At 40.0% G+C, this 61,205-nt stretch overlaps 1 protein-coding gene and 1 long non-coding RNA gene across 2 annotated transcripts; one reads left to right on the top strand and one right to left on the bottom strand.

The window, feature by feature from the left end:
- Window positions 1–1,322: 1,322 nt before the first annotated feature.
- ACTR3 (actin related protein 3) lies at window positions 1,323–35,716 on the top strand. Its single transcript, XM_081922011.1, has 12 exons — window positions 1,323–1,516; window positions 19,898–19,953; window positions 22,524–22,648; window positions 23,805–23,915; window positions 25,336–25,431; window positions 27,523–27,630; window positions 28,659–28,802; window positions 29,480–29,653; window positions 30,865–30,957; window positions 32,456–32,581; window positions 34,233–34,316; window positions 34,779–35,716. Exons 1-12 carry the CDS (start codon window positions 1,473–1,475, stop codon window positions 34,872–34,874), a joined length of 1,257 nt encoding a protein of 418 aa, XP_081778137.1. The 5' UTR covers window positions 1,323–1,472; the 3' UTR covers window positions 34,875–35,716.
- LOC309376088 lies at window positions 35,485–42,844 on the bottom strand. The gene is made up of 2 exons (XR_014171062.1): window positions 41,420–42,844; window positions 35,485–40,623 (listed from the first exon to the last, which is right to left on the bottom strand). It is a non-coding gene; the product is annotated as an uncharacterized lncRNA (long non-coding RNA).
- Between the last annotated feature and the right edge of the window lie 18,361 nt (window positions 42,845–61,205).

Here is a 61,205-nt window from a genome sequence, read left to right as displayed (position 1 = left end):
TAAAGCCCTGAATTGTTTGAGATGAAATTATCTGAAGGATTGCTTGCACTCATTTGAACTTGCCCAGACCTAACATCAGCCGCAGAGGTCCTGCTCGCAGCTCCACCATCCAAGCTGTTTAGATTGGCAGGCCAAGAGTTGAGGCCTTTAACAGCTATCACATTATTTTATTAGGTGGATAAAAAATACATTATATTTTCAATATAACAGATAGTTTTGTGGTGCCTGTATTCTTTTCATATGTACAGGCATGATATTTGGGAAGGAGTCTAATTATTATTATTTATTAATTAATTAATTAATTAATTAATGAATACCCAGCCTTTTTCTCAGAACTGGGGTAATGTTTGTCTGTTTCCCTCATTCAAGCGGTCCACCCCCCCTCTCCCGTCCCCAGTAACCAAGAGAGACAAGATTGGCAGCTTGTTCCTTGACAGAGCTTCTGTGCTTGGCTAGTTGTCAAAAAATCTATCTGGCGAAGCGTTTCCCCTGTCACTTCTCCCCTATGCTGTGAAAACGCTCAGCTGTTGCATTTCTGTCTGCCGCGCGGTTTGCAGAACACGAACCCTGCCAGAACTTCTTAAAAGAAATCGCTAGGGCCGCCGGAGCTGGAACCTACGGCCCTCCAAAAGGGTCTTCTGGACTGCAATTCCCATGATCCTCGGCTGCTGGCCGCGCTGGCTGGGCATGATGGGAAGCGCAGTCCAGCAAAAGAAAACAAAATCTGGAGGGACACGTTCCCGCGCCGCTGTCACCCGGGTCGGGATTTAAAAGAGAGGATCCTACGGGGGCGAGGAGGCGTGATAAAATCAGCAATGCCACTCTTTTGGGAGCGAGCATTAAGATCACGAGGACGTGGGGGAGGGGGTGTGAGAAAGCGACCTGTGCTCTCTTGTCGCTGTAAGTCACTTGGAGAGGAGCCTTTCTTATAAAAGAGAGAGAGCGCGCAAGCAAGCAAGCCAGCGCAGGCAAGGAGATAGAGATAGAGATAGAGATAGAGATAGAGATAGAGATAGAGATAGAGAGAGAGAGAGAGAGAGAGAGAGAGAGAGAGAGAGAGAGAGAGAGAGAGATATTTCGGCAGCCCGCCCGCTCCACTTCTTCGCACCCACTCGCTTCCTGAACAGCGCACGTCACCGAAAGCTTCGGTTTGACGCGCCCGCCCTCCCCTTCCTCCTGGGCGTCCCTTCCTTCCCTCGTCGGCTTTGGGTGCCGAGAGGGAGGGACGGAAGAGGCGGCCATCTTGGGCTCCGCTCGCTCTCTCGCTCGCCGGCGCTGTGCGCGTGTGTGTGAGAGGTGCGGGCGGGGGGGCGGGAGCGAGGCAGCGTCTGGGGCAGGGAGGGGCTGGCTGGCCGGGCTCCCTTTTGCGGAAGTGGGTGGCTTCGCTCCCCCAGAGTGGAAGGAAGGAGAGAGCGCGAGCCCAGCGGGGTCCTCCGCACCTTTCCCCCAGCGCCGTCTCGACCCGAAGGAGGATGGCAGGGCGGCTCCCGGCCTGCGTGGTGGACTGTGGCACAGGGTGAGCGGCGGCGAGGAGAGATTGAATGGGCGCCTTGCCTTGCTACTGCTCTTATTCTTATTCTTATTTTTGCATTTCTTCTTTCTGCTGCTGCTTTTTCTGCTGCTGACAGTTTTGGAGAGGGCGGGGAAGGGAGCCATTGAGCCTTGCGATTCCCTTTCATTCGGGGCTGTGAATGCGGGTGGGAGTGGTAGCTTGCCTTTTCATTAAAAAAAAAAGAAAGGGGGGCGGCGGCGGCGGAAGGGACGTCGGTTCCACCCCCCCCACCCCAGCGCCAGGAATCTTTTATCTGTCCTCCTCCCCACACATGTCTCCCCCTCCTCTCTCCCACCCACCCCCAGCCCTTCCTCTCTTACTCATGTCTGTATTAGCCTTCAACTTGTGAAAAGATTAAGGGGAGAAAGGGTTATGTGCAAGAAGGAATGGGAGTGGGGAAGAGGTGGGGTCCCCCCCTTCATTTTCCTCTGACTGGCCTTTTCTGAGCAGGTTGCCCAATGGCCCTCCTTCCTGCTTTTTTAAGCATCCAGAACTGTGTGCCTTTGTGGGAGGGAGAGGGGAGTCACACCCTAAACAGCACAGCTTCCCTCACCTTCCCGTTTTCTAAATATGTGGGATTGGCCCTTACTCATTCCTTTAGAGGCGTCGGCCTTCTGTGGAAGTGGGGGTTGCATTGTCTTCAAAATCATAAAGTCGTTGAGGCTGCAATTCGCCAGAGTTTGTTTGTTTTTTTTAAAAAAAATATATTATTCAATATGTTGGTTGCAGCAGGGCGAGCAAATAGATTGGCTCTCTTCTTCCAGACTGGGAACAGGCTAGCTTCTGAAAATGGGCACTTATATATCCTAAGATCAAGATTTTTAATTTTTTTACCCTCTTTGCTTCAGAGAGAACTCATCCACCGGCAGTTCATTTCAACGGCCTGGTTAGCTCTTTCAGGAAGCAGTGCTGCTTCATTTCTTTCTGAAAGGAAAATGCACTTTCATAGAGCTTAGGTGCAGAGTCAAGATCAGCATAGATTCTAATCCTTATTTCTTTTAAATCCAGGCTGGGTGATCTGTAATTGTCTCCAAATCTGAATATGCATTTATACTATGTGGATTATTTAGAGTGGCAGTTTTGTTCAGCAGTGCCATGATTTTTCCATATGTGTCATTTATTCAGCCTTACTTCTCTCTGTGTGGGTGAAAAAAAAGTCCACCCTCTCTTGTGAGCAAGCGCAGAGGAACTTCCTTAGTTTTGTCAAAGGCTCTTCCTTCTTTCAGGCTTTTATACCTTATAAGGCAGTTTTCAGTGTCAAACCTGAACCAAATCTTTTTTAGAAACCGCTTTTCTTATTTAGCAATTGCCGGTTGGTGATAAGAGAGAAAATAGTAATGCTTAATACTTAATGTGTGCCTGTAGAAAAGAGCTTTATAGGATAGTTGCAGAGATTCTTTCTGCTCATGTTTCCAGGAGGTGGTGAACAAAGCGTTGGAGGTACAACTGTAGGAAGCAAAGGCTTCCTCAAATAGATACTTTGTAGCCTTCATGCCAGTGCCTTAGGGAACTGGGTTTGAGGGAAGTTCTCTTTTTGACCACCATTTTCAGATATCTGGAATGGGGGCGGGGAACTGAGATACTTTAGTGTGCAGATCATATATGCAGCCTCCAACACAGAAACTGTAACTTAACATGACTGATTGTACAGTTTTTATGTAGAATCAGTTGTCATTCCACCAACTTTAACTCCTGTTTAAAAAAGATGCCCAGTTACAAATTGCCTTCATTGTTTGGAAAAAAGGATTTTAGAATTTGATCAAATGTGCAGTTACATAATCTTTTAAAATTGTGACCTTGTATTTCAATTTTAAAAGAGAAAAAGGTTGCGGAGGGGGCGGCGGCGGAACAACCCACATTTGATTATGGGTTGTTCATATAAATGGAGCAGAGTATGTAAGATTGACAGCAACACATATCTGACAGTTTTTAAATTAAATATGTTATAAACGCCTTGAAATGCATTTTGTACTCATTGCTTTTGGGCTGTCACACTTACCTAGAACATATCCTGGTGGTGTGATAAACCTATAATGCTTCTACAAAATGCAATACTTAAAATGACATGTAGGTTGCAGGTTCTGCTCTGAAAACTGTTTCTGAAGCTTTCATTTTGTACTTGTAGAGGAGACGTCTTTGGGGCCTTGCTGTCAACTATAGGCATTCTTGAGTGTGAGTGAAATAAATGAGGATAACTGCAAGAGGACAAGGGGACTTAAGTCCAAATTCTACAAGGGGCTCTGCAAATGAACACATAACTGCCTCTTTGATTGCAGAGCACATCCTCTTTTAATTTGGTAGCTAGCTATTCCTTCCATTTTTATGTTGTGATGTTTTACCGTGTGCAAACAATTTGTGCCCTCTTCACTCCTCCCACAGGAAGGTAACAAACCATTACCCCAGGGTTGGCATTATGTCTGAACCAGGGACTGTGGTTTGTTTTGCTCACAGCACGATGGATCAATCAAGCACAACCTTAGATTATTGTTACAGGTGTAGAGAGAAACAAACCACAATCCCTGATTCAGATGTAGCACAGAGCCAGAAATTGTGATTGGTTTCCACTTGTACTAGTGGGGAGGAGCTAAGAGTACAATTTCAATCCTATACAGTAAGCCATGGGGGCTTACCATGATGTGCAAATGTGGCCATTAGGTTTGCAAAATTCAGACTTCTAGGTGCCACCTTGAAGAAATGTGGAAAGCTCTGAAAGTTTAACGGGATTTCCAAATGTTCTTTAGTTGGTACCACACTCTTTCACTAATGCTGCTTTAATAACAGTATTGAAGAGTAACCTTGTCATGGATAAGACAATATTAATTTTTCTTCAAGGCCTTATGTGCCACATGTGAAGATGTGAACGTCAAGGTGCACCCAATGCATTCTGCTCATCCGTACTGTATTATATATGAGATACCTCACTCTGCATCTGTCTGCACTGTAAACATGGATGGGTTCCAGCCAGTGTGAACAGTTGGAGGCTCGAATGGTGGGAGGAGTGGAGATCTCATTCATTTTGCTTATCTGCAGTGCTTTCATAGAGTCATAGAATTGTAGAGTTGGAAAGTATCCTAGGATAATCTAGTCCAACCCCCCTGCAATGCAGGAATATTCAGCTGTTCCATATGGGGACCTGCAACCTTGGCGTTATCAGCACCATGCTGTATCCAACTGAGCTATGCAGGCTGAAATCTAAAAGTTTTCAGATAACGACCTATAACATATGAATGGTTCCTGGTCCTGGTTCCAACTGTAAAGTGTTGTGCACTGACTAGTACAGCTGCAGTTAAAGGTGACTCATAGTATCACGGATGTACAGTGCATCAGTGTGATTCCCCAAAAAAAACTTTCAGAAGTGCACAGGGGACATACAGAAGTCCAATTATGCACTGGACATTTACTACAGACTTGAAATCTGGTTTCTGTTTATTTGATGTTCTTGGATGTTTGGGGACACACATTTTCCCTTTACTATTTACTGCAGCAAAAGATGGTGTTCCAAGTTGTAGGCATTGGGATCCTAGTCAGCTAAGTACCGTAAGTGTGTATGCAAGTTCTTAAAAAAACTTGAAGCCTTATTGTGTGACAGAAGTTAGAATCCTGCTGACCTGATACATGTGATGGGTTATGAATGAACTTGGCTCAGTTCAGATATCATACTAAACAACAATTTGTACTAACTATGGTTTGAGGTTTCAAAGCCATGGTTTAAATTTGCTCGTCTGCTCTTGTTTTTCATTGCATCGTGCCAAATTATATTTAGCATAAACCATGGTTTCTGATTATGGCTTATTGCAAAAGCATGACCTGTCAATTCAGACATCTTCGTAAACCATAATCAATTTTTTTTTCGCTGAAGCATGCATAATTTGGAAAACCATACATCTCTAAGTACAACACAGGTGCTTAGGTAATCAGTTTTGATTTGTGCAATAACATATATTTGTATGGCCCATCAGGATGTTTTTTGCACACCACATTACCGTAATTCAGCTACTTACTCATAGCATGCTTAGGTCATTGATTATACTGTGTGTTTTAATACTAATTTTGCCTTTAGTATTTGTATTTGCAAATGGAAGCATCCCATCAGCTATATTGTTAAATGTAGTTAGCATCAAATTGCTATTAAATGTTTCAGATAGCAAGCCTAACCATGTCTACTTAGAAGTAAGTCACATTGAATTCAGTGGGGCATACTCTTAGGTAAGTGGTCTTAGGATTGCTGCCTTAGTTACTATGCTGATGTGTTTGGGACTATGGGTTGTTGTTTTTTTGTAGAAGATTTCAGAAGTTGTAGCTTTTTCAGCAAGCCTTGTTATTCTGCTTATTAAATCATTTTATAAATTGAGTTAAATAAGCTGCAGCATAGTCCTGCGCCCTCATACTGATGCATGAGTCCTACTGATCTCAGTATCACTCAAGTGCATGTAAATGAAACAGAATTATGACCTTTAGTATTAAACATGACAGAGACCTGTTTTTGCTGCAGAAGAATGGGTTTGGGATATACATTTTAACTCTAAAAGGGCTGCTTGTTCTATGCCTCTCCAAAGACCAGTTTTCCATTTACAGTAGTAGTGAGTGTTGTGCTCCACCCAGCTTTAAATTTGAATTCATACAACTCAGGATGATACTTTGCAGCTAGGAGGATCTTACTTTTTACGAGTGTATGTGAAGTCTCTGAAAGAACAATCCTACATTTTGTCCATGCTTTAGGTTTTTGTAAAGAAGTGTACAGTAAGCTACCATAGGAAAGGTTTTCATTTTTAGGCCTTGCAGTTATATTTCAAGCAGCAATGTAATTATATAGAGTCTATTCCTAACAGGTGATATTGAATTGCTAGATCAGGGCTCAGAGAGAAGGCCAGGTATTGATTTTCAGACAGAAGTTTCCCCATAGTCAATTCTAAACCAGCAGAAGTGTAAACTTCTGTGTTTGAAATTCTGTAGCTTAATTGACACTCAGCCAAGAAGACACTGCTTTATTTTTGTAGTCTCAGATACTAAAAAATGCATACAGCATGTAAAAAATATATTAAAATGTTGGACACATTAGACTTCTGTTTATCTCCCTTCCCTTCTCTGAAACTCATAATTTTAGCTTTAACTGGAAACGTTAAAAAAAAGCCACTCGTATGCATCTCGAGGGTGAACAAACTATTCTCCAAGTCATGTTGAATATTTATATTGAATGGGTTTAATCATTACTTTTGTAGCTACGCTGAAATTTATTCCAATACTGAATATCATTTTGCTCTGTAGTAAGAGCTGACCTTATGCTGAACTCTTTGTTTCTTCATGTTTGTTATGAATAACTGTTCTAGTCTATGCCAGGCTTTTGTTTTTGGGAGTACTCATGGTAGCATAGTTTGACAGAAGGCCTTGGACACTTGTGAGGTGTGTTAGATTATATTGATTTATAAGCTGTCTTCAGTATTTTAAAAAAATGTCTCAAGAGTTCTGTAAATAAAGTAAAAATTAAATTTTCTTGCTTTTGAGTCGATATGGACAGTGTGTTTGGCTTGCTAAGGGTTTGTTTTTTAAAAACTTACTCTGCCAAGGAATATTTATAGTTTTCTATAAAGTTGTAAGCCGACACAAGTTACTGTAACAGAATAATGGTCTTGGTTTTCTTCTAAAAATACAAATGTTTCAAACTGGTATTTGAGTATAAAGAAAAGGTAATCATGTATCACCACCATAGAAGTAAAAAACAATCAATCAATCGCCCACTTTAGTAACTGGAGTCATTCCAGTTTTAAAGTGCATTAAAAACAATGTGCTCAAATGGAAAAATAAATTTAGTGGGTATAATTATTCTATACCTATGGTATATCTGTATATTTACTTGGATGATATGCCCATAAATGGCAGTCAATATCTTTTGTGCTGTTCACCTGACAAGGCAGGTTCTCCTTTAGTAGTGTGTGGTGCTGTGGGTTAAACCACAGAGCCTAGGGCTTGCTGATCAGAAAGTCGGCAGTTTGAATCCCCGCGATGGGGTGAGCTCCCGTTGCTCAGTCCCTGCTCCTGCCAACCTAGTAGTTTGAAAGCACATCAAAGTACAAGTAGATAAATAGGTACTGCTCCGGCGGGAAGGTAAACGGCGTTTCCATGCGCTGCTCTGGTTCACCAGAAGTGGCTTAGTCATGCTGGCCACATGACCCGGAAGCTGTACGCCGGCTCCCTCGGCCAATAAAGCGAGATGAGCGCTGCAACCCCAGAGTCGGTCACGACTGGACCTAACATTCAGGGGTACCTTTACCTTTACCATCACCTTTTATGTTGCCATTTCCTGTCTGGAACTGTTAATTTAATCTCTTGCTTGGTAGTTTCCATTTTGGTATGATTAGTTATACAACATTTAACAAGTACAGATCTCAAGGGATTTTGACTAAGAACTGAAAGAGGGCTTCACACATTACACAGCTGGTGTATGACTCTCATGTTCTCTTTATGCATGACTTGGGTAACATCAAAAGCAAAACTCAGCATTGCTTCTGTGGGTTATGACTGAGGTTGATGACTGTCATGTCCACAGAGAGGAAATACAAGTTGCTTGCACTTCCTCTTGTACATTTCACAGAAATGAGGGCAAAGTTATTCTAAGAGAAATTAACCAATTGTATTCTCAAGTGCATTTTCAATCTATCTGTATGTCTAGTTTTCCCCCCTTTTCGGTTTGTAGTTAACTTGACAGCAGCAAGAATAATAATCACTTGTCATTGGAAGAGTTCTGAAATCCTTTCAGTAGGGGTAGGTGATAGGAATGTGTGGGAGGTTGTCGTTATAGTGAAGCTGGCAAGTCTTGGGAGCTTCAAGGGATAACTCATACAGAATTTTGGAACACCAGAGGAACAGTCATGATTAATGAGGATACAGAATTTTCCTAAAGATAAGAAAATAGAATTGAATATATAACTCCTATATGTAATAGTATGTAGGAAGGCAATGTGGAAATGAAGGTTAGCTGGGATAACAGTGGAATACTGATGATGATGATGATGATGATGATAGGGTTACTCAAAGACTTCACAAAATTGTTCTTGTGGAGTATTATAATATAACCTTGGAAGTCAATACTTAAAAAGTATAATTCAAAACCGAACTGTCTCCCAGATTTTTCTAGATTCACATTTATTTAAAGTTTGCATACGAGAAGCATTTGGTGTGAAATGCAGAAGTGAAATTCAGTTTGTGTAGGTTTTGTAAGATTATTTCACAGTTAACTGAAGTTTTTTCTTCTCAGACCATGGCTGAGCACTAGTCCTATCCCTCTCTGGTCTTCTTTCACACTCTCCATGTGCATTTTTGCTTGGCTCTTGATGCTCAGTAATGACTTGCCTCAATGGAGAAAAGAGGTGTAGGTAGACATTAGTCCATAGTATAAAGATAAAATTGGCATACATTGCTCCACCCACTTTTACCTATGTCCCCTACCTACCAGTAGTATATGGCCCTCATAAGGTTTCCCAGAAAGGAATGTGGCCCTTGGGGGGGGTTCTCAGCCTCTGTACATAGTTGATGTCTAGTACTTGACTTACATAGTCTGGTTATCTTGTATAGTTGTTTTGAGAAGGTTGTGCTCTAGTAAATAGCACTAGGTCTTATTAGTGACATAAGTGCCGAGCAACTAACCTTCTATTCTTAGAAATTCCAAGATATAATACAAGTTTCATCTCATTTTGCTTTATGAAGAATTTCTGAAAATACACACAGGTCCTGCTTTACAAACACAAATTCACTTATCCAAACACAAGGAAATAGTACCCAAACCTTGCTATTCCTTTCTCAGGAACGAATTAGAAATTTCCCCATAGGAATAAATGGAAATCATTGATTCGTTATGTGAACACTTGCCATTTCCAGGGAATATGTTGTGTCCGTAAAACAGGACCTGCGTATAAAACTGAAAGCAGGCTCTTTGAGTTAGATCTTAACATATGGGTGCAGCCAGAAGAGATCTTAAAAAGTGCAGTTCAGTTATAAATTGTGAGGATACTTAAGAGTTGTAAAGGCACTGAAAATAAGGTGAATTTAAGAAACTGGAAGAGTGATGTAATGAGTGACATCTTGAATAACAACTTGGGTTCTAATTTCTGCTTGGCTACCTCTTGGGGGAGCTTGGACCCAGTTACTCTCTCAGCCTAACCTACCTCACAGGGTTGATGTGAGCACAGAAGTGAGGAATGGAGAGAAAACAGTGGAATCTTCTATTAATCATGCTGGCTGAGTCTGATGGGAATTGTAGTCCAAAAGCATCTGGAGGCCACAAGGTTGGTAAAGGCTAGCATATATCATAAGGAAGTCACCCTTCCAAAGTCTGCTGTAGTAAGTGATATTGAGGGTAACCAAAGTACTTAACACCTTTGTTTGCAAGAAGCATTGAAAATAAACTGGAGTAGTTTTGTACCCCAATTGTTTACACTCAGCATATGCAAATGTTAATTTCTTCCCTGGAGTGTATTTTTATTTGCAGAATGTAAATGGTAAGTTGTGTGTTGCTATACTTTGTTTATCCAACTAACAGATGACAGTGTATTAAAGTACAAAGTTACAGAACCAATCCATCACAAATTCCTGCAAGAGATATGCCCCAATGCAATTGCTGTCTGTGTCAAAATTTTAAAAGTAAACAAATCACCAATGCATTCTAACACACAGTAGCATTTTTTTGTATTGACAGTTGCCAATTTGTTATGCTAACTTTTATTTCTGTATGTATAGAAGCTTGAGTCTAATGGTTCCACATGTATTTCAGTTGAGCAGATCTGAATGGAGGACCCTATTTCCGTATGTGGAAATGCATGCATGTTGCCTTCTTTGAACTATTTGGAGAAAATGTGGTATACAACTACAATGCAATTACAGTGGTACCTCTGGTTATGTACTTAATTCGTTCCAGAGGTCTGTTCTTAACCTGAAACTGTTCTTAACCTGAAGCACCACTTTATCTAATGGGGCCTCCCGCTGCCGCCGCACGATTTCTGTTCTTATGCTGAAGCAAAGTTCTTAACCTGAGGTACTATTTCTGGGTTAGCGTAGTCTGTAACCTGAAGCGTATGTAACCCGAGGTACCAGTGTATTTTTATGGTTCGAACTGTCTAAGCTCTGTAGATGTTGTTTTCACGATCCATTTTCAACCTTTTTTCAGAGTTACTACAGAGTACTCCAGAATCCTTAATTTTAGTTGGGTTTTTAAAATGTGTATACCTTTCCCTTGTGATGGGATTACAGTGAAATTGAGTGAGCAATAGTTTCATTTTACCTTTGCCACCCACATTTAGTGTTATTTATGTCATTAAATATTTTTGCCCCCAATGTTTTCTTCTAAAGAACTATGACAGTAGTACAACTCAGGATAGTAATACATTCACATTTGGGTAGTACAGTATTTATTTTTCACAGAAAAACTGAATAGATTTTGAGAACTCTATCATTTTAGCATTAGTGTGTGCAAATGGTAATAGGATTTCAGCCTCAATGAATTTTCAGGAAACTATCATTGCAGGTCTCACTGTAAGGACAATTATGTTTTCACACAGCTATTAGTTAACAAAGTATGTGCCAAACAATGACTCCTTAAACTGTACAAATTTGTACTGTGAAATATGACTACCCTGAACTCTATTAGTTTCAGAATTCTTTAGAAAAAACAAGTGTTGCTTCTCCCAGTGCAAGTTACCTGATTATTGACTCTTAAAAAGAGTGTGTGTTCACATTAACAAACTGATGATTGTTAAAGTACAGTGGTACCTCGGGTTACATACGCTTCAGGTTACAGACTCCGCTAACCCAGAAATAGTGCTTCAGGTTAAGAACTTTGATTCAGGATGAGAACAGAAATCGTGCTTTGGTGGTGAGGCGGCAGCAGGAGGCCCCATTAGCTAAAGTGGTGCTTCAGGTTAAGAACAGTTTCAGGTTAAGAACGGACCTCCAGAACGAATTAAGTTCTTAACCCGAGGTACCACTGTATATTGAAGGCGAAACACCCACAATATGATTTCTCCTGTTTTGCATGCTCCTGGTTGTTAGGATACTGTGACAGTGGTTTTTCCTCTATCTGAGTCAGCTTGAGTGTGTGAAGAGAATATGGCTACAATGCATCCCATATGTGCTTTAGCTGCTCAGTGTTTGCCTCACTTATAACATGTGAGTAGTTAAAAAATAAACCCTCTTGAACAGGAGTCAGCAAACTTTTCAGCAGGGGGCTGGTCCACTGTCCCTTAGACCTTGTGGAGGGCCAGACTATATTTTGAAGAAAAAAATGAATGAATTCCTATGCCCCACAAATAACCCAGAGATGCATTTTAAATAAAAGCACACATTCTACTCATGTGAAAACACCAGGCAGGCCCCACACAACCCAGAGATGCATTTTAAATAAAAGGACACATTCTACTCATGTAAAAACCCGCTGGTTCCCGGACCATCCGTGGGCTGGAATTAGAAGGCGATTGGGCCGGATCCGGCCCCCGGGCCTTAGTTTGCCTACCCACGGTTTAAGATAATGGCACTTAGCTATGTTATAGGACAGAAATTAACCTAATTATGATTGCCTTGTTCAGATTATTATTTATGCCCATCAACAGTTTAGGAAAGTGATTTCTAAGTTTATATTTTTCATATATACAATGTTTCACCAGCTTTTCATTACATCACTGGAAATATTTATAATAAAGATAGCCAAGGGCCTATCAGCATAAGCAACAGCAAATACTGTTAAAACATTTCAGTATTGAGTCTTGTATTCCCCACCTGTTTCCCCAACAATTGCTTTTCCTTTCTGCCTCCATTCCCTTTGCTTATTGTGCTTCTTATTGGCACTCTCCGATCCATGTAGGCATGAGTTGCTCTTCAAAGGGAGTCAGCTGCATGATTTGGAAGGCCCTTTGCTAATCAGAGCAACTGATCAATGGCAGCCAGAAACGCTATCGGCAAGAGACACAGTGCTAGTATTGGTGACAGAATGACAATCAGGAGTCAAATTCAACCAACAGAAGACCTGTCATACTGAGGGCCATAAGCTGGTTATAAAATATATGTGTTTAAAAGAAGCAAAGCAAATATCTACTGCCACAATAAATTACTGGGCTGAGTGAACTGGCCTGTGGGCTGTCTGCCTAGAGTTTCCTCTATTCCCTGTTCCTTTTATAGACTAACAAAGGATTTTTTGTCTGCAACTTTGAAGTATCAGTGTCTTTTTCCAGCTTCAACACTACTGACAAATGGCAATTCAAACAGTTTTAGTTCCGTGCTGTTTTCAGGCATCAGGGTTTAGCTATTCTTTCAACTTCAAGAGGGAAAGTGCAGGTACAGAAACTGAAAGTTGATATTGATCAACATGTGCCATGGCCAAAAATAATGAATGAGAAAGTTAAGGGCTACAATACCATTTCTGTTAAGATCATAAGAAGAGTTCTGCTTTGGCCTTCTACCAAAGGCCCATCTAATCTAGCTTCCTGTTCAAAGTTTTCTTGACCTGGTGAATTATACCAGCTTGCTCTGTGGATGCACGTCATGCAGAAGCATGCCAGTTTTTCCTCCTAGCGATTCTTGGATAATAAACATTTGATTTTGAATCATATTGGCTTGTATCCAAAAAACAGTATTAGGAGTATATTAATTAAAGTTTATTAATTGGAATGGGTCTACTTGGTTGCATACATCCCATTCATTTTAACTCACTTCATCCTATAGCATTTGTGCTTTCAAATCTTCATTACATTTTTTTCTACCTCTACAGCCAGAATTAAATTAGTCACTATTCTCCAGTATAGCCCTCTAATTGCTTGTTTAATGTGTTAACTCCCTACTGTATAGAGAGTAAGAGCCATATTTTAAGCACATATTTTCCCAACAGGAATGACCTGACTCTTTTTCTTTTTGGAACTTGAAAAGGTTAGCAAAACTCTAACAAGGAATTGGTAGCTAGCATAATTTCCTTTTCTGGTTCATGAATGATTTCTCTTCCATTTTGTGTCAGTAGGTTTAATACTAATTTGTATGTATTAATCTCATATTGCAGAAGGGTACTGGAGATACCTTATTTGTGAAAATAACTCTTGTCTCAGAGTGGGTTGAATAGTATACAACAAACATCCCTCTGTAGGCTTCCAAAGGACTATGCAAATATAAATATAATCATTTTACTTGGTATGTCTTATAGTAATTATGAATTCACCTAAAGGTTGCATTGCTAAGAGAATCTGGAATTGGTGATACTGCTAATACCAAGGTCTGCTAAATAATAATTACTGTTTCCTACTGTAAACTGAACTGAAATTGAGGTGTGTTTCATTATTCCCTGAGTCATGAATGAGTTGCATCTTGCTTTGCATTCTTTGTATTACTGCATTCCTAAACTAGGTTTGCCTACATTGTTACTGAATAAAAATACTTATAGTAGTTTGATACAGTTTGAGATTTTCTCCCCACTGTTTAAACGTGGAATTAGAAATCTTTTAAAGTATCAAGATTTGTTTATTTTTTCCCCTTGTTATATTTGTCCTTGTTTCGCACTATGAACTGATGACCCACCTGGTTATTGTGGTATTGAAATTACCCTGCTGAAGATGAGATTTAGCTCTTTGAACAAGAATTAGAGTAGTAGTGTAGGCTCAGAACTGAATGGCTGGAGTGCCTGCCAATTATCTTATTTATTTTCATGACTCATTCTTCTGCATTTTTGCTAAAGTAGCAATGAATATTTTTAGATTTGCTGAGTTGTACTGTTTGAGCTTAGACTTACTGGAAGTACATCTTAGTATTTTCCTTCCAGTCAGGATGTGTTTTTATGCTGTGGATCATTGCCTACATAAGCTATTAAGCACTCTTTTACATCTTGGTCTTCTGTTTTTGGTTTTCCTGAGCGTACGTTTTTAAAATGCTAGGATATTGCTTCACCTATGTTCTTTTATTGAATTCTGTACTCTTGCACTAACAGCCTAATCCTGTGCATGGTTCCTTGTATATAGGCTCTGTTTTGTTCAATGGCACTTATTCCCAAATAGAGGACTATATCCGAAATGTACAGTGTCTTAGAATATGTTCAAAACTTATTCTTAGTAAGAATGTACATAGATGATTCTTTTGTGAGTTGCTTTGGAATCAGAAGGCATTTGTTTTATTGGAAGTTATTTTATTGCTCAATACAAAGTATGACACATCACAGTAGTGCTAAAACAATGAACGGCATTAAGGTCTTTCTACTCCCAATCTGTCACTTATGAGCTTCTGTACTTGGAAATGTGTTTGGGATGCTGTGCCCTGAAAATGCAGCAAGAAATAGCAATTTTAATAGGGCCTTAATGCTAGTTCTTCTCAAAGGGCTCACTCATGGGAGATGTTTCAGAAAGTCTGCATGAGAAAGAAATGAGACAGAAATTGGTTGGATGATCATTTTGCATGTGCTTTGTCATAAAAAGGGCTATAAAATGCTTCATCTGCAGCATTTTTGGTTATCAGAGGCTGGTTATGAAAATCCAGTATTAATCCACAAACGTCTGATGTTCCAGATCACTATAGCACAAGCATATGAAAATTGGAAGAAATGGCCGTTGCTCAGCTTTATCTATGCATTTATTAAGATAAAGGGTGGAGAAGCCATTTTGTTATTTTCCACATTGTTGCTGAGCAAGAGAAAGCTGGGGAAACCTGGGAAATCTTCTCTATACCAACAAATGAATGGCCCTATTTCTTCCTGTTATCTTGACCCATAAAGCACTTCCTTCTTTTGGCCTCATAATCACTATTCTCTTGTGTCCCATATCTCTTACGTGTAACCACCTGCCCATATCATAGTCTCATATAATGCCCCTCATAACCCTTCCCTATTTGCCTTGTTCCCTATTGTCATTCAACGTACTTTATCTTTTGGCCCCTAGACAGTTCTTGTCATTCTCTTCCCCTACATCTCAGTCCTAGGGAGTCTCATGTTCTATTTTTTCACCTCTGTACTTCCACGCAGAATGTACTCGAACTGTTTTTCAAATTCTGGCTGTCTTGGAGAAAACTGATAATTTATATTCATTTTGATCAGTTTTCCAGACTGGTTACAGGATTGAAACAGCCTTGGTCACCCTGGCGGATGACTTATGCTGAGAATGGATTGGGGATGTGGAGGGTGACCCTCTTGGGCTTTTGGTGGCTTTCTGTACCATAGACCAGAAGTTTTCAACCTTTCTGAGTCCACGGCTCCCTTGACCAATTACATTTTTTCTGAGGCACCCCTGTGGGATTTAGGAGCCCAGTTATGTCACCCCTTGCCTGCAGAGCCGGCAGCCTCTCACTCTTTTTCAAACGTGCTCCCTTATGGATGGTTCCTTCAGCCTCCTCTCGCAGGGAGTCCTCTGGGCAGCCACACTGGCTGCCCCGGTCTCTCAGCCCCCCCCCCGCCTGCCCCAAGGGGAGGTGGCTCCTCACACTGCCCACAGGGGCCTGGGAAGGACCTGCTGGCCAGCCCCAGAGGCACCATTCACCTGGGGAGCTTATAGCCAGGGCTGCTGCAATGAACATTTGTGCAGGCCTTCGGGAGGCAGAGACGCGGGAGGGAGGGAAAGAGGGACAGAGGCCAGTGTTGCCCAAGGCACCCCTGACTATCATTCAAGGCACCCCAGGGCACCATGACACACAGGTTGAAAACCACTGCCATAGACCCTTGTATTCTTTTGTGTCATCTTGCTGGGCTGGGCTTGGATGGCAGTTTTGATCTGGCTTCAGTCCATTCTGATCAGATATACTCAGCTGGTGATGCTGTTGTGACTTTTGCAACACCTAAACCTTTTGACTCCTGTGGTGCTACGGTGTTCCATTCTGTCCCCCATGCATCTTACCTTTTGTGTTAAACTTCTAGGTGAAGTCATCAATAACCAATTTTCTATAACATTTTATTTTTGAAAAAGTTTCTCAGTTGAATTATAGCAGAGACCCAACTGTCTCACATTTTACCTACTAATCCTAGAAAGTTTGTAGAACTCGTGAGCAGGTATCTGGAGACAGTCTTGATATAGATGACTGTGAACAAACTGAAATTTAATCCATTGGTTTGTAAAATTCTATTCTATTCCTAACGTTGGTAGGAGCTTTTTGTGTTAAAAGCTATGTACTCTTGCTTCTTAGATAGGAAGTTGGTCAGATGTCTTAAAAAATATCTCAAAATTTTACTCTTTAACCTGTTGCATCCTTAACTCTACATGACAAGGTGTGTAGGTTCTCCCTGTTCCATGCACTAGGAATGATTTTTCTGAAACTTGAATAATGCCAGCCATAAGCTTGTTACAGTGATTACAATACAATGAAGTTCATATTCTTGTCTGGCTGTTGCAGAATTTATCATTCCTGATAAGCAGCACCCATTCTAATCTGGACTTGGGCCAGTCTGGAGGACAGACTTTGGTTTGGTCTAAGCTGTATTTCTGCCTCTGCCTAAAAGAAAATAAGGTGAAAAGGGAGTAAAGTTCCTTTTTGTTAGTATGAATGTATCTAAAGAAAAATATTTCCAAGATCTTAGCATGTGAAATCTTGTCAGTTTTAACATATAATCTGGCAATTGGTGTGGTTCAGACACACTCACAATGTAGAGTCTATGCATGGTGGCAGAACAAGACACCTTCCCAACTAATAGCTGTGTCTAACCTCTTGATCTGCAAGGCACCCACACCTTAGGTACTGTATTTATAGAGACTGTACTTGGGAAGTCCATTGCACTTGGCCTCAGTTGTGGTAATTGTTAACCCTCACCTAGATTGAGTTGTTCACATATGTTGGGTATGAAGATAAATTTGGTCTAAATCATGGACAATCAGTTGAGCTTCGGTCTGGCTTACCATGTGACCAGTTTCATTTATGTGATGCTTGGCGACATCTGCTGTAGTTTTCTGATACTTATGAAGGTTATTTGGGGATAGAGATAATAATATTAAGAATAAGTAAGTAGGGCTGTGGGATAAAGGCAGAGTAGCATAAGGAGAATATAAACATGAACATAAGCCAGTTACATTAATTCACGGAGCTGGAGTAATGCTTTATGAGACCTTGACCTGGACAGCTTTGGGGGCAAATTCCATGTTGTTTTAGAGTCATGTTTGTAATAAAGCTCCTGTGGCTCCTCTGCTGGGAGTACAAGCAGCTGAATTGATAGCTCTTCTCTTCTCCCACTCCATTTCCATGTGAATGCCTTCTGTGCTGGATGCACTGCAATGGACTTTGTTGGACTGCAGGTATCTGTTAGCTTTTACTTACCAAAAAGTGACAACCAACTAGTAGTTGGATTACCTGTATTAAAGTCCCATATCTGTGATGAATTCATAATGTGAGTCTAGGTGAGTCATAGAGTCATATAATTGTACAGCTGGAAGGGACCCTCAAGGATCATCTAGTCCAACACCCTTCAATGGAGGAATCTTAACACACGGTCCCACATCTAATTTGAAACCATACCGGACCCTGATCAGCTTTGCAAATGTGCTATAGCAGAGGCTCAGTATCCATTCCCATATATAAAAATGCACATTAGCAGCAGCTTTTCTCATGGTGCTTTTGTGAACTGGACCAAGAAAAGGGTTGCAAGGCTTTAGCTGAATTAAAATGATCATAGCAATGTCTAATAATTGCTACATTCATTTTTAAAAAATCTAGTATTGAAACATTCTCTAAATCACAAGCATTGTTTGCTTGAGTTAATATTGTATGTATCTTACTAATGTTAATGATGAGTTTATGGGTTATTTCCAGGTTACTGAAGCCTATAAATATTCCACTAGGCTTGCATCATGATGCTTAAAATTGAATTTTAACAAATTTGATAGAGAAGTATGAGTTACCTGAGTTAAACATAACTGAATAGCATTTTTGAAAACAGGATTTTTATTTAGAAGCAGTTTCTGTGCACTGCCTGGAGTAAATGGCACATACTTAAAAACACTAGGGATCCTATTGTGATTTTTATTCTATTTTTTACCTAGCAGACAACATGTGTGATCTTGTTGTAGATTATCTTCTTTATCCATTGCTAAGGTCCAGCTCTCCCCTCTGGACTGGTGCTGTACTGATATTTTAAGCAGTCAGTGGTGCTGTGTGTAGCACAGTTGTTCCCCAAAAGGATATTTTGGGTGTTCCAACAAAGCTCCTGCCTGCATTATTTGAAGGACTAAAAGCTATAGTAGGTACTATATTTTTAAAATAAACAGCAGTTTATAATCTAAAAGTATAGGATATGGAGAAGAGGAAAAGAAGCAAGGCGTAAAGTACATGTCATTGATTGCCAGATGGTGAAGGCAAATTGGATTCTGGTAAGTGCAATGCAAGGAGGCATTTTAAAGACCTTTAAAAAGCCTTTGCCTTTGATAGGAAATAAAGGCAAATGTGTGAAGGAAAAGCAATTAGTTGTGCACCATTTGCAAAAGAGCAAAAGTGAAAAATTTAGAGAACTGAGGTTTGATGCAGAGACGAGAGACAGAGTGAGAACAAGTTGTTAAATTTGTACATGGTTGCCAGGCATTGCTTTGCTGTATGCTAAAGTACTAAGTACAGTGTGATCACTTAGATGTGAGTACATGAAGTGGCTATGATTCAGTAAAATATGGTTAATTGCCTATGATCTACAATAGCTCATTCCACATACACGTCTTTACAGCGCGCACCACCTAAGTCCTGTGAAATGCTAAAAATAGTATTTTAAGATTAAATTTAAAAATCCTCAAGGAAGCCTTATTGTCTTATAAGCCAACATTGTCTTATAAATATGGACCTCAACACTGAAACCCTTGACTTGAATGGTGATATTTGTTCTTCATGGGAGGCAAGATAATTGCATTCCTTAATTAACAGAGTAAAGCTGCAATTCAAGAAATGTGCATAGAACTAGATGGGTTTTGAAACTTGTAGCAAAGCTGATCACCTCATTTAGCAAGGGAAGCAAAATTCTAAATGAAGAAGCTGCTAACCTTTTCAGCTACTTTACTAGCTGCAGCAAAACTCATAAAAACATGGTGGTTTTGTATGCATGTATCTTGCACCTTTGCCTTTGCTGTTTAGGATTTCTGCCTAGAACAATAATATTGCATTGAGCAGTCTATCTTCATAATTCATGTGGATTAAGGGTTGAATAATATAGCTTTGGCATCATTGTTATCAAGAAAGCAGTTATGTTTCAGGTATGCAAATCCTCAAATTGGTCTGGTGTTTTAAGTGGTAAAAATTCACAGTAAGAGTCATCAGTGATGGGATATCAGTGGGAATATTTCTGTGAATCAGTATTTGTTTTTATGACATTGGTTTGTAAGTGCTGCCTTTCGTTGGTGACTGGTAATGTAACCTATTACTGTTTCTTGGCCTTTACAGGTATACCAAACTGGGATATGCTGGTAATACAGAGCCACAGTTCATCATTCCATCATGTAAGTTTTATGTTTTTGATCAGTTTATATTTGTGTCCAAAGATATATCCAGTTCTTAGTTTCAAGAATAGGTGTATATTTTTAAATGCTTTTTTCCTCACAGTAAACATTGCAGCCACTTTGTTTCTCCCGTGGTCATTCTGCTACTGTGCTGCATGGAGCTAAGCCATGGTTATATCTGAACCTGGGCTTGTGGTTTGCCTCATCCACAAACCATGAGATGTAAGTTTTTAAAGTTATTGGTAGAATGGCAGCAAGACAACCAAGAAAGGAGTGAAATGGTTGTGATGTTTACTATGAGTACCTACACACTTGTGTATTAATGTTTAGCCATGGTGTGGTTTAGCATTATGTATACAACTGATACAATGTCTGATGCAAATTACTGTGTAGTTTTCAAATCATTCTTGAAGAACAAACTCCAGAATAGCAAAAGATATTCTAATTAGACTCTAGCACTGCAATGCTGAGTCTTGGAGGATCTTTCCCCAGCTGTTCTCTTTCTTGGCTGCCCTAGATTAGCAAGTGCTGCTGGCTCCTCTTGCTTTGTGTGCCTTATTCTTTCTATGTGTCCTGTGAAATTCAAGTCTATTCATGGGAAAACTGTTACAGAACTCTCATATGATCAGTAGATGCCCTTTTTCAATTTTGGGTCTGCAGATGTTGCTTGGGATGATGGGAGTTGCAGTCCAACAACATCTGGGGACCCGAGGTTGAGAGAGGCTGCTCTCAAGAAAGAAAACTCACACCAATTTATTATTTCTGTCTGAAAGGAACTGCTGCTCAAGGGGCTATAATATCAGCTGATGAAATGAAAACATCTATTGCTCTTCCATCCCCAAAGGCCAAGTTCATGAATAATTATACTAAGTGCAATTGCTTGTTGTAATTCATGCTCCAGAATAGGATTATCTTTATTAGAAAAGTACTGATTTTTAATACTAATTTAAACAATCCCGGGCTGCTTTGAAAATGAGAATATAAATTTGTTCTCGTCGTTTTTCTGTATCATGGGAGAAGGCTTGTGGAACCTAGTCTTTCAGCAGGACCGATGAAGAGGCCTTGCATTATCTTTTCTCCTTCGATAGCCTGGTTGGAATGGCTACTGATAGTTAGAAATAAAAACCTGGGGACTGGGTGGAGGGAGTCCTTTATTTAGTACATTTATATGCTGCCCATCTAGACAAGTTCTTCATGTTCATTATAGCTTGTAGTATCCTGAAGGGTGGCATTGCTGGCATCCTTCATAAGGAATGATGGTGCACTGCAACTTGAAACATCTACATTAGGCATGTAGTTTTGCATAAATATCTCACATAATTGTGGATTTTTTTTAACTGCAGAGATAGGCTTTTTAACAGGTGGAAGGAGGTTGAGGTAATCAATGTGGTAAAAAGAGCTTCCAGAAATTTAGCTATGCCTGGAGGAAACTATTAGTCATATTTATATTCAGGTCCTCCCCCCTTAATTCATGATGGTGTGATATGGCTCAAAATGCCATTGATTGATTGATCTTTACAGTACTGAACACATTTGCAGTTGTGATAAACTATTCCGAAGAAGCTGTCACTGAATTTTCTTTTAAAGATTTTAGACTTAATCAGTGTGCACACTAATGCCCAATGCAGTACAAACACAACTTTATTTGTTATTAAAGCGTTTTATTCTTGCGGCACACAAATCCAAGACAACCACTTTCTTGCCGGCACAACTCTCATCTTTTTCTTCTACCCAGACGTAATTTCCAGGGCACTGCTTTTCTAGGGCGCTGTTTTTCTTCTTTTCTTCTTGCTCTGAAGTTGCCCAAAATAATTCCACTACATCTTAAATTTGGACATGGGCAAAATTATTAAGTGGAGTTTGGAAAGGCTTTTTGCATTGTTTCCCACCCCATCCCCTACCCAAGATCTGTTGCTTCTTCAAGTTGTGATGGTGATATCAAATAAAACTGAATTGAAATGACTGAAGGATACTAAAAAGCAAAAAGCAAACAAACAAATAAAACTTTCTGGCCAGGGCTATTGGCCCAGTACCTCAATTTTCTATTATAACACTTCTGCTTATTCAGTAAAAATGTACATTTAGAACTAAAATGAGAGATTTGTAGAGGAATGTGCTGAGAGATTAATGCTATGTGGTAGAAAAGGAGGCCATGAGAAACCAAATGAGAAAAGGGATGAGAAACTAAATGAGAAAAGGGAAGCTGTAGAAATGTAATAAAATTCAGTAACTTTTTGCGTAGGAATGGAGACATATAACTGCAATGAGGGTACATACAGTAAGTGGTACAGAGTTCCTTCCTTGGTGCTATAGAATTGGCGAGTTCCTGATAGATTTATGTGGCAGAAGCACACTGCACCTACAGATTACTTTCCTTGTGGGTGTCTTGAAGTCTATTCCTCAAAGTCATTTGAAATGTATCTATTTAGAAAGTTAGATTGTGTACCCACTAAATGAATAACCTCCTCCTTGGCAGTACTTGCAACAAAATGAATATCGCTTTGAAAGTTTAGGATACATATCTGTCTCGGCTGACTGCAACTCTCTCCCCCCCCCCCCACACATTTAAGGTATCGCTATCAAGGAATCTGCCAAGGTTGTCGATCAAGCACAGAGAAGGGTTATGAAAGGTGTGGATGACCTAGACTTCTTTATTGGGGATGAAGCAATAGAAAAACCAACATATGCAACAAAGGTATTTACAACTAGAACTTTTGCTACTTTTTAATAAAAAAGAAACCACACAACCAATTTACCCTGCCGTAGAGATTTGCCTGCTCATTACAGAGGTTGTTTTATAGAATGATAATGCATAAAGTACCATAAAACAATGATAATGTTGCAACTCGCAAGTCTCTGGTTGGAATGAATAAAATATTTTGTGGTTATAAGATTGCAAGTTTATTTAATACATTTCTGTCCTGGTAGTTGAGCCAATATTTCAGAGCAATATTTTAGAGAATGAAGAAGGTTGTGTTATCCTCAGGAATGTAATTCTAAAGTTTGGAAGTCATGGCAGAGAAGGGCCATCACTTGGGTCACAGCCATCTCGCTGAAGAAATGGTCCCCTGGTCACATTCTGTGACTAAACTGCCACATTTGTGTGCAAGTCACTAGAAAAAACTTAGCCAAATGCCATAACTCAGAACCAGCATGAAACATTAGCAAACAAAATGCGCTCTATATGGGCCTACCTTTGACCATCCAGCTCTCTTTGAATTAAAAGAGGAGCAAATGATCTTAATGTGAAAGATCCTTTTAGGCAGTGAAATAGCATAGATCAACATGAAGAAGGTGAGTTGTGTCACTAATTTTTTTCGTGGCGCTCTTCACCTAAATAGTTTTGTGCTTGTCCTCTTCATTCAAGGAATCCAGTGTTTCGTTTTTTCAAAACTGTATAGTAAAAGTTAGTTGTATCTTAGTTATATCAACAGTGCATCCAGAAAATAAATAATTATCAGTGGAATTTGGCCGTTATGTTTCATTGTGAGTTTCCCAGAGGTTGCTAATGGGGGTGAGTGAGATGTTAGATTAAATGGACCCTTACTTGGATCCAACAGGGCAGGTTTTATGATTTTATGTTAAGTTGATATTCAGCTGAGCAACATAGCTGTGTAAAACATAGTTGGGATATAGAGTACTGTTGTTTTTATCTAGGATGTTTGAAAAGACTGAGATGTAGTCCTTAAATCCTACACACAAGAATAAGTATCTTGAACAATTTATATGCTGAGCTAATACCTTGCAGACTAGTTCTTTTGATTTTCATACAGAATTATATTTATGTAGCTCTAACATAACTTAAACTGCCTTAAAAAAATCCCCTCTTTTAATTGCAACATTTTCAACAGTGGCCCATCCGTCATGGAATAGTTGAAGACTGGGATTTGATGGAGAGGTTTATGGAACAAGTAATCTTTAAATATTTAAGGGCAGAACCTGAAGATCATTATTTTCTATTGGTGAGTACAGCCTATCTTCTATTTTTTAAGCGTTCACAACATCCTCTCAGCACACAGTGTAGAATAAATTTTAACTTGCAAGAGAGTTGAAGCAGAAGTAGCAGCTTGAACACATGCACGGTAGCAGTTACTGATTAAAGGAGTTTTTCTTTTTGGAGTGTTAAAAGCCACAGAGCTTCTGAATTTTGGATGACTGCTTCAGTTTCTGTTTCTTTTAACTTGCACCAGCTCTCTCTAGAGCTGAATAATGGTGTCCTGGCAACTGCATTTTACATAAGTATTTCTCCAGTGATGCAACAGGGGTATATCTGGTGTTTGAGTAGAATTAAGACTGCTAAAACAGCTGCTGTTGCTTAGAGACAAGCATTAGTCAGTGACATTTGGTTTCTTCAACTTTTTTCTGCTGGGATTCTTAGAAAATAGGCCTTGAGTGGCCTCTAACTCACATGAGAACATTTTTGATTTTAACAATGGGTCCAGGATCTATATGGCCCCTATGTCATATTTCAGAATTGGATGCAAATTAGCTTGTTAAATTTCTCTATTTTTATATAAAACGGTAAATGGAAAAATGAACACACAGGTACATTATTATAACAGAAATATTGTTACATTAAAGATACTTTGCTTAACGTAGTATAGTCAACTCTAAGTATAGGCATAAGTCCTAGACTTATTATCCAAAACAGAAAATGAGATGCTAAACCTGTATTTTGACTAGAAATGCCAGATTAATTTGTTCTTCGTGAATTCCGATATGAATTGGTCTAACTAAGCTGTCCTTCCGGAACCAGACTGTGGATTGAAACACAGTTATTATTTGGATTTGTCATGCTTCTGAATTTGTGATATAGTTCATGCTCAAACACATCAAAATGTGTATAGGAATGGGTATTTTAAGACAAAGTAAGTTTGGTAGCCATTTTGTTTATAAATATATATTTTTGGATAATTTGTTGCAAAATATTTAAATATTTAATATTTGCCAATGTTATATAAAATAGAATATTAATGTAGAAATGGGGCGGAATGGATGAACATAAGTGAAACTGACACGGGTTAGAAATGCACTGATCTGTTGGTCCTTAGTTTTGACTGTATGTATTCAGACTGCAAGTGAGGATTTCTATCAGCCTTCACCAACCTATACATGATACATGTATGGTGGGGTATACATACATTCTTCCCACTAGTTCAGCCCCTCTGTCTTCAAGCAGCCTCTTACTTCTGTGGAGGAAGAAACCATAAACCATGTGCTGTGAAGCTCAAGACGTACTCTAATGGTGTTCAGGCCACATGGGATATTGAAATACCTTGCTATTCTTTCTTGTCATTCTTCTGTTGTTGTTTTTCTACAAGTACAACTCAACTGTAAAAAGCTGTGTTTCAATTGAGCTGACTGGATGATTTTGTTTTACAGACTGAACCCCCTCTAAATACTCCAGAAAACAGGGAATATACTGCAGAAATCATGTTTGAGTCCTTCAATGTTCCCGGGCTTTACATTGCTGTTCAGGTGAAGCATCATTTAGTTTACAGTTGAAATAAATGTTTTAAGTAACGTTCCTTAAGAGGAGAATATGCAAACTGTTGTGCAGAAATTGGGATTGGCACCGGATTTGGAACCTATCATGTGGACTCTGACCCAGATGATCAAAAACTAATTTCTGGTTTAATCCTGCTAAAGGACAAGAACAATTCACCTTGTTCTTGGGGCCAAACTGAATGCCACATTACGATAACCATGTTTAGAATTAAGTCTGCTGCCAAATCTCTTTACTTTTTGCATGGTTTGATTGGTGTGGAAGCTGAATCTTACACCATCTGAACTATTCTGCCCCCTAGCTTTTTATGCTGTTTTTCTCCCATGAATGTTCTGGCAGACATTATTTCCAGTCACAGAGAGTGGCTGCTTTTTAAAAAGTGATATTTGGTTGGGAAATATGAGCAGGTTGATTTCCCCACCAGCCAATGCTATGCTTTAAATCAATCCCCGCCTGTTCTGTTTGTCGGCTGGCACAAGGTTGTAAGCTGTTGCCATCATGTCTAATTGTGATCCCAATTGTTGTATTGCAAAGAAATACATGAGCAAATAACAACAAGCTGTAATTACTCCACAAAAGGAGTACAAAAAAACGTGTTCACGCACTAGAAGATATGATTATGAACAGAATGTCTTAACCATTTGAAGATACATCTCTCTGTTTCTGTTGGCTCTTCAAATTAGGACACTATACTTGTTTGAATTTCCTGAACATGCAATAAGGCTCTCTGTTAAGGCCAAGGGATATAAATAAATTTATAAACATCTATTCTAACCCAAAAATGTCCCTTTGTAGACCTTAAAACAGAGCGTAATATTTAAAATTAAGAAAAGTATTCATACCAGTGAAAATTCAATGTTAAACACATAAAGTTGTTCTGAAATTTTGTTTTGAAAAGCAGATTATGTATTTCATAAACATACATTGCCCCACATTTAATCTCTGAATAGCACGTTCCTCAGGTTTCTTTTAAAATACAACACAAAAGTCCATATGTGTATGTATAGCTGTTTAGATTTAGAGCAGCTTTGCCTTCTTTCAAAGGGGAGACAACAGCAAAATTGTCACAGGAAGAATAGTTCTGTGTCTCAGATTGATCTGTGGAATAAGATGCACTTTGCCTCTTAAGAGAAAAGTCAGATAATGATTCAGAGACTTCACCATTCAGATCTGCATATATAGTTTACTGTAAAAGCTAATCTTTTCAACCTACCGTACTTCCAGAAAACAGCTGTCGTCTTGTGTAGGCTTGTGAGGATGTGGATCCTTAACCTTTCTGTTTTGAGTGTCTACATTAGTGTTTTAGTTCCTCCTCATTATGTTCTGTTGAATGCACGGCTCTTCATTGAACTCCTTACTTTTATTGACTGTGCCTAAATCCTTCTGCAGAAGATCTGCAGCAATAATTTGACATTTCTTTGCTATAAACTGTTGAATTTAATATAATATTATCTTAAAGAAAAGCTTTTCAGAAACACAATAATATTTTAGTACCCATAATATCCTTGGTACCAACACAGGAAAGATAAAGCCCACAGTAATTGATTGAGTATATGGGAAAATGGCTCCCTTGTCAGCTCCTGAAAAAGGGGTGCAATTTCTATGGGAAGCTCCTTTCAGAAGCCAGATCTTCTGCTGTTGCCTTCATGGTACAGAAAGGAGCTGTGCTGCAGTGATCCCAACATTACAAGGTAATGTGAGAAAGGAGCCTGAGTTTTAAGACTGTTTAAAACTAGTGCGGCTTCAGCTATATAGTACCAGTTAGGTAGTTCCTATATATATCAATGCATATTTAGATTTTCCCAAAGCTTGAATTACAATAAATTTCCATTTTTCTGGTTAACTTTTGGGTGCTGCTGCAATTATAGAAAGTAAAATCTACCAATTTTTGAATACCATTTTAAGGGTTTTTATTTCCAGTTCCTTTGTTTTGTTTTCTTCTGCTGCATGGTGCAATGTAACTATGTTAAATGGTTTTTGTCTGATGTGGCAATCTTTGCTTGAAGAATAGGCCTTTAGGCTGGTTATGAGATACTAAATCTCAAATTGTTTCCTTGGATAAGGCCGTCCTTGCCTTAGCTGCATCTTGGACATCAAGACAAGTAGGAGAGCGAACACTGACTGGAACGGTTATAGACAGTGGGGATGGTGTCACCCACGTCATTCCTGTGGTAAGTACACATAAATATAGGTGTGGTTTGTGAAACACTACTGCTTCTAAAACTATCACTATTATGGGAAGGATAGTCTTGGCAGCTCTGTTCAGCATTTTCCAAGTGAACTAGGTGTTATATATCAAACAAGATTGTGCTAAAATTATTCTTATTTTTATTTTGGAGACAGAAGTTAGAGAAAATCTGCTTTTTTTGCTTTAGGTATATAATTGAATTTTATAGCTTGTTGAAAGTTTTTAATGATTAAATCTGTAATGCTCCCAGTATAATATATGAAGGTATCCTTCAGCTAAATCTGAAAATTTTGTGGGGTTCGTTGCTTTAAGGAAGACATGGCGATCTCTTTGGAAGTGATGCTGCCACCCCCACATTAAACAAAAATCATGCGGGCAGAAACTAAGCTTCCTGCACTTCATCCAGTGTAGATTTACTTCTCTTATTTTCTTCTTCCTCCTCCTCTGCCTTACAAGCTGGTGAAAGAGGAAGGCTATACTGTACCAGACTGATGATCCCCTTATATATCTCTGTCTACCATTATCTGTTTACACTATGTTAAAGACGCACACCGTGTGTGTGTGTGTGTGTGTGTGAGAGAGAGAGAGAGACAGAGAGAGAGAGAGACAGAGAGAGAGACAGACAGAGATATCTTCAGAATTATTTTAAGTTTGGATCCTTTAGTTGCAGTAGTGATAAACAAAATTTCCTCTCTTTTTACACAAAAATGGAAGAGCTTTAATACTTCCAGGATTCATTTCATTAGGAATCAGAGTGCAGAGATTGCTTTGTGTTGTTGTAGATGATGCTTTAATTAAGTGCTGGTATAATCTATGGCATGTAGAAAACCCAGCATTATCTGTTCTGTAAAGGGAAATATCCATGTAACAGAAAGTGAGATGATAGTAGAGGGATGGAAACATGGGACTTGCTTGCGATATGTGTTCAAGTGTTCACAAATATGTCTCTAAAGTTTGTATTTGGGATTAAGTTCATTGAAGGATTTTATTATTATTATGTTTTACTTTCAGGCTGAAGGTTATGTGATTGGCAGCTGTATCAAACATATTCCAATTGCAGGACGAGATATAACTTACTTTATTCAACAATTGCTAAGAGAACGAGAAGTAGGAATCCCTCCTGAACAATCATTGGAAACTGCTAAAGCGGTGAAGGTAATGTATATTTTAAAAAGCAAATAGATACTTAATGATTGGCTCAGTAAGACTCAAAAGCTGACACAACATATATATGTTCTGTGCCACTACTGGTATTAACTTTAACAATTCAGATCAGGTGACTTATATATTGGAAATCAAGATGCTATCTTGGTGGTAACAAATTGCCAGTAATCTAATTAATTCTCTGGGCTAGGAAGGTATTCTAATACTAAAAAGTACTTAGTTTTGCATAATGAAAAGTCATAATTACTTTTCTTGAGACTTTTCATGAATTTTTCTTTCCCCCCCCCCCCTGAGCAGCTGTATTATTACTGATGGATTTTAAATTCTAAAGTGTATGATGGTATGGTATGTAACCATGGCAAAAGTACATTTGAGCATGCATTTTCCGGAGTTAGCATCTCCCAACTAAAAACCCCCCACCTAAGATAGTTTAGGCTGTCAGGTCTCAAGAATTTTTGCCTAGTGGTGCATAGAATTGTGTCTAGCTCTGAGTGCTAATTATCTTAAATGTATGCAGTTAATACTAACTCAACAATTCTCTGGTGTTTTCATTTGTTTTTTAGTTTTTTAAAGGAAGTTTCATTCCTGTTCCATTTAAACTGATCAAATATAAAACCTTAGTAGATTTTTGGGAATTTCTTTTGTAACTGCCTGCATCTTATTTCCAGGAACGCTTTAGTTATGTCTGCCCTGATTTAGTAAAAGAATTTAACAAGTATGACGCAGATGGTACCAAGTGGATCAAACAATATACTGGAATCAACGCAATCTCAAAGAAAGAATTTACCATTGATGTTGGCTATGAGAGATTCTTGGGGCCAGAGATCTTCTTTCATCCTGAGGTAAACTGGTGCAGATCTTCATAACACACACAGAAGTATACTTTTAGTTTTATCTTCCCAGAAGTAAATACTGTCGTGCTTGAACGAGTCTTGTTCCCTTGTAAGTGTGACTTATGATTGCAGCTTTCATTTCATAATGTAGGGCAGGTAGTGCCTTTCAAAGTTGGAATTAAAAGCCAGCGTACTCCCACCCCCTTTTTTAAAATAACCTTAGAACTCAATTTCTTGGTGCCGAGTTAATTATGTTGGCTTTAATGTTCAACTGAATCTGTTTTTAACTTTTGAGGATCGTGAAGCTTTAAGGCATTTCCCCCTGCTTCTTAAATGATACTCTGCTGAAGAAGAATCTGGGGCTGGAGGTGGGAGGGGAGATCTAGCTGTTATCACTAAAAGCCACACAACATGCTTTGTATAATAGTTTCTCTCTTCCCACTTCAAATTTGAAACCACCAATCTGGCTTCTGTGGTGAGCTGAGGGAACAGGAATAAATATTTCTTCCAGCTGATTCCCATTTTTTCATGCTGAATAAAACTGTTTGATTCAGTGCTTAGCATCTGAGATGTGTAGGCGGTCTCCAAAGTGTTCAGTACAATGCAGCAGCAGGGAGAATGGAAAGGGTAAAGGGATTGGAAGGCTTACATTTTCCTGAATTCCTGTTCTTCAGTATCTGTATATGGTTGTACTTGGTTTTTTACCCTTTCATTTTTTTTTATTAGTTTCAAATGATCTTTATTATTATAACACAGGACCTTTGAGAATAAGTGGTACTTTACAGAGGTACATAAGCAGGCAGAAGCTGCCTCAAATTTACAGTGTAAAATAGCCATTGGGAAAGACTGTAGAGGCTGGTGAGGGAGAGACGAGAAGAAAGATTATTTTTCAGAGCAAATACTGATTCTAAGTTAACATATTTTTTGTATTAGAATTTACCTTCAATTAAACTAGTGCTTCTTTTTCCATAGTGTTTCTCACTATGTATCTTAGTTTTTTCCATCTTGCTAAATTCATCTCATCTAGCTTCCTTAATGCTTTCTTTAGAAATCTGCAATAATCTACACTTGCCTCTAATATGTTAAAGAGAAGGCTGATGCTTCAGTATTATGTATGGAAAATGAAACCTGTTTGTATTTGTTTTTTAAAATGCTCCATTAAGCAATAAAATTACTTGTAACCTAATCAGTTCTTTGCTGAAACATACTTCTGTTTTTAGTTTGCTAATCCAGACTTCACACAGCCTATCTCAGAAGTAGTAGACGAGGTAATTCAAAACTGTCCCATTGATGTTAGACGTCCGCTATATAAGGTTAGTAAAGCTAAATAATGTTTGTGTGTATGTGTGAGAAAGAGAGAGAGAGGTTTCTTCAGAATATATCTCTGCCTACTTGCTAAAGAGATCTCAATTCTTCCGTTGAAAGCACAATAATGGGCTATGTTACAAGTGTAAGGAGCTGCCGTATGCAGTCTGACAAGTGACCCACCTAGCTTAGGGTCTACACTGACTGGTAGTGGCTTTCCAGGGTTTGGGGCAGGGTGGTCCAAATTTCCATACTAAGTGGGCCTTGGGACACGGGTGGTGCTGTGGTCTAAACCACTGAGCCTCTTGGGCTTGCCAATCAGAAGGTCAGTGGTTCGAATCCCCATGACGGGGTGAGCTGCTGTTGCTTGGTCCCTACTCTTGCCAACCTAGCAGTTCGAAAGCACGTCAGTGCAAGTAGATAAATAGGTACCGCTGCAGCGGGAAGGTAAACGGCGTTTCCGTGTGCTCTGGTTTTCATCACAGTGTTCTGCTGCACCAGAAGCAGTTTAGCCATGCTGGTCAGATGACCTGGAAAGCTCTCTGTGGACAAACGCCAGCTCCCTCGGCCTGAAAGCGAGATGAGCGTTGCAACCCCATAGTTGCCTTTGACTAGACTTAACCTTCCAGTGGTCCTTTACTTTACCTTTACCCTTTACCTTACCAAGTGGGCCACAATAATACTTAGACATGGAACCCCCAGGCTGCACACTGCCATGCCACACAGGGGTTGGGGAACAAGGCTGAAAGTTGGTGCCCCCTCCCCAGTCTTCATGCTGCCTTTCCAAAGCTTTACCAGAAGGTGCCAAGGACTGATCTTAGACCCTTTTGTGTACTAAGCATGTGCACATTTATCCCTGATTAGCCCTACATTCAAGTGGATATTGTAAATAATGTAATTCACAGAATGAAATATATTGTTAAACTATAACTAAAAACAAAATATGAAAGGGTTAGGTTGTATCCCCTGCCGTTGTTCCACTATTATAAGCAAACTTCTGCTTGTGCAACAGAACTTCTCCTTCCCCTCCTACTCTCTGGTTGGAAGACCCTCTGGAAGAGGTTTTGAGGGGAAGAAGAGTAGTTGCATGGAATGAATTTTGGCATGATCATTTAGGAACGTTTGTTGTGTTGCATAGCTTTTAAAATTGGGTTAACTTAGAACAAACTTATTAAACAAGTTATTTAATAAATTTCTAGATTGAAGAAAGTGCACTTTAAGTATCTAAACATCTGTAGTAATTTGTAATCTAGCCTTTCTTTCATGGGGTGCTCAGCTTAACACTGATTGTAAAGCCATAAAATTCTCAGGCTATCTGTAAAATTCCTATTTGTGAAATAATTTGTCTCAGTCTCTTAAATTGAGCATGTATGGCTCAAGCATTGGCCCTGTTCCTTGCTGTGTCTGTTTTGTAGTCATTACAGCTGCCTTCACTCCTTATTTTTAGAAACTGATTCCTAACATCCAGTGTTGTTAAGTAATACAATTTTTGTGTGTACAATTTAGAATATTGTCCTCTCTGGAGGCTCCACAATGTTCAGGGACTTTGGTCGCCGTTTACAACGAGACTTGAAAAGAACTGTTGATGCCAGACTGAAACTCAGCGAGGAACTGAGTGGTGGCAGACTGAAGGTTTGTTTCTTTAGTTAAGACGTTTCACTTGTATGTGTAGTCCGCTAGTTTACATCACATCTCTAAATGGAATCCTATAAGAAAGCCATTAAATTGTGTCATCCTCATTTTGAACTGTATCAATCTCCTCCTCTTTAATTATCGTATATACTTTAGTATAAGCCGACTTTTTCAGCACATTTTTTATGCTGAAAAAGCCCCCCTTGGCTTATACTTGAGTGAGGCATGCGGTGGCGGCAGAGGGACGAGCGGACCAAAAGGAGCCCTTTGGGGCTGCTTGTTCTTCTTCCACTGCTGCCGCCACCACCAGGTTTGTGGTGTGGTGAACCGGCTTATACTCGAGTCAATAAGTTTTTCCAGTTTTTTGTGCTAAAATTAGGTGCCTCGGCTTATACAGTGGTTCCTCGGGTTACATACGCTTCAGGTTACAGACTCCACTAACCCAGAAATAGTACCTCGGGTTAAGAACTTTGCTTCAGGATGAGAGCAGAAATCCTGCTCTGGCGGCACAGCGGCAGCAGGAGGCCACATTAGCTAAAGTGGTGCTTCAGGTTAAGAACAGTTTCAGGTTAAGAACGGACCTCCGGGACAAATTAAGTACTTAACCTGAGGTACCACTGTATTTGGGTCAATTTATACTCAAGTATATACGGTACTCTCCACATTTGTGAAGGTTTCATTTTTATGGCTACAGGCACTTATCCTGTCCCTGATCTTGATAACTAGTAGTGGTTTTGGAGAAGCAGCTGTTGCCACCTTTGTGGAGAGTGGATACTCCTGTTTCAGTGTTTATTGCAACAGATGGATAACAAATAGAATTGGCCAGCTTCCTCAGAAAAATAATAAAAAGCATTTATTTCAAGTCTGCTGGCAACATGAGGCTTATTAAATTATAGAACTGCTTTCAGTACCGTGTATTGTTTTTGGTTGGTGAATAAGTGCTTATATTGGAAACTACCTTTTGTTACATAAGAAGAGCCTGCGAGATCAGGCCCGTGGCCCAACTGGTTCAGCATCCTGTTCTCACAGTGGCCAACCAGCCTGAAAGCAGGATCTGAGTGCTTTACTGGCCTGACCACTTCAACTTTACTGTCCTGTACTTTCCCTCTGGCACAACAGATTGGAAATGGCAAGAGGCATGTTATAGTGGCTTCTGTGAGAGAAGGGAGAAATATATTGAGGTGTTTTTTAGGACTTTAGTACCTGGGGAATAAGTGATTTCTAGATTCTGCCTGTTTTCAACCATGTAAACCCACAAGAAGTATCTCGTAGCATTTTTGGGAGAAAGGGAAAAGTTCACACTTGTAATACAGAGAACGTTAATGGCTGACAATGATTTCCCAGGGTTTCAGGTAGAGGTTTTTCTTATCACATATGACCCAATCATTTTAGATTACAATATTGGGGCTGGGACATGGGACCTTCTGCATGCAAAGTCATGTTCTCTTCCACTGTGCTGAGAAAACATATATATATATATAGGAACCTATTCAGATTAGTGCATTTGAGAGAATTTGATTAAAAACTGTTTTGCCTGATGGTTAAATATTCTTAAAACTGGGGTTTTGCTACAGCCAGAGAAAAAAAGAAGTGTCTGTAATGACATTTTATTTAAAACAGTACTTTGTACTGATTTTATTTTCTCTTGTAGCCCAAACCTATTGATGTACAAGTTATCACGCACCATATGCAAAGATATGCTGTCTGGTTTGGAGGATCAATGTTGGCTTCCACGGTAAGTTGACAAAAGGAAAAAGAAATCTGAAGAGAACTTTTCTCACATATATTTTGACCTGTATTCACTGTCACTGTTTTCCACTTTATCCATGGTATACGTTTATAGAACAAGCCCAGTCATGGTGCTTTAAAAAGTGCTCTTTTTTGGGGGGGGGATAATGCCTGGAACCTTTTATAAATAGACTTTCCAAAATGTTTGTAACTTATGAGGAGCTTCCTTGAAAAATGTAAATGCATGGGGGAAGAGTTTTTCACACTGTCTATTGTTTATCTGTTCTTAATTTTTTCCAGAAACATCTTTTTAAGGCAGTGTTGTCTTGTGTTACATAAGCTATAATACAGGCACAAAACTGAGACAGGTGCTTTAATAACAAGTTTTAATATATCACAAGTTTAACCTAAAAGTGTCAAAAATATATTTTTAGTGAAAATATTCCCTTTTATCTTCTTTTCCCCCCAGCCTGAGTTCTACCAAGTATGCCACACCAAAAAAGATTATGAAGAAATTGGTCCTAGCATCTGTCGTCACAACCCAGTTTTTGGAGTTATGTCTTAAATCCGACCTGCCATGAGTTGGATCTAGGGAGGCTGGGAGATGGAGGGTCTTTCTCAATACATGTTTGTCTGAATGGCCGCTATTAAGATAACAAAACATGACTTGAAAATAAGAAAAAAAAAAGACCAAACACAATTAAACAGGAATATTTTAATAAGTGTCTCAACATGCAGATGTAGTGGGAAGCCAAAATGATTCCAAGTGTTTTTTTTCCTTTCGATTGAATATTTGATCCTGTGCGTAAACAAAACAAAAGAAGTGGGTTTTTGTTCTTTCTGTGCCCTGATATTTTGTATATTAATGGAATATCCAAGATTTGATGGGATTTGATGGTGTGTAGATAGTCAGCTCTATAATTCTTCAATTGTACTCTTACACGTGTACAATGAGAGAGCTTGTTTATATTTCATACTTTTTTATACGTTGAGAAAAAATATCAGTGAATGAAAGAAATGTAATATTTGACAAGAGAAATACCAGTGACCAATTTGAGATGAATAAAAATAATAATAATGCCCACATGAAGCTTAATCATGTGAATCTCTAGTAACTTCAAATTATGACCAATCCTAAAACTTGGGTTCCACACACAATGCAACTTGGCAAGTGCTTTTGGAACTAAGGAGCTAGAATCTTGGATTAACCAATGCCTGCTAGTGCTTTCTGATTACTCAGTGCATTTTCATTCTATTTCTTGCTTTTGGGGGCGGGGGGAAGTAAAGACAAGACTGTTGGACCAGTATTGCAGTTCTGTAGTGTCATTTCTAATTACAACCAAATATTCAAGTTATCAAAATAGGTGTATTCCACCATTCCAATAAAGACACAAAAATTCTTTTTAATGTTTGTCTGAGGCCTTTCAGTCTCATTGCTTGATCGTTTGAAGGTCTCTCTTTCTAGTTTGCCATGGCAGTTATTAAATCAGTAATTTTAAGGAGACGAAAATGGAACAGGTATTGTGACACAAATATGAAAGTGGTGCATGTTTCTGTGATTTTAGTTTCTATTCAACAGCATACAGAAGTGCATATGCAATTTTTAAAAATTTAGCTTTCATTAACATTTTCTCATTATGTTTTGGTAAATAATGCTGCTGCATTTTGGGGGGTATTGTTGATTTGCTACTGCAGGATCCAGGGGGTGATTTATATGGCTTCTGTATATACTATTACCTAACAAGGAGCTGGTATGGCATGGCTGACTATACAAATATTTAGAGCAAAATACGTTGGCCTTTGTGGAGTAAACGTAGCTGCTGATCAGTGTATTGCCAATTTAGTTTTAGCCCCGCTCATTCACCTTTCGATCAACTTGAGGCCGTGGGTCCTGAGTGAAAAGGGAGATTGAAAAATTGGAATGTTCCCTAAAAATTAAATTGGATTTTTAAAGAGTTTTGAAATTTCTGTTAGTGTTGGATCCAGGCATCACAGAGCCTGATTTCTGCTGATGAGACAGTCACTTCATGGCAGGTGGGGGAGGCAAATTTCATTAGTATAATTTTTCATTTGCAACACCTGTGTTCCCTTAAAAGCTGTTCTGCATAGATAGGAGACCTCCTGCAACAGCATGGGAGGTGGTTCTGGGAGTTGCAGAGGAAGGCGGAATATATGAAAATCACACATGCCCCTCCTGCAGCATGAGTCTCCACGGGATACATGGCTGTGGTGTGAGAGAGAATCACCAGAAATCAGGTGAAGGATACTTTGCACAAGCAGAGCTCCCTTCTCAGGTGATTTCCATTTGTCCCACTGCCACCTCATACATCATACTCCACACTGTTCAGAGGGCCCCAGGGCCTCTTGGATAGGCTTTCCAAAAGCCACAGTGACTGCAGAGGGAAAGAAGGCCAGGGAGAAATGTGAAGTGCCTTCTGCTCAGGTAACTACCGAATATAATCTCTACTAAACACAGGTGCAATGAACTACTTGAATAGCATTTCTGCATATGTTCTAGAAAGCTATTCCATTGGTTTGAACACTTTTATTGTATTTTCAAGTCTACCAACGAAGATGTGTGGATTTCTTCTACTGAAATGTAGTTTAATGAATAATGATGTGAATCTCCTATGTGTTGCATACCAGTAGTAAAGGATGACAGTGGAATTAGCTTTGCAAAACAATAAGATAATTTTACAACTAATAAAATGTTGCATACAGATGCTCAATATAAGATTATTCATAATGCAAACTATTTAAACAACCAGGTTATCAAATTGATTCCTCAGTAACGGTTGTTTCTTGCTTCCCCCAAGAAAGCTGTCAGCTAAGAGGAAACTATGAACAATTTTTTAGGCAGAGTCCCTAAACTTCAGCATCTAAAGAGTTACCCGTTGGCCTTCATGCTTGTAGACCAGCACCTTGATCTCTTCTGTCATTTTGTGTATAAAAAATACTCAACCTTAATGCATTTTATGTGGATTTGTCATATTTGCATGCCCCCTGGGGCAGAAACACTTTAAAAAAATTGTTGCAATGATCTGAAAACTTAATAAGGTACAACTAGAAAGGAAAGTTCTGCCATGGCATGGCTGTACTGTACTGAATCTTTGCTAATAAGTTGTTCCTTATGGGTGATATCTAAGACATATTCAGACTCATTGAAATCAGTGGGCTTAAGTTACTATGTGTATGACTAATGTTGACTATCACCCAACATTATGCTAGTTTTCTGTTAATCCTGCAATATTCTTTTTAAAACAGGTAGAATTATTAACTACAGACTTTTTTTATGAAAGGGTATTGACCCACAAGAAAAACATCAGTCAAGGACTGCTCTGGCTGGGTGAAGTCAAATTCACAAGCATGTGGAGTTTGCAGCATTGCATAGTTGCCTTGTAGTAGTTATTTTTGCCCCACCCCATCTCAGTGTATGTACCAACCCTTCTCTTGCTCATGCTCTGAGTCACCCCCTTTCTCAACACTGCATTAAATTAGGCTGAGAGTACTAGGTTCCTAACCAGGAGCTAAACTGTCAGTGGATATATTGCCTAGTTAGAAGCCCATGGGTAGCTTGAATATTTCCATTGAAAAACAAGAACAAAAACCTGATTTCCCAGTGCCTTAATCAAATATCAATATTGTGCAGTATTCAGTTATCAAAAATGTGTGTACCTAAATTATGAAGCTCAATTGTTTTAGTACATTTGATCATTTGGGCTATGACTATCTCACAACTGTAGTGGATATGGAAGCAGAGTTTCAGGTGCTAGGTAATTGCTAGGAATTGGTATAGGAGAACAAATGTGATAGTCTGCGTGCCTAATGTGGTGCAAGAGAACCCCAAGCTTAAGTGATACAGTGATTTAACTAAATCTTTGTATGGGAAACTCGTCATTTTCCTATAATATTAAGGGAAGGAATCGTGTAGATTTACACATGATTCGAAGGAGACTGTTGTGTATGTATAAAAATGCATCTAATTTTTATTAAATAAAATATATTATTATTTAATTACCTGCCCTTCATGCTAAGGTCCCAGGGTAGGGATTACAACATTGAAACACAATAGTAAAAACAAATTACAATCACAAGAATAAAGTGGGTCCTAAAAATATACACCTAAAGTGTCAAAAGTCAGGGTGAAGAGATGCATCTTCATTGGAAGCTGTATAATTAAGGTGTTTGATGCAACACAGGTGCACGACTTAGGGGCTACCACAGAGAATGCCCTAGGCTGCGTTGTGTGAGTTGTCTCTGTATACACACCATTGCTTAAGCTTTTGTACTTGTCAGTTTGAGATACAAAGAAGTAGCTTGAAAATGTGTGTGAGAGAAAGCGCACATTCTATATGCTTCCTGAATATTTATATATGACATAATCTCCAACATTCAGATCTTGTGGTTATCTGGGATATATCTGCATTCTTATGGACAAGTCCTAACAGTGTGTGGCTGTCAGTGGCAACTTCAGCAAAACTGTTAGTGAAACTTCAGTCTTCCCTGCTTAAGAAAGTGAATAACACATCATACAATTGTCATAAGGCATCATATGATGCTGACAATAGGTGGTGTTATAGAATACGGCAGATAAGATCAGCACAGGATGCCCATACAATCAAAGGTATATATTGTTATTAGAGGGTTTTATTATGCTGAAAGGAATAACCCTTATGAAGATCTGTCTCTGTTTAGTTGCACTTGTGTATTCCAAATAAATGCAGACAAGATTTGGATCCTACTGACCAAACCTGTCACTTAAAGCTTAACTGGTTGTGTGTTGCAGAGGGTAGCTGATACTTTATTAATTGGCTTTTGTTTCCTGAGGCAAATCAAAATTCCATTGGTTTTTGCTTATATAGAGTTTTTCTATAATACTGACATGTCCTATTAGTAAGGTCTGTGAAGAACAGTGATTACACCCGAACCAAGTTTGTTTGCTAGAACATCAAAGTCTATGCCGAAAATACCTAATCCCAAACTACTCTTTGTTTCCTTAACTCTGTTACTTAAATTAGTGGGCATAAAGATCTGCTATATCACAATGGTACAGATATGCTGCTGTGTAATAAAATCTTGCTGCTCTCTGCTACAGGTAATCTTAACATTCATTTTTGTTGTTCATTTAATGGCTGTTTGAGCAGTGAACAAAAACTCACATGTGACCAAATCTAACACTGTAAAAAGCACCTATGATACAGTAATTAACTGTACATTAGAAACTTGATGTGGCTCAATAGCCTTCTTTGAATGTCCTTAGCCACTGTCAGTGTTTCCAAGGATACTAGATAATCACAGGTGTTAGAAAAACATTGTTTCAAGTCCCTACTGCTTTTGCTGAAAGTTTTAATTACCTAGTGGTATTTTAACAATCTGTTTTCTTCTCTCTACTTTAGGAATACTGACTTTTCCATTGTCTATAAAGAAAAAGGTTATGTTCATACTAGAACATTGCACACTGCTATCTTATCTGTACATATTTTGTAATATCTGCTGTGACTTTACATCCCAGCTGAAACTAGAAAATCTTGTCTGCAATTTTTAACCTCCTTCTAGCTTGAGGCCTGGTAAATGCAAAACTCTTGGCAATCTCAGTGAAGTTGTCTGTGCTTGTAGGCGAGATTGGTTCATCATGTTTCTCCTGAACATCCATATCTTCAAATCTATTAAATACCATTCCTTATGTCAATAGTGAGACCATCTGATTGTGTGATGCCACTTTTGGCTGACATTTTAGCTGGTATCAAAAAAAATAAAATTGATAAGTCTTCCGTGTCTAAAAGGGCTTGGCGTTCAAAGAAGGAGACTGCAATGATGCTTCAATAATAAGCCTGAAATATTTTACAAACTATTGGCATTCACATTCTATTATACATCATGTAGCCCCTACCAGAGGTATATACAGTGTACTGTGTGGTAGCTTAAGGGTTTGGTTTTTCTCAACATGGGTTTCATAGTTGTAGGTGTACATGCCCTGTCTCCCACCTCATTCTGTACATCTGGGGTGGGGAATCTCCAGATATTGGACACCAACTCCCATCAGCCGCTGCCATCAAAGAAGATGGGAGTTGTCATCCAGGAACATCTAGAGGTCCACAGGTACTCTGTCCTTGCAATGCATGGTTAGAGTAGGATGCTAAAACATTGCCTCCGCACTGCATGTACGGTCTACAGGCTGGTTCAATGCGAGAACCCTCTCTTGACTTTCAACTCCATTTTCTCTTTTTCAGTTGCATTTCTCTAAAGCTATCAAGCTAACTTGTTTAATGTCTTGTGCAAAGCTCTCTTCTAATTTTTGGAAGGAATATCTAAGCCTATCCTTAACTGTATGACTCTATAAAAAGTACAATGTAAGGTGTGGGAAGACAAGCCAGTAAGACCTGAGGTTTGTGTGTAGCCTTGTTTTGTCTGCTAAAATACTTAGGAAATAATGATCTGGCTATGTCACTGGTGCGTCTTCTGCAGGACAGGTTTCAAATACGGTATTTGTTATCCGTACCCTTGGATGTGTAAAGTGGCTTATCGTGGATTACTTTGTTCATTAAAAGAGCACTCCTTTCCTATCCTGGTTTAAAACATTTTTGTAGAGGGCCATTTCTCAGGAATTGCATGCTTGCAATAAGCAGAGGCAAAACTAGGTGGATTTTTCATCACTACAGTATTGCGTGGCACTCCCTGTGCACATACTCTAGCCCTACTCTATCCATTATCTCCTCCCCTCTATCCATTTTTGTCTCCTCTCCATTTCCCCTTTTCCAGTGACACAAATTGTAACTGACCACTACAGACAGCTCTCCCTACTTCCAACTCTCTGTCCGTTTCTGGTCACCACCACTACATCTCCTCCTCTCCTTCCAGCCCCATTCCTGGGCTCACCACATAGCAGACCCATTTCCTTTTCTTTACCCCCTCCTTACACAGTGGCATGTAATGAAGAAGTGGTAGCAGTTATCAAAGGGCTGGTCTGGAGAGCAAGAATGGGCCTGCATCACTCAAAGGGTTACATAGTGGTCCCTGGACTGCATGTTTCCACTACTGTTTAACTGTTTAACATAGACAGTACAATATTCACCATCATCTTCATCATCATCTTACGTATTTGTATGCCACCTTTCCAATAGTTAAAACCATGCTCAAGGGAGCTTACAACATGAAATGATTTACATAATTACAAAAGTTGTCAAACAAAGCACATCTGAAAGTACACAACAAAATTGAAAAATTTCCACATGCATTTTGAACCATAATAGGATCTAGAAATAAAGATACAAAGAATTAAATAACAAACCTCCCCACAACAAAACCCCCTAAACAGTACCCCAGTCCAGGAGTCTGTTCAGCAGCCTCAGCTTTTATAGCTGGAGTCAGTCAGGGGCCTGCCCTCCCAAGTTAGGTGGAAAAAGGCCTGCAAAGCTGGGAGCAGGTCTTCCAGGACTCGCAGCCAAGATTGTCTCAAACCTGTACATCTGGGGTGAGGATTTGTCCACTTGGACAACCTGTTGGGTGCAGGTTTGTATCAGTTTTCCTAAGCCTCTGCTTCTGCAATCATATTAACTTACAATCTGAAAATTCCTGGAGGTAGTTAAAATGCTAACCGTCCAAAATCACTTCAACATTATCCTGCTTCACAGCGAGGGCTTTGATCCGTCCTCAGTTATGCACATAACTCCAACCCTACCAAATATTCATTATTCATACCCTATTTCCAGTCACACCCTTAACCTGGGAGTAAACCCTATTCAACACAGGCCTTATTCAAGCATTGAGTGAGAAAATGGGGATGAGCCAGCTCAGTCCCAGCATTCTTCACAAGTTGGAGGGTTAACTTCTGAAACTGGGAGCCTTTTCTACTTGTGTAAGTTCCCCACATGATTTAGGGTTCTAAGTTATATGAGGAACCTAAATGAACAGAGTGGGCTTCTCATGACAAGACAGTCCTCATTGCCGTCATTATGAGTAATTCCAACCAATTGGGTACCATATTACCCAAATATGGTAAGACAGTTACTTCCAGGGCAAACATGCCCAGGATTACATTTAGTGTGTGTTAACATCATTCCCTATTCTTTTACATTTTCAATGTCCTTTGGCCTTTATTTTATTAAGCCTTTAATTACTGTCTTGTGTAAGATGTTTCATTGCACATTGCCTTGGTGCCTCCTCTGAGGTAGACTTTTGTTTACTTAGATGAAATGGACATAAGCCTCTACACACAAGTGTTGAAGAGCCTGCCAAGAAATGTGTAAGAGGTTTACAAGAATTATAGCCCTATGTGGACTACCATCATGCAGAAGTGACAAAACAGTATAGGTATGAATTGAGGGATAGGTCTCCGCACCATAGCTACAGCACCAGTAACTAGGAGAGGAGGAATGGCAACTAAAAACTAGCACAAAGCTCGTCTTGATTGTTTGCATTGCTGAACTTCCCCATAAAGGTAAAAGGTAAAGGGACCCCTGATCATTAGGTCCAGTCGTGGCCGACTCTGGGGTTGCAGCGCTCATCTCGCTTTATTGGCCGAGAGAGCCGGTGTACACCTTCTGATCGGCAAGTCCTAGGCTCTGTGGTTTAACCCACAGCGCCACCTGCATCCCTTGAACTTCCCCATAATTATCACTAAATAAGACGGCCAGTTGTATTCACTCACGGTGATCAGGATTAGTCAATGGCCTTATTCTCAAGTGGGCCTGTGTCTTGTGAGAATGCCCACCTTTTATCTGCTAATAAGCAGTTTGTGGCTTTGGTAGTTTTAAGGTCCTCTTTTGTGGAAAGTGGAAGAGAGGCACTCTGTTCTGTAAATTTAGTACTGAGCAAGTCTTTGGATGTTGCTGTGAATTTCTGCCTGAACCTTGAAATATCATTGTCTCCCCCACCTCCCAAAGTCAGTCTAGAAGAGCTAATATTTCTAAAGATAGAAATTAGGAATTTCTAAGAAGTCTAAGAATAACGAACACCTCAAATCAAACACCAGTATCATGTCAAGGGAAATGGTAAATAGGTTTTAACAGAAACCACTTAAAAATAGCAAAAGCATGTCCTGGAATAGTAATTAGTACTGCACAGGAAGGAGTTATGACTATATAGGCATAAGCTTTCCTTCACACACAGTTTAAGATAATGACACCTAGCTATGTTATAGGACAGAAATTAACCTAATTATGATTGCCTTGTTCAGATTGTTATTTATCCCCATCAACAGTTTAGGAGAGTGATTTCTAAGTTGGTATTTTTCATATATATGATGTTTCACCAGCTATTCATTACATCACTGGAAATACAAATGTATCATGGTCCAGATCTGTTAATTTTCTTACGGTATTTGCAAAGTAATTGTACTCAGAGATGTTAAAAGACTCCCTCCATCTCAGCTTTCATTTCAGCAAGACCAGTGCTGCAATATCAGCAGCAAGGTACCTTGTGTTGTCTACCTAGGAGGGAACATGATCCTGTGGTGGCTACAGTCCATTCTACAAGGATAGAGCTGGAATGTAGTTCTGAAGGTCTTCTGTTCTCTCTCCTTGACCTTTGGGTTGCCCAGTGTGGGGAAGGTTTTAATGAAAAGATACCCTTTTAAAAACCAGTGAAGTCAAATATCCAAGAGGGGAAGAAAGGGGAGAAGGAACAAGAAGGAAATTATATATGTGATGTCTGACCCTCCGTGCATCCGATGAAGTGGACTCTTAGTTCATAAAAGCAACATGCCATAATAAAATTTGTTACATCTTTAAGGCATGACATGACTCTTCATTGTTATTGCTACCCATTGAATTCTCACCTCTCCTGAAAACTCATGGAAAATCCTAAGAGGTCAGTGGCTCTACTGTCAGAAGTACAGTCCTTAGGTTTCCCTTACAAGAGAAAATGCCAGTTAAACCAGATTAAGCCTATAGTGAAGGAATGTTCTAAATTTATCTTATGCAAAATTTCAGTAGATGAAATGCAAGTTCCTGTTGAAATACTTGAAATACTCTGAAATACTTGAATAGTCTCAATCCTATTTATAGTAAGGTGAAAACACTCTTCCAGGCACTTACCAAATCAGTAGCTAAAAAGATAGATGGCACAATTAAAATATACCAGAATAGACAGGCACCAGAATAGAGAGAGTGGCTGGAATGATGTCACATTAAATTATGATTAAGGATGGAAATTAACAAAGTTAGACAAAATGGCATAATTTGAATTTGAAATAAATCCATCGGTTCAAGTTGATACTTAATTATAATATTTATATATCATCCAATATCAAAAGTTCTCTGGCCCATTTTCTAAGTTAAAAAATTAAGAACAAAAAGTATTTTTAAACACCTTAAAAATGCAAAATCTAAAACACAAAAGACAGGCATAATAAAGCCAAAATAAAACCAGTGCAAGGGGCTCAAAACAAATTCTATCTGTTGACAAAAAGGCAAGCTTTAAAAAATCTCCCTTTGTCCATTATAAGTGGTGTAACTTGATGGCTAGTCTCGCTGCTTGGAACCACATCACAGAAACTGCCTTTCAATATTGGCGGAAATAAGCCTCGGTTTAGCTCTCTTTCACTAAAAAGATTGTGTGATATATGAAAATGCCTTCCTGCATAGCAGTGAAATGCTCTTCATGCTTACTCAGAATTGGGGCCTTCTGCATTTAGTAACAGTTCACAAGTACAAGTGCACAGGATTGCTACTTTGGAAAGTTTTTATCACCCTTCTAAATTTGGAGAGAATCCTGCAGGACAGGCTTGGGAAACACAGGCCCTTCAAATGTTGTACGACAGCTCCCATCATCTGAAGCCAACACACAATAATCTTTACAACAACCCTGCACATAAGGCTACACACACATTTCAGAGAGAAGGGTGAGATTGAGAGAGAGCATATTGGGTTTACGTAAAGCCTGTGCCTAAACTGAAATTTAAACTGGAATTTCTAATGCACATAGGAAGGTCCAGTGCTGTTAGGATTGCAGCCTATATAAATAAATGGCTAACTGCACTAATCTGGCAGCAAGCCCCATAGAATTCACAGGTCTTACTTCTGAGTAGACATAGTCTTGCACTGTTGTTTATTAAACCTGTATTCCGCTCAAAGGTTCCTAGGGCTGTACAAGCACCATAAAGCCCCAAAATAATAAACCAAATCTATAAATCCCCCCAACACACACATTAAAAAATCCTGCAGAATCTCTCTCTTACATCACCCAAATCCATAAACTGCTGAAAATAAACCCATCTTAACCAGATAGATGATAAAAGGGATAGCTGGATCTCTACAACAATGGTGAAGGTCTTATTTTGCATTGCCACACCACAAGCTATGGATGTTGATGGAACAGTAGAGCCTTTCCCATGGAATTTAAGGCATAGGAGAGCATGTAATAGGGGAGGTGATCCTTCGGGTGGAGCTGTATTGAACTTTGTAGACTGAAGTCAGCACCTTGAATTGGGCCTGGGAGCAAATAAGAAGACTTAATGGATAGATATTGCATGATCCCATTTCAAACTGCCTGTCAGGAACCTGGCTGCCACATTTTGCACCAGCTGCAGCTTCTGGGTCATCTTGAAGGGCGCAATGGCAATAGTTAAATCAATAGGTCACCAGAACATGTAACGCCATAGCAAAGCGATCTTGGTCCAGAGAGGGCCCTAGTTGGCTAACCAGCCAGAGCTGGGCATAGGTGTCTATGGCCACTGAGGTCACCTCACCTGTGGCTTAAGCGACAGTGGTGGCTCCAAGGACACCCCCAAGTTACAAACACACTCCTTTAGGGGAAACACAACTCCATCCAGAACAGGACATCTTCCCCACTCCTGGGCTTTGGAACAACTCGCAAACAGTGGGGGGAATTCAGTATTCCACTGTTCTGACTGATCAACACAAGCATTTCTTCTAACCAGACAGAATGATCTGCTTCTCCTCCCTCATGTATTGTTCTCCTAATTCCCCAGAGCAGATTTGAGGGAGGTGTGTAGGGTGCATGCGGGGAGGAGTGGGGTGAAGCCCTGTTGTGCTAATGGGAGTTCTTGATTCCAATAGCATGCTGGGTTAGTTGACTCTGACCCCGCATTTCCACCGCTTCAGTTTTCAGCTTTGGTTGATTGGTCACCATCTGATGCACTGCTGTCTCCAGGCATTAGCACAATATCCACAATGCCACTCCTGATGACAACATGTTCCAAATCTCCAACCGACAGCTCTCAGTGGCTTCACATATATATTGAAGAGTAACAGATGCAGAGTGGCACCCTGCGGGACCCCACAGCACAAGCGTCAGAGGAAAGAGCAAAAACCTCCCAGTGCTACTCTTTGGCAGAACCATTGTAATACAGTAGCCCCAACTCACAGAACTGATACCATGATCAATGGCACTGAAGGCCACAGAAACATGAAGGAGAACCAGCAGGGTCGCATTCTGTCTCCCAATAAATGTCACCCATCAGGGTGTCTCAGACCATTTCAGTACCAAATCCAGACCCAAAGCCATATTGAAGTGGGTCTAGATCAGTGGTTCTCAATCTTTTTTTGGCCATACCCCACCTAAGCATCTCTAAAATCCTGATCCCACTGCCCACATATAATTTTTAATATTCAAAAAGTGAACTATTCATGTGGAGGAAGTCTAAAAGGCCATTAATAACTTATTCTCGAATTTCCAGCCTTAAAAATAAAATTGCTCCCCTATGAGGCGTGTGCCCCATGTTGGGAACCATGGGTCTAGATAACCAGTTTCAACTGAATGTGTTTAGAGTTGGCTGGTCACCACCAGCTTCAATCAACCCACCTCACCCCATGAAGGAGACATTTACAACCAGACAGTAGTTATATAGTACCTTAAGGCCCTGGGACAACCATGTGAGAAGGGGTCTCACCACTGCCACCTTCAGAAGTTGGGAGTCTCTCCTCTCTTAGCTGCAAATGACCTAGAGGGAACTAGACACTGCTACTTCAAGTGCTTATCTATCCCTAGCCACCATAACACAGTAAGCTGTCAGATCTAATTTATATTAACAGAATGCTTTGCCACTTTGCCACAAGGAATCCATATCTAGGTTATATTACAAACCCATGGAACCAGACACTTAGAGTACACGGTCTCTTGGAGCTGAGTCCCACTGTGTACAATGGGGCTTACTCCTAGATAGATAGGCAAGAAGCTGCAGCCTTAGGCCAAGTTCTCAGGCCTAGTTTAGTTCTATTTAGTTCTGATATTTATTTATATCCTGCCTGTCTTCCAGTGTGAGAGCCAGTGTGGTGTAGTGGTTAAGAGCAGTAGTCTCGTAATCTGGGGAACTGGGTTCGCATCTCCGCTCCTCCACATGCAGCTGCTGTGTGACCTTGGACCAGTCACACTTCTCTGAAGTCTCTCAGCCCCACTCACCTCACAGAGTGTTTGTTGTGGGGGAGGAAGGGAAAGGAGAATGTTAGCCGCTTTGAGACTCCTTAAAGGGAGTGAAAAGCGGGATATCAAATCCAAACTCCTCCTCCTCTTCTTCTTCTTCTTCATTAAGGGACCCAATATATTAAAACTATATATATCTGCACTGTCCTCTACTGCCCATTTCACATAGTTAAGGAATGCCTTCCAGGTCTCCAGAGATACTTGTGGGGAGGACACAAGTGACAGAAATGGAAAGGAGTGGATGGGAAACTTGCCTTCCTTGAACTGATCCCAAAATCCAAGCCAAAGTGTTTAAAGCTCTAGCATTTCTTTTGTTTGTCTTGGGATATTTCTTAGGAATTTCTCTATTTTTCTTATTCAAGTTGTTCTTATTTGTTTTGCGTGGCAAGATAAAACTACCTGTCAGCATCAGAGAATTAGAACAGCCTCTGCTTTTCTGTTTCTTTTGGCTTGAATGGCCTTTTCATTTAACAAAGGAGGAATCGGTTTTGCACACACTTTATAATCAAGCACTGCCTAGATTGTTGTGTTTTCTTTCGAAGAAAGATAGCTTTGGCCCTTGAAGCAAATTTGCACCGCACCAAATTTTAGCGAAGGAACAATAAAATATTTTACCAACGTTTTAACTGGTAGTGTTTGGGGCATGTCACCAGATCTGAAGAGACAAAGCACAGTATTCTACACTTCAAATCACTCTTCTAGAGTTTGTATGCAGTGTATATAGTTCACATATAGGCCAGAAAATTGAGCTTTTCTTTGCCAGCAGCAGTAAGATAACATAAAAGTGGTTTCATTTTGCTTGTTTGGAAACAAAATTCCCTGAATGTATTTTTTAATAAAAAAAGGCTTATGTTGCAGATTGCCACAAAGGATAACAGACTGCTCTATCATGTATTTCTTTTATGGTTGTGCTTTACTGCTGCTATTATCTTATGTGTACCTTGGAATAGTTTTTTAAAAAAAATATTTGTGCCCACAATGTAGGTACTTTTTCTTAAGATTTGCTGTCAAGTCAATAAATATTTGTGGAGCTCCAAACAGATATTTGTGTACAATGCTCCTTCTGAGCTCTGCAGTTGTAAAACCCATAATGCTAGATGTCACCAGCTATATTATAGAACCTGATTATGTGTGATCATTCTGTGAAGCAAAAGAAACAGGACAGTGTCTGCCAAACAGAGTGGTTTCTGAAAGCACAGAAGCTGGATTGTAGTTGTTTGCCTAACATAAAAAAATGATTGATCATATATGTTTTTAAGTTATTCTGAACCCTTTGATTGGAATACATCCCAAAACTAATTAATATAGCTCGGGAAAGATAGTGCATATTTTATGGCTTGATCAAACAGAGCTTTGTGTGTGTGTCCCAATTAGATGCAGGCCCAAAAGACCACATTATGCCCTTGAAATGTCATCTTTGCTGATAATAGGAGATGTACGAATAGATAATTTCTTGCCAGGCTCTTCCCTATTAATAATAAGACCACTGTCATATCAGTTTCCAAGACTGATGACTGATTTTACGTGCCAGACAAGGCTTTTAGAGGATGGCAAACACTTTTTATGAGGCAAGTACTCTGTATTATCCTTGCTCAAGATCTTGAAAACAAACATTAATAGTGTATCAAATTTCCTGCAGTGAAGGAGAGAAAGAGTTCTGTAGAACAGTAGAACCTCAGCTTACATTACCCTCGGGTAACATAAACTTCAGGTTGCAAAAATGGCAAACCCAGAAGTATTTTTCTAGGTTTTGCAGCTCATGCATGCTCAGAAGTCCTATATTGTGCTGTGTGCATGCACAGAACAGACACCTCTGGTTGCAGAAACCTCAGGATCCGACCGGAGGTCTGGAATGGATCCTATCCACAACTGGAGGTACCACTGTAGTAGGGTTGGCTAACCTGTCATTCTCCAGATGATGACAGACTACAACTCCCATTATCCTGATGGGAGTTTGAGTCTAAAGACAACCGATGGTCACAGGTTAGCCATCCCTGGTGGAGAGATCCTTAAAAAATACAGTAAGTACTGTTCTGTGCTGGTCTTGTAATCAGTATTCAAGAACTAAAGCTCAAGCCACATCTGGTAAAGTAAGGAAAGTCATTATAGGATATGCCAAGTGATTTGTGTAGAACCTTCTAAGAAAGTTTTACAAAATAAACCATGAAGTTAAAAAAAAAAACACCCATACTTTTATTTACAGTCAATTACAGTGTGCATTATATCTTTGTCTCAAGAAAGGTAGACATAAGAAAATGACACCCCCGCCGTACTTTGGTGTGTTCTGGTATCCCCTATCTGCAGAATAATCAACACATTTTGATCATTAATTGTAGCATTGTAACATACTTGGAATTGCAGCTGGTTGGAGCCCAATCCAACACCATGAAGTATCAGAATTCTTTGTGCTTGTTGCTTCTGGTTATTTATGAATAAAAGCAGTGATGTTGTTTGAGAGGAATTATTTGATGATTTCCACTGTGAAGGGATCACCAGTGTTGGAGGACAGATTTCATCTTGAGAGTATCCCTTTTAATATGCCTGCTGTATTTAATTACTTGGGGAAAAACAAAGGAGAAAACTTTTTTAAATGCACCAATTTTTGATGGCTCTCCCTCCTCCTTCAGCCAGCTCATGTTCTGAAGGACAGTTAAGAGTTTGGCACTGCTTCAGAGCGGCTTTTGAGTATGCTGGGAATTCAGCTATCAGTTTGGTGTTTCGTTTTGAATGCCTCTGTATCTCCCTGCTCTATCACCAGGGTTATGGGTGGCAACTAATGCTGCTAATGCACAAGTGCAATGGGCTTCGGTTTGTGCAACAGGACACCATTCTCCTCTCTTCCACCCTGTACCCCCTGCATGTTCTGAAAATTTGCTTGCTCTGGAATGTTGTGGGACTCTATAGAGAAGATTGGGGGCATATAGAGGGCTGCAGGGGTGAGGAGAGGAAGGGGGAGTCTTCTGCTGGTACAGTGTTCAATACTGCCATATATTTTCACATGGCCCCAAAAGTCATGTTTTCTTCAATAACACCCACTAGACAAATGGTCGTTTCAGGCAAATAAACTGCTTCATCCCTTGAATGAAGTGGAAGGGATTAAGCCCCCTTACATGTGATTCCCACAGCACAGCTGTTTTATCGTGCTCTCCCTGTGTTTTGAATCTGAAGTCCACTTCAAAAATATTGCTTATATTGTGGCTTTTTTGCCATTAAGTTGGATGAAAGGCCAAAGACGTTCAAGTGTACATGAGTGTACATTTTTATTGAGCCAAATGTGTTTTGAACAGAATTCTTCCTCAGAGACACTATGGATATGAAATGCATAAAACCATACTACAAAACATTTGTGCACATTTTCAATACAGCGAGTTAAAAAAAGGAAAACCAACATCATACCTGTTTTTGTTGAAAAAACAAAGTTATAGAAGAAGACAACTGAATCATTCACCATTTTGATACAAAATGTTGGTGCAATTATAATTGTTTTATTTTGTGCATTTGTTTGCCTCCAAGAAGCTCAAGGTGGTGTAGGCTGTTCTCCTCACCCACATTTTATCCTTACAAGAACCCCATGAGGTAGCTTAGGTTGAGAGCTGGTGACTCAATCAAGGTCACCCAGTAAATTTCACTGCCAAGTGGGGATTTGAACCTGGATGTCCCAGGTCCTAGTCTAGGGGCAGGCAACCTAAGGCCCGTGGGCTGAGCAGTGGCGTAGCGTAGGGGGTGCAGGGGGGCTCAGCCGCACCAGGCGCAACATTTGGGGGTTAGGGTTAGGGGGCGCAAATCCACGGGTTAGGGGGCGCAAATCCACGGGTTAGGGGGCGCAAATTACTTGCCTTGCCCCTGGTGCTGACAACCCACGCTACGCCACTGGGGCCGAGTGTGGCCCAATCGCCTTCTCAATCCGGCCTGCGGACGGTCCAGCAATCAGCATGTTTTTAACATTAGTAGAATGTGTCCTTTATTTAAAATGGGTTATTTGTGGGTCCCTGCCTGGTGTTTTTACATGAGTAGAATGTGTACTTTTATTTAAAATGCATCTCTGGCTTATTTGTGGGGCATAGGAATTTGTTCATCCCCTCCCCCCCCCAAAAAAAATATAGTCCGGCCACATGGTCTGAGGGATGGTGGACCGGCCCACAGCTGAAAAAGGTTGCTGACCCATGTCCTAGTCCAACACTCTAACAGTTACACCATATTGGCTCCCTCTTCCCCAAATTCAAAACTACTTATACATAACCACTATCCATGGCAAAAATAAAATACAAATTTGAAAATACAAAACATTGAAAAGGGAGTGGGGGAGTTTCCTCTGATTTCTCTCCTTGAGGCTCCAGTGCCGCACAAATATCTGCGCTGGAGGGGTGGGGAACCCTCTGAAATAGCGTGGGAGGTTAGATCAGGGAACTTCTGCTGCAAATGGAAGGACACCTTATAATGCAAGGCAGCACTTGTTTCAGGGGAGAAGAACTGAAGAACAGATCAATTGATCTGTGATGAGGGGGCAAGAGTAAAATATTGGCAAAAAAATCTGTATAGAATATACCTACAGCTCTTCTATTTTACTTTGTTTTGAATGGCAATGTAGCGTTAAATATTTCTGAATGGCATTATGCATTTTTGGGATCCTTGCAAATATCAGGATGCTGGTGGCTATTTACATGGGAACCCTACAGCTTGGTTTTCCCTGTGTACATATTACTGGCATAAAACGCAGCTAGTTCGTTCTTCTCAATTGGAATGAAAGCAGGTTTGGTACAAATGCATCAAAACACAGAATTTCATAAGAAATGACAGGGCAGATGCAGGGCAGATATGGTTTGCAGCTGAGATCATGCACACACTACTTCCCAAACCAGCTGTGGGTGTGCACTGGATGCAGAGTAAACAGGAGTGCGTACACAGCTTATGCCTTTGCCAGCACACCTATTTCAGAGCTATAGGAAACTGTTTGCACCAGAGCATCTACGTGGAGAGGCACCAAATGGAGGCATAGTGTTGCTTGTTCTCATGCAATTAAGACTGAAATCCTAAACACACTTACCTAAGAGTAAGTCCCATTGAACTTCTAAGCAAACGTGCATAGGACTGGAACTATAAAAATGAGTTCTGATTCCATCTATGCAGACTGATTCACAAGCTGTTATATTACAATTTGCATTTCTTGTGTCATAGAATCCTAGAATTTGGAAGGGGCCACGAGGGTCATCATGTCCCAACAACCTGCAATGCAGGAATCTTTTGCCCAACATGGGACTCAAATTCACCATCCTGAGATTTAGAGTCTCAATCTGTACTGACTGAGCTATCCCAGTGTTGTTACCTTTCTGCTGAAAAAATAAATAAAGATATATTTTTTTTAAAAAAAGAAGGATTTAGGAATCTGGTGTAAAGGGAATCCTTATGGCATTTTTCAAGTGAATGGGAAAATTTACTGACCAGGTATTTCTGTAGACAGAGGATATTATATTGTCTTTCTGAAGTGGAAACACCTGCACTTTTCAAAATATCCACTAGATGGTATTTTCCTACAAGAAATTTAATTTTAAGACTGTAAGCTGTGCAAAAGCGCTTCCAGTGTTCTCAAACACTTGGGGCAGCTTGGTCTTTCTTACTGTAATCTTAAATGAAATGAAAAGCCAAGCCTAAATGAGAAGATGCTATCAATTTACAGCTAAGAAATAAATAAAACAAACCTTGAGGTGAGAGGAACAGACAGCATCTCCGTGTGACCAAAAATTGTAGAAATTTCAAAGAAGATTGAAAGATTCTTTCAGTTTATTAAGGGCTGCTTTAATACTATACTATAATGGTCAGTGCTTCTGAAATCACATGCCTACTTTGGATGGGCTATCTCCAGTCCACCACAGAATTATGCATTTAAGCTCATTGATTTTAGAACGCTTAAGGGTACCTATGTGCTGTTTTTTGGCCAGGGATGATGTGAAAGGACAGAGGCTGACTATTTTGTGTATAGCATGGCTTCATATACTGCTGATATTTTTATTATAAATAGCCCTAGGAATTATGTGAAAAACCTGGCATGGTTAGGGCTATGAATGGTGTTTCTGAATATACAAATTTACCAACAAGTAGAACAATATGTCAATATGCCAGTAGCTCTAGGAGTCATAGTAGAATTGTCTTCCCATATATATATACAGGCAACTCCCCATTTATGTGGGGGTTACTTTCTGAGGCACCATGTGTTTAAGTGAAATCATTTATATTGGGAACACCATTGGAAAAGCTTGCAAACACCACATTCGCTCCCTCCAAACTCCCACTCTCCACAGGCCTCAATGTTCAGTGCAAGGGCTTGTGGGATTGCACTTCCAAAGGCTTGTGGGATTGCTAGACACTCTTTTAGGGTCTTTTTTTTGCCAATTTCAAAGCCACTTCTGGTTCGGCGCAATGCATGAGTGCACAGTGACTTGGGCGTGTGTAAATTAGTTATTGCCTGTATATGACATACTAAGGTTGTTGTCATGCTGGAGTTGGCATGGCCACCAAGTGTTCTGAAGGATCTCCTGGCACCACCACCCCAGAGCCAAACTGGGCTGTTTATGAAGCAGGTGGGAGAAGAGGCAAAAGCAGAAGTCCTTGTGCTTTCTGCTGACGGGACTCAATAGTTTTCCCCTCGTCAGCATTTCAGTGTAAATTTCTTCAAATTTACACATTTGTATGCATTTCTGCCTAAGGAAATTTTTTGCAAATATAATAAATTTTTGTATGTTATTTTCAGTAATATATGCGTTCTTATGCACATTTTACCAAAAAGTGTATTCATTCTTGGTACACATTACTTGGCTGGAGAGCTGCATTGCAAAATTCAGAGAAGTTCAAATTTCAAAGGATGGCTGTGTTTCAGTGTGTGTGTTGTTTTGGAAAATGCAGGTGAGTTTGGTTTGTCTTTAAATGTGAACAGGGGAGGCAGCAGTGCCAGGGAAGGACCCAGGTTGCTTCCTGGCTTGGGTGACCCATTCCCACCTTCTTTCTATACTTGGTAGGAAACAAGATGGATGCTTGCCCAACAATGCCAATGGAGACTACATCAGTATTTGGGGGAATGTGCCCCTTGTACAACAGCTGCCCCAGTTGGTGAGGTTTGTGCCATGCTTTAGAACTGCCTGTTTCTGTCTGCTGGGTTGGATGGTACCTGGAATTGAAACTCCTTCCCCCATTGCACCACAGAGAATAACTAAAAATCAAGTTCCTTTGATTCTAGATCCCCAGCTGAGGATCGGTACCATTGAAAGCTCTTTCCCCTGTACTTCCCCTCCTGCCTTTTGGAGCATGCAAGGCTACATGTGTGCTGTGCAACAGGAAAACAAGTGAAGGAATTGGGAATAGAACAGGCAGGAGCATTTAATTGCTTTGTTTTCTGTTACGGCTAAAATCTGGGTGCGAGGCTGCTCTGCCACCCAGCTCATCGGACTCAGTCCGTGGGTCCCTGCGGAGGAAAATGAGCTCAGCCGGAGACAGGAGCAAACTGCAGAAGATCCAAGTTTATTGGCCAACAGGTTCAAGACGAGATTGAACAGTGAGAAAGGGGTGACATGAGTTTTTGAAACTTCCCTCCATGTCCCAGAATACAGTGCAAAACACGTCATGAATACATTAAAGAGAGGTTTGGTTACACAGATTACATCATGAATATATTAAAGGGAGGTTGGGTTACACAGATTAACATATGGAGGAGGGAGGGGGGAATATGCAGAGCTACACCGGATTAACATAAGGAGGAGGGAGGGGGGAATATGCAGAGCTGGAGATATGCACAGATAAACACTTCCTGGGGATGAGAAAACAATGGTCTCAAATATGCATAGTCTGGCACCTGACATTGCCTGGAGGAAAGGCTGATCAGAGCAAACTGGCACGTTGATTTTCTATGAATTTTATAGATTTTAGTCCCTTTTGACATTGACAATTGGAAATAAATTGATATATTGTAGCAAAGAAGAAGGTGAAGAAGACATGCCCCCCCGCCTTCCGTAACATTTTCATAATAGATTAAAAGGATAGTGCAATTTCCAGGTCATAACCAGACAACCCTTAACTTAAGGATGCCGATGGAAAGGCAGAACACGACTACAGTGGTACCTCAGGTTATGAACTTAATTCGTTCTGAAGGTCCATTCTTAACCCGAAACTGTTCTTAACCTGAGGTGTGTTTTTACTAACGGGGCCTCCTGCTGTTGGCGCACTGCTGGCATGCAATTTCCATTCTCATCCTGGGGCAAAGTTCGTAACCCGAGGTACTACTTCCAGGTTAGCAGAGCATTTGTAACCCGAGGTGTTTGTAACCTGAGGTACCACTGTAATGTGAAATAGTTCCCTTTTGTGTACAATACAGTACTGGCCCTCAGGGACTAGGACTCGCTAGCATTTTGCATGAAGCATCAAAGTCTTGCGGTATTGCCTTCTAATCCCTTTTGGCATTTTTCATATTAGAATGTCAGGTGGATCAACGCAGCAGTTTCAACTGCAAAGCCATAGACTTTCTGTTCAGAAGGTTGTTTGGCAGCCATCAGTTTTCAATCTCTTTCTTTTTTTATTTGGGGGCCTTTGACAACTCTGAAAGATAGGAACTTAATAGCTGTCCTTCGTACCACAGAATGTAGATCACTTGTCATTTCAACTACAGGAAGATTATAAACCTCAGTACATTTTATCAGTGGAGTGGTCCTTGATACGTCAGGCTCTGGATAAAGAGGCAGCACCACAAAGTGGCATATAGAACACATAAAACAAACTGAATCAAGTTTTATATAGTGACATTTTATTTATCTTAATAAAAACTCAAAATTGCCTGAGAAGCAGTGCTTGGAACTAAACAAAGCACATAAAATCGCCCTTTTAAAGTCTGTAAACTTTAAATTATTCTGAACTTGTAAGCAAGGAAAATTCACGCAAAATGAAAGGCAAGCTTCCTTGTTGATAACCGGCCTGTGAAGCACTGTGGTCTGTGTAATTATCAAGCCAGAGGCTACAATGATTCTGATAATCACTTAACTTTCCTATTAAATTACAGCACTGCAATTTTATGGCAAGCATTAAAAGTCAAGTGTTCACCTGTTGACCATGCTTTTGAATGATTGGATAATTAATCTCATTATACAGTGCTGTTTCTCCATTGTCCCCGTCTTGCAGATATTCTCCACTGGTGGCAAGAGATGTACTCCGATTGTCGTCAGGGACACATGCAAACTGAAAATTAGGTCCAGACCAAAAAAAAACAAACAAACCCAAACACATCCTCTTCCCCTCTACTATAGGTAGAGTTTTATGCAAAGGCCTGTCATGATTAAATTATACTAAACTTGATTTGTTAATGCCTTTTAAAAACAATCCAATTGAGTAAATCCTATGATCAGCCTTTGGAGGAATATGATCAAAATTAAAGATGCAGGCTAGTTTGGCTGCAGCCCAACAGAGTTGATAGGCATTTAAACCAATTGAAACCAATGGTCTTAAGCGTGCTAAACTCTTCATGGGATTGAAATGTAGAATATGGTAAATCCTCCTTGATATTCAACCCAGTATGTGGGGCAAACCCCCCCACTAGATGATTTTTGTATTTGTGAATTAAAAAAGAAATATACTTTCTAAAAGGCCTTCTGGTTACTACTCTAGTTGTATTCTCAGGACGGTTGTTTCAGTATTTGCATTGCCATCCAACTGTGTTTGCTTCAAGCTAAATGAAATTGAAGAAGAAAACATCTTTTGCAGCAGCTGTTCTAGGGAACCACCAGTTGCGCCCCTTGATCCAATAAATCACTTTAAAAAACACACATGCTGCGCTCAGCTCTGTATGTATCTAAGCATGAGATACATTATTTACGCACCTTACCATTGACCAGAAATGATGCCACATGTACCTGTAGATACGTTGATTACGTCTTCTTGACAAATTTACTAAAGGGGCCCGGTCATTTCTAAACAAGAGTATTGTGCTGTGATCTACAAAATTGTGGTAGCATTAGAAGGGCTCAAAAATAGCTAGACGCTGGAAGCCAACTTTCCTTTGGTGTCCCATTTATCTTAGCCATAGTGGCGCTTTTCAAAAGTATGTGTCAAAGAGAGAGAGAAAAAATGGCCTTTTGAATTCTGGTCTGAGCCAAGCATTCATCTCTCCCATCTTCTTCGTGTACATTGTCATGTTTTGAGTATACTGCTTTAGGCTCTTTCCTAATGAAAATTCCTGCTGCTATCAGCATGTTAAGTCACTTCCAGACAATGAGTTACCAAAGAGAGATAAGTTGTGTTGCCCACTCTCTTAAAGCAGGTATTGAATTGTGGGCTATGTGGATTGAATTGTGGTGGATAGTGAGTATTTCACTAGTAGAAAGGTTGGTCTCAAAGTACTTGAATTCCAGATGAACCCTGGGGTTCCATTGAAACCCTTCACATTTCATGGGGAAAATGCTTTTGAGAGCTGGATGACTTTTTCAGAATGGTACACAATTTCAGCAGGTGGGTGGAATGCAGCTGCCTTCTCTTTGTACAATGGAGTCTTTGGATTCTGGCTAGTACTCTTAGTATTGAAGAAGAGTTTGGATTTGATATCCTGCCTTTCACTCCCTTTAAGGAGTCTCAAAGCGGCTCACATTCTCCTTTCCCTTCCTCCCCCACAACAAACACTCTGTGAGGTGAGTGGGGCTGAGAGACTTCAGAGAAGTGTGACTGGCCCAAGGTCACCCAGCAGCTGCATGTGGAGGAGCGGAGACACGAACCTGGTTCCCCAGGTTACGTGACTACTGCTCTTAACCACTACACCACACTGGCTCTTGGTGGTTTTTATTTCGCAGTTGGTGAAATTAAATGAATTAAAATTAATTAAAATGTTGCCGTGATCACACAAAGAGCTATTGACAAGGCTCTCTCTCTCTTTTAAAGTAATCTACATCAGGGATTGTCAACCTGTGGCTCCAACTCCCATCAACACCCCACAGGGTCAGTGGACAAGGATGATAGGAGTTGTAGTCTAGCAACACCTGGAGGAACACAGGTTCCCCATCCCTGTTATCGTTATCGTGTATTATTTATTAAATTTATATACTGCTGTTCATCAAGAGATCGCAGAGACATGCACTATTAGCGTTCTAGAGAAATTTGCACAATTCTATTGGTCCTGACATTTCCCACTCTTAACAGGCTACATACATATTTTGCAATCAGGTACGTATACCTGCAGACAAAATTAGCATATTACATTTTAATATTGTACAAAGCATTACTACTACCAATGCCACCGTAGGAAATTTATCCAGTAGGACCCACTGCGTGCTGGTAAAGTAGTAAATTTTCAAGTGTATGCATGTTATTGTAAATCTCCTTCTAATCTGACAGGATGTCATAGCCTTCTGTTTCTGTAATATAATGGGGCGGATGACGTGGCTGAGCGATGTAGAGAGGAATGTGTCCGTTAAGCAAGGAAGGAGTGGGGAGGAAGCACATTGATCAGTTCCATTTATCAGGCTCCTTGTAGCCGCCAACCATTTGATTAAAGGAATAATAAAATAAATGGCAATGGAAAGACGTTCTGCTTGGTGCTTGTCATCTGGCTACCACAGAGTAAAAGAAAACAACCCATAATGCATTTTATCGGCAAATCCCCTTATCAGCAGCATGCAGTTGCCAAATTGGATGAGAACTCCTTTTTTTGTGAGTACCCTAAGGCATGGGGAAAAATTAATAACTCACAGGAAGGAGGGATCTACTAAGTGAAACAATTTTATTTGGGGGCTTGCATATCCCAGCTGTTGCTCACCACAGGTCCATCGGCTGGAGGTGGTGCTCAGTGCAGTTCTAATGATAAGGTGTTCCGCGGGGGCATTTTATCTGAAAGGGACGGGGAGCGTGACACACATCTTGTTAATTATTTCTCACAACATCCCAATGGGGTAGGAACGATTTCATTTTCTCAATGCTGAGTATGAGTTCAACTGAGTCACACAGAAAGAGAGTTATTTATGCAAAGTTATACTCAGGGCTGGAAACTAGTTGTATTTTCATCTCAGGACCAAAGAAGTAAGCCACCCCGTATATATTTGTGTGTGAAAGTTCCACTCTCTCATGTTGCCATAAAACTAGTGTTGGGATGTACTTTTAATTGATAGTGTTATGAAGAACAATCCATTGTTTCTATTTTAATGACAAATCTGAGAAAAGAGTAACATTTTGTTAAATAGCATAGTTCCATAATTTGCATAATAGCACAGTTCCCAACATGTCATCGGCCTAACACATGTGGCAGCCACACTCTGGACCTTGTTTTCTCAACTGGGCAGCAGGAGGGTAATCTGAAAGTAGGGCGGTAGTGGTTGTCATGATCAGATCAGTTCCTGTTAAGATTTAGGCTTTCAGCACCTTTCCCCCTCTATTAGGAACTATTAGGATGGTCTGCCCTTTGAGGCTGATGGATCCAATTGGTTTCCAGATGGCTCTGGAGGATTTTCCTGCTGATAGGACTGGTGCTTCTGTTGAAGTCCTGGCTGACCTCTGGAATATTGGAATGGCTCAAGTCATTGACATGGTTGCTCTACTTTGTGGAGCCTGCTTGGCTCCCTGGTATACTCTAGACTAGAGCTTAGGGGGAGGAAAGAAGATGCGAGACAGCTTGAACGTTGAGTTGAGGAAAACTCCAGTAAAATGCTGGTGAGGGCTCATCACTGAACCTACCTAGTGGCAGTGAAGGCAGCATAGAAGGAATACTTTGATGTTTCCAATACTATTTTCTAGGGCAAAAAAGAGGTGCCTTAACTCACCACGAAAGCCTCCCTTGATCTCTTATAATGGCAATGGCAACCACTTGTGAGGTGCCGGAATTGAGTTCCATTAAGTTCTGGCTGAACAAAAGCCCTGGCTATCTCCATAGCATCTTCATTGTGCTATGCAGAAGAGCCTTTCTGGGAAGTGTGGAGCCTTTTATAGTCTGGCCCAAAGGAGGTGAAAAACTGGCGGTAGCTCTCAGTGACTTGTTTGCAAAGCATTTTGAGGATAAAATTGCTTAGATCTGCTGGGACCTTGACTCCACTGATACGGCAGATGAATCCCGAGAGGTGTCTAGGGCATTGTCTAGTCATGCTATGTTGGATGAGTTTCAGTTAGTAAGGCTCGAGGACAAGGACAAGGTGTCTGGATCGGTCAAGGCAACCCCTTGCCCTCTGGACCCTGCCCCTCTTGGCTGATATAATAAGCAGGGAAGGGACAGCTAGCTAGGAGGAAGGCGAAAGTTAATAGCTGTATTGGTGCAAACGTAATATATAATTCATAGTGAGGGCATGATCTGTTTTGTTTTGTTTTTTGTTCTTATAGAGGTATGCTAACTCAGTAAGCAGTGGCACCTTCATCTCTAAATATAATCAACTGCTATGCAGTGATTTATTTGAAAGTAAGGAACCCGATAAGGCATCCTGGGAATGACAGAATGGGATGCAGTAATTAGCTAGGAGTTATTGTTTTGCTATCTTTGATTCTGCCTTATCTGTTCATTTCAATGGTGCCTGGG

This window comes from Podarcis melisellensis, assembly GCF_964234715.1.
Source record: "Podarcis melisellensis genome assembly, chromosome: 1".
Lineage (NCBI taxonomy): Eukaryota > Metazoa > Chordata > Lepidosauria > Squamata > Lacertidae > Podarcis > Podarcis melisellensis.
This window is presented reverse-complemented; position numbering and strand designations above follow the sequence as displayed.

Bases quoted from the DNA above. Each gene is read 5' to 3' on its own strand.
- ACTR3 (XM_081922011.1), top strand. From the start codon at position 1,473: ATGGCAGGGCGGCTCCCGGCCTGCGTGGTGGACTGTGGCACAGG. The intron at 19,954-22,523 runs GTAAGTTTTATG...CACACATTTAAG, and splicing joins ACAGTTCATCATTCCATCAT to GTATCGCTATCAAGGAATCT. The intron at 27,631-28,658 runs GTAAGTACACAT...TTTTACTTTCAG, and splicing joins TCACCCACGTCATTCCTGTG to GCTGAAGGTTATGTGATTGG.